At 39.9% G+C, this 72,089-nt stretch overlaps 1 long non-coding RNA gene across 1 annotated transcript; it reads right to left on the reverse strand.

The window, feature by feature from the left end:
• Positions 1-674: 674 nt before the first annotated feature.
• Positions 675-37,491, reverse strand: LOC128929455 (uncharacterized). The gene is made up of 3 exons (XR_008476011.2): positions 37,360-37,491; positions 36,911-37,021; positions 675-4,297 (listed from the first exon to the last, which is right to left on the reverse strand). It is a non-coding gene; the product is annotated as an uncharacterized LOC128929455 (long non-coding RNA).
• Positions 37,492-72,089: the final 34,598 nt, after the last annotated feature.

Raw genomic sequence — 72,089 nt, forward strand, 5'->3', positions numbered from 1 at the left:
ATGGGGGAGACTGCGGTATGGAATAAGGAGGCCTCTGAGTTGTGGGGCACTCATTTTGAAGAACAGCTAAATGAACCACAATGGACTGTAACCTCAAGCCCCTCTGCTCTAGCCCTGCTCTGTGCTTCAGGGTTGCGTGGAGGAGGCAGGGCAGTCAGTGTCTTTGCCAGAGAAGTCTACAGAGCGGGGAAGGAGGTTCACTAATGTGAGTATGGAGCAGGAGGCACATGGAGAGTCGCCGGCAGTTCAACCCGATCTTTGAGGGAATGAAAGAGACAAGCCTGACCCCTGCCAGTTATACATGGTGCCTGTGGTCAGGTGGCTTTCAGTTCCTTTATGCATCAGGGATTCTAAACCCTGGCTGCACATTAGAATAGACTGGGATTTTAAAAATAAATTTTAATGCTTATGTCTGGACCCATCTCCAGAGAATCTGATAAAAATGATTTGGGAGGGGATCCTGACTTCAGTAGATCCTAAAGTGCACATATTTGCTTGTTACTTTGTTTGGGGGTGGAAAACAACTATTCTTTCATTCTGTGTTCTGGATTAATGCTTTGCCTTCTTCAGACCTTGGACAGCTCACAGAGGGTTACACCGTCGGCTTTTGCTCCAGAAAAAAACCTCACAAGAGTCCTACTGCGCCCTCTTGTGTCAGCAATGATAACGTGCAGTTCCTAAGAAAAACACTTTATTACACAAGTTACCTCCAGAGAAGAAAAATATACAAAAAAGAAAAAAGATACAAGTAACCTGTAATCCTCACTGTTAGAAAACATATGTATATTTTTGCAGAATTTTTGATAAATTTTGTTCTTTACAAAAATAAAAGGTCGTATATGCTGTCTTGTTAACATTTTACTTAATAACTGTGAATGTGTTTTCATGTAAATAATTTTAATTCTGTAACATTCTAATTGCTTGCATAACTGAATGCTATTTAACATGCAATGGTAGTAAAAATATTTAACATTTATTGGGCACTTATTACATGCCAGGAACTGTGCTAAGTATTTGGTATGGATAATCTCATTGTATATGCACATCACCCATATGAATGAAGCAGGTATTGTAATTATTCCCATTTTACAGATGAGGACATCGATGTTAATTTTCCTAAGTGGTGGAACCAGAATGCAACATAAGCATTTTACTCTATATTACCAGGTACATTCAATCTATCACTTACTGTTGTCATATTTGTTGCTTCCTTTGAGAATTGTCTTCTCTCTCTCTTTCACACACACACACACACACCCACAGGAACTGTTTCATTATTCCTTATGCTAGACTCTTGGATGGATTCACGGAAAAAGGCATTAATTTTAATGTTCTTACATCTCTTACCAAAATTTCTCAAAAAAATGAGATATTACACTCTCAGCATCTTAGCTGAAGGTTAATGGAATGTGTGTTGTGTATTCTCATGTTTTAAAAGTATCAGCTGTAATTTCTAACATAGCGTAGAATATACTAGTATATACTTTATTGGACTACACTATTTGACATACATGTAAACAAATGTGTTTTAGGGTCTAAGTAATCTTTAAGAGTGTAAAAGACTTCTAATATCAAAAACTTAGAGCACTGCTGCTGTAGGAAAAGAAGCTGGAGTCCCATTTCTATGTCTGCCCCCTGTGCACCAATACTTTGTTCTCCTACTGCTGTCTTTTTGGGCCACAGACTCACCTTGGCTGTAGGAGCCACCCTTTCCTGTCAAAAAGGCCTTTTTAATTATTTGTGCTTTTACGTCCATCCCTACTTGTGTCAATAGGTGTGACAACCATACAGCCCAACATTTTCAGATAAAATTTTGTCCCTCTGTTACTCTCCCTCAACCTTCCAAGAATGCTGAGATAGGGTCAGCTGTGTCTGAGGAGGAGCAACTTGGTACTGTGGAAAGAGAATTAGGTGTGAATAGCACTTCTATTAGGGACCAGTTTGGAAACTATGGGTAGGTTACTTAATCGCTTTAATCTAGGTCTCCTTATCCATAACAATGAGAACATTATCTACATTTTTAAGGTAGAGAAAATGAAATGAATTGGATATTTAGTACCAAGCTAAGCAGAGAATGTGAATTGGACAATGTCTACTATTTGTCTGTGTCTGTATTCATCCCTTTATTTTCAGCTTTTTTTTAATGCCTTCCTGTTTTATATGTGGCTCTTGTAAATACCATATAACTGGATTTTTAAAACATCCAACCTGACAATCTCAGTATAACAAGAGAGTTTTATTCATTAACTTGCTTCTCTTTTTCATTTTACCACCTACACAGGTATTCTTCTTCAATGTATTGTTTAGTGTTAGTTTTTTGAATTTACAAAAATGCAATCCCACTGAATTGACTCCTCCATGAATTTGCCTTTTGCACTCTCCCTTATGGTTTCAGATCGTGCATGTTATTGTGTAAAGCTATAGTTCATTCAACTTCTTCAGTGTATAGTTCATTTTGTGACAATCTCAAAATGTGTCTATCTGTTGTGTTACATTAGACATCTGGATTACCTCTGGTAGCATACACACACACACACACACACACACACACACACACACACACACACACATATATCTATTCATTTTTGCCGGCATGGTCAATACTCCCATGAAAATGTCTTCCAGCGCATATGTGCAGGATTTTCGAGAAGTGAAATTGCAGACCCGAGGGTAGACATGTGCTCTATTTACCAGGCAATGCTACACTGTTTTCTTTTTCTCTTCTTTTTTACCTTTGTGACATACAATGATTTTGTGTAACAATTATTAATGATCACATGCACTAAATCATCAGAATTATAGGACTTTCCCACTATTTTTGAACATATACCAGTAACATATTTATACAAATACAGCTCAAAGAAAGCCAAACACCATTTCATATTTGACAATACTTTCTGTGTGATCTTTATAATAAATAAGCCAAATTTCACGCTTTGCATTAGTGTACTATTAACATCAACCCCAATTCTTAATAAAACCTTATAGACACTCAAGCCTATAATCCCAGCACTTTGGGAGGCCGAGGCGGGTGGATCACGAGAGATCGAGACCATCCTGGTCAACATGGTGAAACCCCGTCTCTACTAAAAATACAAAAAAATTAGCTGGGCACGGTGGCGCGTGCCTGTAATCCCAGCTACTCAGGAGGCTGAGGCAGGAGAATTGCCTGAACCCAGGAGGTGGAGGTTGCAGTGAGCCGAGATTGCGCCATTGCACTCCAGCCTGGGTAACAAGAGCAAAACTCTGTCTCAAAAAAAACAAAAAACAACAAAAAAAAACCTTATAGACAAATCTATCCAATCTTAATCAGTTTAACCATAAGATTCTCATAAACCTTTCGTAACCCGTTACAATTTTCATTAGAGCCGATCAGTGCTCTAAGAAAAACCTTAATTTTAATATTCAATTTACAGAAAAACTGAATACCCCTTTAAGTTTAGCAAATACGTTCACACACAGAATGTCTTTTACAATTAATTTTTTATAAACCTTCCACAACTTGTTCAAACATTTAGATATTTTCTACCTCACTTAAAACAATCTTTTAGCCCTCTAAACTTAAGCAAGCAATCCACATTCCTTTGCCTTCTTATAATCTTTTACTAAAAGTATATTCTGCTTTCCTTGCATGCCTTGCATGTAGAACAGTTTCTTTAGTAGTCTTGGATATATGTTACCATGTTAACTCTTAGCAGCTTTTACTTTTGGTGAAAAACCTGGTTAGTAACGGATTGTGTGGAACCCAGCACATCAGACAAAAGTGCAGATAAGGTCTGACTCTTTCCAACATAGCTAGGGGCATGGCTAACCCACATGTCCCCAGGCCTTATCTAGAATCTAATACTTCAAAGTATATTCTTTTAATTATTTAAAAATGTACATTTAAATTATTTTGACTGCAGTCACCCTGTTGTGCTATCAAACACTAGATCTTTTCATTTTTTTTCCTGCTTGTTTTTGTACCATTAACCATCCTTACCTCCCCCTAGTATCCTACTACCCTTCCCAGTCTCTGGTAACCATCCTTCTACTATCTATCTCCATGAGTTCTATTATTTTAATTTTTAGGTTTCATAAATAAGTGAGAAATTTGATGTTTATCTTTCTGTGCCTGGCTTACTTCACTTAACTATGATGACCTCCAGTTATACTCACGTTGTTGCAAAGGACAGGACCTCATTCTTTTCTATGGCTGAATAGTATTCCATTGTGTATATGTACCACATTTTCTTTATCCATTCATCTGTTGATGCACACTTAGGTTGCTTCCAAATCTTGGCTGCTGCGAACAGTGCTGTAACAAACAAGAGAGTGTGGATACCTCTTTGATATACTGATTTCCTTTCTTTTGGGTATATATATATATATATATATATCAAGCAGGGAGACTGCTGGATCACATGGTGGCTCTATTTTTAGTTTTTTGAGGAACCTCCAAACTGTTCTCCACAGTGGTCGTACTAATTTACATTTCTACCAACAGTGAAAAGAATCCCCCTTTTCTCCACATCCTGCCAGCAATTGTTATTTCCTGTCTTTTGACTATATGTCATTTTAACCAGGGTGAGATGATATCTCATTGTAGTTTTAATTTTGCATTTCTCTGATGATCCATTAGTGATGTTGTGCACTTTTTGGTATGTTTTCTTGCCATTTGTATGTATTATTTTGAGAAATGCCTATTGAAACCTTTTGCCCATTTTAAAATTGAATTATTAGACTTTTTTAATGTAGAGCTGCTTGAGCTCCTTACATATTTTGGTTATTAATCCCTTGGCAGGTGAGTAGTTGGCAACTATTTTCTCCTATTCTGTGGGTTGTCTCTTCACTTTGCCGCTTGTTTCCTTTGCTGTGCAGAAGCTTTTTAACTTGATATGATCTCTAAAACCATATATTGAATAACTCATCCTGATTAGGAAAAAAAAAACCCTCTTCATTTACATAGGCTATCTTTAGCATTTTCCAGTAAAAAGTTTTATACTTTTCTCCATGTACTACTTACATATATTTTATTACACTAATGCAAAGTAATTTAATCTTACTCTTACAAATGATATATTTTATAGTTTTATTTTTGAACGCATTGTGGCTTGTATGTAGAAATACTATTAACTTTCATATATTAAGTTTACATTCAGAAACCTTCCTATGCTTTTATTAATTTCAACCACTTCTGTAGATTATTTGAATTTTCAATGCTATCATCTATAAATAATGAGCTTTCTATTTTCATTTCCAAACATATTCTTTTTTTTTTTTCTTGCTCACCTTATTATATTCACTGGACTTTCCTATATAATGTAAAACATATAATAGAGGGTATCTTTGTCTTGTTATTGGCTGCAAAAGGAATCTTTTCAATATGGCATTATTAAGAATAATGCTTGCTATAGGGTTTTTCCTTTTTAAAAAATATCCTCTATCAGATTATGAAACACAGAACTTTTCATCATGAAAAGGGAGTTTTCACTGACTGCTTTTTCTTCGTCTATTGAGACAGTGATATGATTTTCTTCATTTAAACTGTTAATTCAGTGATTTCAGTGAATTGTTTTCCTGATGTTAAACCAATCCTTTGATTCCTGAGACAAACACTCTTAGGTGCTAATATATTATCTATTTTTTAAGGGCACTGCTTGATTCGGTTTGCTGATATTTTATTTAGAATTAGTTTTGGTTTTGTTTTTACCCACTTTCTTGTTTGGTTTTGATATTAAGACTACACTGGCCATTAGTCTCTGGAAGAGTTTGTGTAATCTTGGAATTAATTGTTCCTTGAATTTTTCTGTAAAGACCAATAGGCCTGAAGATTTTTTTGAGTGTTTCTGTTAATGGATCCAATTTTGTTAATAATTATAAAAATATACAAATTTCCTACTTCTTCTAGAATTCGTGTGGAAAGTTGTATTTTTAAAATTATCTCAGTATGTCTTAATTGTGAAATTAATAGGCTTAAATTTGGCTATAGTACATTTTTACCTATTACATTTCTGATGTGTTGATAGTTAAGTATTTTTATCCTAATATTTCTTGTCTTCTCTCTTCTTCTCCTTAACCTTTTCAGAATCTTGTCTGTTTTAGTCATCTTTTCTAAACAACCAACTCCTGTCCTTTATTCTCTCATTTATGTTTATTTTCTGTTGGATTACTTGCGGCTTTTTTCTTTATTATTGACTTCCTTCATTCTACTTCCTTTGGAGTTAATTTGCTGGCATTTTTTCCAGTTTCTTATGTAGGATGATTAACACCCACTGACCTTTTTGACCCTTTTTCTTTTAAATGAAAACATTAACAATCATTAAATTTCTCTACAACTGCCATAGCATTTCACAAGTTTTGACATAGTATTTTTGCTTCTGCTTTGACCCGTGAATTATTTAGTGTTTTTCAAAATTCCCAAATATATGAAATTTATTTTTAGTTTTGTTTTAACTAATTCTTAGCCTTAACTAATTCTTAACTAATCATTTTGGCCAGAGAGCATTGTTTCCGTGGTGTCAGTCTTTTGTTTCTGTTGAGGATAGCTTTATGACCTCACAGGTTATCAGCTCTTGAAAATGTCCCTACCTACTCGGGAGAATGTGCATTCATTAGCTGTTGTGCACAATGCTGCATGTATCTAAACTTGCAAATTGTGCTGTGAAATCTTCTATATCATGATTCATGTTTTGTCTGCTTGAACTATTAATTTCTGAGAGAGGTGTGTTAAATAAAATACTCAACTATGTGTTTGTTTGCTCCTCTTGCAGTTCTATTTTCTGAAAATTTAATTATGCTTTTCAGTGAAATTTTAGAACTTTGTATCTTCCTGATGAATTGAACCTTCTATCATTCTGAAGTGAAACTCCACCAGTAGTAATGCTTTTTTTCCCCTTTAAAACAACTTTTTTAAAAAAATCGGATATCAACTAGCTATGCCCAGTCTCTTTAAACAAATTAAATTAATCATATTTGATTAGAGAAAACATTAATCATACTTGATTAATATTTTCTTTTTTGTTAATAATTTTCATTTTGTTTTAGTCTTTGAGTTCTTATGATTTGGGTGTAAGTAGTATATAGTTGGATTTAAAAATATTCACTTAATGCATTTTTAAGAATGCCTTTCAGCAAAGCTTTTGGCTAGCAAACCCAGAAAATCATCAATTTCTATTTATCTTGTTTTGCCTTCATTCTTAGAAAATGCTCTCTGATTATAGAATTCCAAATTGTCAGCTCTCACCACCCCAAAGCTACTGTTCCACTCTGATTATAGAATTCCAAATTGTCAGCTCTCACCACCCCAAAGCTACTGTTCCACTCTGATTATAGAATTCCAAATTGTCAGCTCTCACCACCCCAAAGCTACTGTTCCACTCTGATTATAGAATTCCAAATTGTCAGCTCTCACCACCCCAAAGCTACTGTTCCACTCTGATTATAGAATTCCCAATTGTCAGCTCTCACCACCCCAAAGCTACTGTTCCACTCTGATTATAGAATCCCAAATTGTCAGCTCTCACCACCCCAAAGCTACTGTTCCACTCTGATTATAGAATTCCAAATTGTCAGCTCTCACCACCCCAAAGCTACTATTCCACTCTGATTATAGAATTCCCAACTGTCAGCTCTCACCACCCCAAAGCTACTATTCCACTCTGATTATAGAATTCCCAATTGTCAGTTCTCACCACCCCAAAGCTACTATTCCACTCTGATTATAGAATTCCCAACTGTCAGCTCTCACCACCCCAAAGCTACTATTCCACTCTGATTATAGAATTCCCAATTGTCAGGTCTCACCACCCCAAAGCTACTATTCCACTCTGATTATAGAATTCCCAACTGTCAGCTCTCACCACCCCAAAGCTACTATTCCACTGTCTTCTGGTTTCCATTGCTGTCCTTGAGAAGTCAGACATTAATCTAAATGCCAGCTCTTCCTAGGTCTTAGTCCATCTTTTTTCTCTGGCCACCAAAATCTTCTCTTTTTGGCATTCTGAAGTTTTATTATATGTCTAGATATAAAAAAGAAAACACTATGTATTCTGCTGTTCAATAGGTTTCTTGGATCTGATATTCTTTCCCAAATTTTGTCTCAGCTTGATCTTACCTCCCTCTGAAACCTCAGTTGACTATGTCAAATCTCACACAACTCTCCTGTGTCAACCTTTATTTTGTCTTTTTCATCTCCCTCTGTGTACTACATTCTGGATAGATTGATCTCTCTTGCTCATTCACTGATTTTCTCAGTAGTGTTATTTGTTTTAATGTGTTCAAATTTTAAATTTTTGATTATTATACCTTTCAGTTCTAGAAGTTTGTTTAGTTCTCTTTCAAATCTTCATAGGCCTTCTTAACAGACTGTTTTCTGTTCATATTTCAATCTTTTCCTTTAATTCCTTAAATGTAGTGAAGTTCTCTTATAATCCAGATAATCTCTTTCTATTGTCTGTTGATTCTGTCCTCATTCACACATGTTCCTTTGGCTGAAAGCTGCTCCCTTTCTTAGAACTGGGTTACCAGGAATTCTCTGAGGTGTGAGTCGAGGTTCCATTCTTCCAGAGAACGTTTGCTTTTGTCTGCAGCTTTAGGATGCTGCGAACACTGCTCTGTTGTAAATTATCAGTTTGAAGTCTTTTTGGAACACTTTGCTAATATAACCTTAGTCCAAAAACCTATATGAGGACAAATTCATGAATGCAAATCCTCAGGGAAGATTTCCTCCCTTTATCCAGCACCAAGGGTAAGACAACCTGTTTCACTGTGGGCCTCTCACTCACCTTGAGGCTAAGGGTGTAGCTCTGTGAGATCACAAATTTATATAGATGGCTTCTATTAGATTTCTCCACCTTGAGCAGACCTTGGGATCTTATGCTTAACTCCTGTCCAGTGGCTAAAGGATAAAGGTGAATGTGCTGCCTAAGTTCTCTGGGTCCCACAGAAACTTTCAGGGTAAAATCTGGCTTTGGTGTCTCCATGTCTTTCTGGATTCCTGCTTTCACTTAACTTTGGGGAATCTGTGAATTTATTAATCTTATACCATCTCATATTTGCTATTCTGTGCATTTAAAGAATATGTTTTTGTCTTATCCAAACTTCTACTTATTTGTATTGAGAAGGTCGTCTCAGGTATCAAATGATTTATACATACAAAAATTAGCTTGGCATGGTGGCAGGCGCCTGTAGTCCCAGCTGCTGGGGAGGCTGAGGCAGGAGAATCACTTGAGCCTGGGAGGTGGAGGTTGCAGTGAGCCGAGATTGTTTCACTGCACTCCAGCCTGGGTAACAGAGCAAGACTCTGTCTCAAAAATAAAAATAAATAAATGAATATCATTTACACAGCCAGAAATAGAAATCCTAGACTTGTCCCAAGCTTCTTGTTTTGTGCCTTCTATTTGTCCTTTGTTTTCCATGCTTTTTTTTTCTGTATTTTTTTTTAAATTGTTTCGTTTTTATTTTTCTCTTTCTCCTTTCACTGATTTGTGATTCATTGTCTCTGTGTTTTTAGTATTTACCCTCAAAATATTACCTGCATCTTTACTTTAACCTTGCTTCTGAACAATAAACATGGCTTAGAAGATTAAATCCAATTACCCCTCTCTCGACTTACACAGTATTTAAAAAAAATCAGTATTTTAACTCATTATTTAATCTCACAATTTAAATATTTTAACCTTCTATAGAAAAGCTTTTTTCAGGGTGGGCACAGTGGCTCACATGTGTAACCCCAGCACTTTGGGAGGCGGAGGTGGGTGGATCACTTGAGGTAAGGAGTTTGAGATCAGCCTGGCCAACATGGTGAAATCCTGTCTCTACTTTAAATACAAAAATGTGCCATGCATGGTGGCTTGTGCCTGTAATCCCAGCTACTTGGGAGGCTGAGGCAAGAGAATCACTTGAACCCAGGAGGCTGAGCCGGTATATAGTAGTGAGTTGGCAGTTACTTTTTTCTTAGCACTTTGAAGGTATTATTACCCAGTCTTTTAGCTTCTATTATTTCTGCTGTGATCCCCACAATTTGTCTTTCTCCTCTATGCCACCTCCATGTTCTGTGCTTTTTCTTCTCAAATGCTGATGAAATTTATGTTTCAGCCTTCTCATTCTGTCCTCCACATGATGGTTTTTCATCAAATCCTTATCTCCTGGCTTCATTCTGAGTAACTTGGATTTATCTTGATGTTTATTATTTTTTCCCTTCTCTTCAGGAGGTGCAGGGCTTGCTTTTAAATCGACTTAAAGTATGACATGTATAACATGCTGCCTAGAACATTTCAGTAATTACACTTTTTATTTCATCTGCATTTTTGCTAGTCCTTCATTCCTGCTTATTTAAAAAAAATGGATATTTTATTGTAACAGTTTTTCTATTCCAAATCTCATTATGCCAATCATCTGAAGTCTTTATGCAGGAGGTAGAACACTCTGTACTGATGAATTGCTTTTGCAAACTCTCACTCTGCTGGTTTGTTTTCTTAGGTGTATGATGATTGTATGTTTGACTACGTCTGACCACAGAATCCATGAGAGTTCTGAGTTCTTGGGTTGTTTTCCTCCACAGATAATGTGCCTACAAGGAACCCCTAACATTTCAACTTTATTTATTTTTGGAGGTGGGTCCCAAGTCCAAATCTACTTCTGCTGTGGGCATCTGCCCTCAGGAAAAAGCCAGCTTCTTGCTATGCTCAAGTCCAGTCTTAGCCCACTGTTATGTTCTCTTGTTTGCAATTGCTTTTGTTTGCTTGTTTTGGCCTTGAAAACTCTGTGTTTGCTCATGATGTCAGCAGTGCTTGAAAAACTCATGCTTCTTATAATCTATTCAGAATCTGTCAGTACTTCAGCTAATCAACTCTTCATAATATCTAGTCTGCCTGATTGTTAGATGTCAGAAGTCTAATCAATGACAGTTATTGTTGATTCAGAAGACATAGCTTCTGTACCACGGAGCCACGTGGGATCCAGTCTTGGAGTGTTGAGAAATTAATAAACGGTTATTCAAAGAGGTTGACAAATACAATTGATTGTTGCCGAGTTACACAGATTTTTGGATCAGCATTTTAGAAATGGGAATTAGGTCTCCATAATGTAAATTTGTTTTGACACAGCTGCCATTTCAGATTCAAATGACAAAATTTGGTCTTGAGGAAGCAGCATATACTGTTCAGTTGTTCAACAAGGTGGTACCGATGCCACTGATAACACAGCTTCCTGCGGCAAGTCTTTCTGTCAGTTCACATCAAAATATGCACTTAGCATGAAGGAAAAAGTGGCCTTTCGGCTCCCCAAGTTCATTTCCTTATTGTCTCCTCTCCCTTTTCTCCTCTTGCTGGCTGGCAAAATTACATCTAGATCTTAAGTTTAAACCCCAAAGGGGAGCAAACCATTAGGAATCAAAGGGGTGAGGGCCCAAGAATATTAGTCCCTCCAACATCAGAAATGTTCAAGACAGAAAAGAAAAGAATGTGCCTTTTCCATGGGAATGAAGACGGTTTTGTAGCATCTCCTGTGTGCTAGAATTAGTTCAGTTGACATCCTCATAATAAGATGCACCCTTCTATTTTCACTCATCTCAGATATGAATTATTAAAGACTCTTATTATCCTCTGTAAGTCCTGCATATAATGTAGAACTCATCTTGAAAAAAAAAACTGGAAATAACAACATCAAAAAATACTGCATCTGGAGCTTGACTCCTGCCCATCATTAAATCACTCCTTGTACTTTTGTACCAAAACATTTTCCCCATTTTATTTCCATCTCGTGCAGAAGGTAATTACCCTTCAGAGACACCTGCAGGGAGAGGCTACGAGGATGTCTGATAATTTTTAATGTGTTTGTCTCTACATTTTCTTTCCAGCATTCTACTAAGTCGAGCACATCTGCCATAAAGCATCAGTGGAGGATGACTTCATTAAATATTAAATACTGTTTTCTGCCTTTACAAGTGTTTGCCCTATACAAAATCCTCTAATGTTAGAAGCATACAGGAGGGCCACAAAAATCTTTAGGAACCTCAAACTGTCCCTTGAAATAGGCCACCCACTGAGATGCTGTTAGTTTCTTAGAAGCAGTTAACCACCTGCTGCTTTTCCCAGTCGAACAACTTTATGATAATATCTCTACATAATTGTTTTAATGATAACTTGAGACAGAATATTTGTTGACTAGAGGCAATCTTTAAGATGTATAAAACTTATTTGTACCATAGCCTATCATTCAAAAAGAAGGGAAAAGTAGATATAAGTCTTATACTGCTTTTTTCAAAATCAATTTCTTTGCCTTTACATATATAATTGGAAATATAGATTTCAATCTATTTTATATTCACTTTGGAATTTTCCTGTTCTAAAATTTTAAGCCCTAGAGAAATCTGAGACTGTTAGTTTTCCTTTTAGTGCCATCTGCTGGTCTAGTTATTCTGACTGGGTTCTGGTTTGTTCACTAGAGAAAACTTAGTTTTTTCATACAATAAAAAATCTTCATACAGAAATCTTGCTAAAAGATTTTTATTTCACATGTACCTAATACTTGTTACATTTGAATTTGGAGATCTTTTATATTTAACCTCCAAAGTTATAATTATCATGACTTAAAGTCATTTTTAAGTAGACCCATATCAATATTACATATTATTATAATGTATTGAGGCTGACAAGCTGACTTTTCTATTTCCCTTGGTAGTTACGAAAGTTTTAAAAGTTAACATTAATGTTTAATTCTTTAATTTCAAAGAAGGAAAGTTTAAGGCTACAGGAAAGAAATTGGTAACTTGAACATTTTGTGATTTCAGTGAACTCTTTCCAACCTCAGAAAAAGAATTTACACTTACTTTATACACTATCAAAAAGGTGGGTTTTGAACTGGTGAGTCTTGGATACTTTCTGCATTATCACATCTAGTTATGAGCAATATTGTTTGGTTTTCTGTAGTCGATGACTGACACCTTCCAAAATCCCAGATGTTCATTTATTGCATTGTTTCAAATAGAGCAATCCTTATGGCTCTCCAATAGAGGGTATTTCTCCAGCTCTGGAAGGTGCCCAGTGGTTTGCTTGCTGTGCCTCTGGCATGCTCACCGTCTCAGTGGTTAGCCGAACACTGGAAAACATCTTCTCTCTCCTCTGCTCACTGATGAGATATAATTTATGTTGATTCAGCTCTTCACAAATTGCCATCTGTCAGCTTTGCTTTTTCTAATCCCTCATCTCCTTCCTCCATTATAATTAGTTGGACTGGCAGAAGCTCAGGTATTGGCTTGGAGCAAAGGCTCTCTGTCAACAGAGAAGATCTCATTTGAAACCCACACCTCACTCATAAATTGCCTTCTTTTCAAACTCAACTGTGGCAATATTTTCATTTGGTTTTTCATCGTCCTCTGATTCACAGGAAATAAAACAGCAGCACCCACTGACATCTCTGGCTTCTGAGACTGGATTGAGGAGCAATTTGGCATCTATATCTTCCAAATAATCTGTCTTTCTTGGTATTTTCTAATCTTGTTTTAGGTTTCCAGGAGCTAGACATATGGAATATTCACAGTGAGAATACCCAGAGTCCTGCTTCTTCATGTCCCCGAGGCACAGATAAATTTTACTGAAGATTTTTGGTCCAAAGGGATTGTCTTTTTATTCTTTATATAGATCATTAAAAATGTTTCTATAGCCCTGGAATATAGGAAAAGTCACTTAATGCTAATTAGAAAGTAGACAAACACCATTTAATTAATAAGAATATGAAAGCATGATGAAAATCTTCATGTTGACAGACTAAAATTAAGTGTAAGTGAATCTTAATGTTTTCAAAAATGCTTTCCTTAAGCCCAAATTTCTCAACCTCGACACCATTGACGTTTTGGACCAGATAGTTCTTTGTTGTGTGGGTCATCCTAGGCACATGGGATACTTAACAACAACCCCGGCTTCTACCTACTGATCTTGGCCATACACCTGAACCCCAACTTGGGACAACCAAGAATGTCTCCAGACGTTGCCATATATCTCCTGAGGGATAAAGTTATGCCTCCAACTGAGAACCAAAGTCATTATTATGTGAACATCAATGAAAGAAAAATACTAAAATATGAGCCATTATCCAGAAGTCCAGGTGGGTTTCTTTAGCTTTCAAGTGACCACACTGTAAGAGAAATGTCAAAGAAATTCAAACACGATACAAAAATATAGAATTTAAAAGTAGAGAGGAATATAAAAATATTTCTTCTGGAAATGGAGAGCTAGGATGTAGCTCATAAACACAGACTCTGGACACCCTCCCAGCAAAACCTGAGGCCTGAACACAGGACTCATTAGTCAAATATTCCAGCAGAGAGGTTCCCAATGACAATTATTGTTTATTTTATGAGAAATCAAAAACCTGTGAAAACGTGTGATGGATTGCCGCTAGTGGCAAACTGCTTTTACAACCATCGATCTGATGGATACAGTCTGAGTGATAAAAGAAGGAAAAGTCTCTAATGGGTTACGTTAATGTCATGGTTCTTGGCCACAAGCCTTCTGACTACACCCTCCTTGAGGACCTGAGTATACTTGAGTTTTATGCATTTTCTGGAAACAGAGTCCATATGTTTGAAGTATACATCAAATTATCTGGCAGCTTTTTACAGTGTTCAGCCTGACCCCCATTAAGCATGGAAGTTATAAATTTATAGTTCTGGGGAAACTTTTCCAATGGGCATGCTAATACACACTATGGCATTCTATTATAACAAGTTTTCCTTACTTCATGCAGTTGGATGTACCATGAGATAAATCATGCCCATGAAATATAAAAACTCCTGCAATAGAGGGAGGACTCAAGATGGCATTGTGAGAACAACCCAAGATTGAAGCTCTCGGTGAATCTGCGGAGAGGTGAGTCACAGCTGCATTTCCAGACTGATCTTTGTTGCCCACAGAATGGGAAAATTCCCAAGTATAAAGGAGACGTAGGACGCCAGGCAGAGGTACTGCCTGGCGAAGCTGGCAGCTGGGGTGGCGGCGGCCGGCCCTACCCAGCGCTCTCCACAGGGCGTGCTTGTCCGGGTGCCCTGTTGAACCAGCAACCTAAGACTTGAGAGGGCTGAACTTGAGAATGAACGGGACTTGGACAGTGGGCCAGTCCAGGGAATTTCAGAGACACAGCGTTTGGGGTAGCGCAGTGGGACGGACAAAACAGCGATTCCAAACGCTCCCCATGCAGATGGTCCCTAAGACACTCTGTGGGGAAGGAGCATCCACCATTACTGAGGCAACCTGCCCCTACTGAGATACACGCCAACTGCTGACGCAGCCTGCCATTGCCGAGGCAACCCATTACAACAGAGAGACTCCACCGCAGGGTGTAGCCTGTGGCAGAGACCGCAGCAGAAGAGCAGAGCCTGCAGCAACAGGGCGAACCACACAACAGCAGGGCGGAGCCTCGGCAGGCAAACAGTGACTAGACTGCCTCCTAGCTGGGCAAGACACCTCAACAGACATCCAAAAATAAAGCCCAAACCCCGCAAGACAGAGCATTTGAGAAAAAAGGGTTTTTTTAATGAGGTCTGTTGCAGCAGAATCAAACATAGCAGCCTAACAGCCCTGAATGAACAACAGAGCTCACAGCTCAGCAATTGAGCTCCTATAAAGTACAGACTGTCTCCTCAAGCAGCTCCCTGACCCCTCTATATCCAAAAGACTGACATTTGGCAGGCATCATCCTGGGACAAAGAGAGCAGAAAAAGAAACTGGTAGCATCCCTCACTGTTCCACAGCTGCTATAGGTGCACCCCAGACAAGCAGGGCCTGGAGTGGACCTCAGCAGTCATACAGTGAAGGGGCTAGACTGGTAGAAGGAAAACCAAGTAACAGAAATATTTCATCACCAACAATCTGGGTGTCAACTCAGAGACCCAATGGAAAAGTCAGCAACTACACAGACAACAGGTGGATAAATCCACAAAGATGTGAAGAAACCAGTGCAAAAAAAAAGGAAAACCCCCGAAACCAGAACACCTCACCTCCTAGAAAGGACAAAAACTCCTCACCAGCAAGGGAACAAAGCTGGATGGAGAATGACTGTGATGAAGTGACGAAATTAGACTTGAGAAGGTGGATAATGAGAAACATTTGTGAGCTAAAAGAACATGTATTAAATCAATGGAAAGAAACTAAGGAACTTGAAAAAAGATATAAAAAAAGATTTGAGGAAATGGTGACAAGAATGGATAACTTAGGGAGGAATATGAATGAATTAAAGGAGCTGAAAAACACAATACGAGAACTTCGCGAAGCATGCACAAGTTTCAATAGCCGAACTGACCAAGCAGAAGAAAGAATATCTGAAATCGAAGATCAACTCAATGAAATAAAATGAGGAACCAAGATCAGAGAAAGAAGCACAAAAAGGAATGAACAAAGTCTCCAAGAAATATGGGACTATGTGAAAAGACCTAACCTACGTTTGATAGGTGTACCAGAAGGGGACGAAGAGAATGAATTAAAGCTGGAAAATACTCTTCAGGACACCATCCAGGAAAATTTCCCCCACCTAGCAAGACAGGCAAACACTCAAACGCAGGAAATACAGAGAACACCACAAAGATATTCCGCAGGAAGAGCAACCCCAAGGCACATAATCGTCAGATTCAACAAGGTTGAAATAAAGGAGAGAATACTAAGGGCAGCCAGAGAGAAAGGTTGGGTCACCCACAAAGGGAAGCCCATCAGACTCACAGCAGATCTCTCAGCAGAAACACTACAAGCCAGAAGAGAGTGGGGGCCAATATTCAACATTCTTAAAGAAAAGAACTTTCAACCCAGAATTTCATATCCAGCCAAACTGAGCTTCAGAAGTGAAGAAAAAATAAAATCCTTTGCGAACAAGCAAGTACTCAGAGATTTTCTCACCAACAGGCCTGCTTTACAAGAGCTCCTAAAAGAGGCACTACACATAGAAAGGAACAACCAGTACCAGCCATTCCAAAATCACACTGAATGCTAAAGAGCATCAACATAATGAAGAATCTACAACAACTAACAGGCAAAACAGCCACTTAGCATCAAAATGGCAGTATCAAATTCACACATAACAATATTAACCCTAAATGTAAATGGACTAAATGCACCAATCAAAAGACATAGACTGGCAAATTGGATAAAAATCCAAAACCCATCAGTGTGCTGTATCCAGGAAACCCATCTCACACGCAAGGATACACAAAGGTTCAAAATAAAGGGATGGAGGAAGATTTACCAAGCAAATGGAGAGCAAAAAAAAGCAGAAGTTGCAATTCTCATCTCTGATAAAATAGACTTTAAAGCAACAAAGATCAAAAGAGACAAAGAAGGCCATTACATAATGGTAAAACGATTGATACAACAAGAAGAGCTAATGATCCTAAACATATATGGACCCAATGCAGGAGCACCCAGATACATAAGGCAAGTTCTTAATGACTTACAAAGAGACTTAGACTCCCACACAATAATAGTGGGAGACTTTAACACTCCACTGTCAATACTAGACAGATCAACCAGACAGAAAATCAACAAGGATATCCAGGGCTTGAACTCAGACCTGGAGCAAGCAAACCTGATAGACATCTACAGAACTCTCCACCCCAAACCCACAGAATACACATTCTTCTCAGCACCACATCACACCTACTCTAAAATTGACCACATAATTGGAAGTAAAGCACTGCTCAGCAAATGCAAAACAACTGAAATCATAACAAACAGCCTCTCAGACCATAGTGCAATCAAGTTAGAACTCAGAATTCAGAAACCAACCCAGAACCGCACAGCTTCATGGAAACTGAACAACTGGCTCTTGAATGTTGACTGGGTAAACAATGAAATGAAGGCAGAAATAAAGAAGTTCTTCGAAACCAATGAGATTGAAGACACAACATGCCAGAATCTCTGGGACACATTTAAAGCAGTCTCTAGAGGAAAGTATATAGCAATAAGTGCCCATATGAGGAGAATGGAGAGATCCAAAATTGACACCCTATCATCAAAATTTAAAGAGCTAGAGGAGCAAGATGAAAAAAACTCAAAACCCAGCAGAAGACAAGAAATAACTAAGATCAGAGCTGAACTGAAGGAGATTGAGACACGAAAAACCCTTCAAAAAATCAATGAATCCAAGAGCTGGTTTTTTGAAAAGATCAACAAAATAGACAGACCACTAGCCAGATTGATTAAAAATAAAAGAGAGAACAACCAAATAGATGCAATAAAAAATGATAAAGGGGAAATCACCACAGACTCCAGAGAAATTAAAACCATCATCAGAGAATATTACAAACAACTCTATGCACATAAACTAGTAAACCTGGAAGAAATGGATAAATTCCTGGACTCCTGTGTCCTCCCAAGCCTAAACCAGGAGGAAGCTGAAACTATGAATAGACTAATAACAAGGTCAGAAGTTGAGGCAGCAATTAAGAGCCTACCACACAAAAAAAGCCCAGGTCCAGACGGGTTCACAGCCGAATTCTACCAGACACACAAAGAGGAGCTGGTACCATTCCTTCTAAAACTATTCCAAATAATCCAAAAAGAAGGAATCCTTCCCAAATCATTTTTTGAGACCAACATCATCGTGATACCAAAACCCGGCAGAGACCCTACAAGAAAAGAAAACTTCAGGCCAATATCCATGATGAACGTAGATGCAAAAATCTTGAATAAAATATTGGCAAGCCGATTGCAACAGCAAATCAAAAAACTTATTCATCATGATCAAGTAGGATTCATCCCGGGGATGCAAGGCTGGTTCAACATATGCAAGTATATCAACGTAATTCACCACATAAACAGAACCAAAAACAAAACCCACATGATTATCTCAAATGACGCAGAGAAGGCATTTGAAAAAATTCAACAGCCCTTTATGCTAAAAACCCTCAATAAACTTGGTATCGATAGAACGTATCTCAAAGTAATAAGAGCTATTTATGACAAACCAACAGCCAATATCATACTGAATGGGCAAAAACTGGAAGCATTCCCTTTGAAATCCGGCACTAGACAAGGATGCCCTCTTTCACCACTCCTATTCAATATAGTACTGGAAGTTCTAGCCAGAGCAATCAGGCAAGAAAAAGAAATAAAGCGTATTCAAATAGGAAAGGTGGAAGCCAAATTGTCTCTATTTGCAGATGACATGATAATATACCTAGAAGACCCCATCGCCTCAGCCCAAAAACTCCTGAAACTGATAAGCAACTTCAGCAAAGTCTCAGAATATAAAATCAATGTGCAAAAATCACAAGCATTCGTCTACACCAATAACAGACTTAAAGAAACCCAAAGGAAGAGCGAACTGCCATTCACAATTGCTACAAAAAGAATAAAATACCTTGGAATACAACTCACAAGGAACGTAAGAGACCTCTTCAAGGAGAACTACAAACCACTGCTCAACGAAATCAGAGAGGACACAAACAGATGGAGAAACATTCCATGTTCATGGTTAGGAAGAATTAATTTCATGAAAATGGCTATACTGCCCAAAGTAATTTACAGAATCAACGCTATCCCCATCAAGCTACCATTGACTTTCTTCACAGAACTGGAAAAAGCCACCATGAACTTCATATGGAACCAAAAGAGAGCCCACATAGCCAAGTCAATTCTAAGCAAAAAGAACACAGCGGGGGGCATCACACTACCGGATTTCAAACTATACTACAAGGCTACAGTAATCAAAACAGCATGGTACTGGTACCAAAACAGAGATATAGATTAATGGAATAAAACAGAGGCACCGGAGGCAACACAACATGTCTACAACCATACAATCTTTGATAAACCCGACAAAAACAAGCAATGGGGAAAGGACTTCCTGTTTAACAAATGGTGTTGGGAAAACTGGCTAGCCAAGTGCAGAAAGCAGAAACTGGACCCCTTCCTGACACCGTACACTAAAATTAACTCCAGATGGATTAAAGACTTAAACATAAGACCTGGCACCATAAAAACCCTAGAAGGAAATCTAGGCAAAACTATCCAGGACATAGGAGTAGGCAAGGACTTCATGAACAAAACACCAAAAGCATTGGCAACAAAAGCCAAAATAGACAAATGGGACCTAATGAAACTCCACAGCTTCTGCATGGCAAAAGAAACAGTCACTAGAGTGAATTGGCAACCAACAGAATGGGAAAACATTTTTGCAGTTTACCCATCTGACAAAGGGCTGATATCCAGAATTTACAAAGAACTCAAACAGATTTACAGGAAAAAAAAACAAACAAGCCCATTAAAAAGTGGGCAAAGGATATGAACAGACACTTTACAAAAGAAGACATATATGAGGCCAACAATCATATGAAAAAATGCTCATCGTCACTGGTCATCAGAGAGATGCAAATCAAAACCACATTGAGATACCATCTCACGCCAGTTAGAATGGTGATCATGAAAAAATCTGGAGACAACAGATGCTGGAGAGGATGTGGAGAAAAGGGAACACTTTTACACTGTTGATGGGAGTGTAAATTAATCCAACCATTGTGGAAGACAGTGTGGTGATTCCTCAAGGCCTTAGAAATAGAAATTCCATTTGACCCAGCAATCCCATTACTGGATATATATCCAAAAGACCATAAATCGTTCTACTATGAGGACACATGTACACGAATGTTCATTGCAGCACTGTTTACAATAGCAAAGACCTGGAATCAACCCAAATGCCCATTGATGATAGACTGGATTGGGAAAATGTGGCACATATACACCATGGAATATTATGCAGCAATCAGAAATGATGAGTTTGTGTCATTTGTAGGGACATGGATGAATCTGGAGAACATCATTCTCAGCAAACTGACACAAGAACAGAAAATGAAACACCGCATATTCTCACTCATAGGTGGGTGAGGAAAAATGAGAACACGTAGACACAGAGAGGGGAGTACTAAACACTGGGGTCTATTGGGGGGAAAAGGGGAGGGCAAGTGGGAGGGGGAGGAGGGGAGGGATAGCCTGGGGAGAAATGCCAAATGTGGGTGAAAGGGAGAAAGGAAGCAAAACACACTGCCATGTGTGTACCTACGCAACTGTCTTGCATGCTCTGCTCATGTACCCCAAAACCTAAAATGCAATAAAAACAACAACAACAACAACAAAAAACTCCCCTATTACAAATTATATATAGTATGGTTAGCTCTGAAATAGAAGTGTTAAGTCAAACCCAAACCCTTACATTATAAAGGAATTACATTTTACACAGTCATTTATACTATATCATATCTACCACTTAAACCAGTGCCTGACTTTGTAGTTCAGGGTCAATGGAATTAATCATGCCCATCATGGCTGGTGGAGACAATATTTTAGAGCAGTTAAAACCACAGGTGAAGATGGCGCTGTGAGAACAACCCAGGATTGGAGCTCTCGTTGTGTCTGCGGAGTGGTGAGTCTGAGCTGCATTTGCAGACTGATCTTTGTTGCCCATGGAACGGGGAAATTCCCAAGTGAAGAGGAGACGCGGGACGCCAGGCAGAACCTCTGCTTGGCGAAGCCGGCAGCCGGGGTGGCGGCGGCCGGCCCTGCCCAGCGCTCCCCACAAGGCGCGCTTGTCCGGGTGCCCTGTTGAACCGGCAACCGGAGACGTGAGAGGACTGGACTTGAGACTGAGCTAGACTTGGACAGTAGGCCAGCCCAGGGGATTGCAGGGACAGAGCATTAGGGGTGGCCTAGTGGGACGAACAAAACCGCGATTTCAAACAAGCCCAGTGCAGACGGCCCGAGACGCTCTGTGGGGGAGGGGCATCCACCATTACCGAGGCAACCCACCCCGAGATACACGCCCATTGCTGATGAAGCCAGCCGTTGCCGAGGCAACCCGCTACAACAGAGAGACTCCGCCGCAGGGTATGGCGGAGAACACAGCAGAACAGCGGAGCCAGGGCGAGCCTCAGGACAGCAGGGCAGAGCCTCGGCAGGCAAACAGTGGCTAGTCTGCATCCTAGCTGGGCAGGACCTCAACGGACATCCAAAAATAAAGCCCAAACCCCTCAACACAGAGCATTTGAGAAAAAAAAAGGGTTTTTTTAATGAGCTCTGTTTCAGCAGAATCAAACATAGCAGCCTAACAGCCCTGAATGAACAACAGAGCTCACAGCTCAGCAATTAAGCCCCTATAAAGGACAAAGCAGCTCCCTGACCCCTCTATATCCAAAAGACTGACATTAGGCAGGCATCATCCTGGGACAAAGATAGCAGAAAAAGAAACTGGAGGCATCCCTCGCTGTGCCATAGCAGCTAGAGGTGCACCCCAGACAAGCAGGGTCTGGAGCGAACCTCAGCAGTCATACAGCGAAGGGGCTAGACTGGTAGAAGAAGAACCAAGCAACAGAAATACTTCATCATCAACATTCTGGGTGTCCACTCAGAGACCCAATCGAAAAGTCAGCAACTACGCAGACTACCAGCGGACAAATCCACAAAGATGGGAAGAAACCAGCGCAAAACGGAGGAAAACTCCCGAAACCAGAACACCTCGCCTCCTAGAAAGGACCAAAACTCCTCCCCAACAAGGGAACAAAGCTGGACGGAGAATGACTGTGACGAAATGACGGAAATTAGACTTCAGAAGATGGATAATGAGAAACTTTTGTGAGCTAAAAGATCATGTATTAAATCAATGCAAAGAAACTAAGAACCTTGAAAAAAGATTTGAAAAAAGATTCGAGGAAATGATAACAAGAATGGATAACTTAGAGAGGAATATGAATGAATTAAAGGAGCTGAAAAACACAATACGAGAACTTCGCGAAGCATGCACAAGTTTCAATAGCCGAATCGACCAAGCAGAAGAAAGAATATCTGAAGTCGAAGACCAACTCAATGAGATAAAAGGAGAAACCAAGATTAGAGAAAAAAGCACAAAAAAAAATGAACAAAGTCTCCAAGAAATGTGGGACTATGTGAAAAGACCTAACCTACGTTTGATAAGTGTACCAGAAGGGGACGAAGAGAATGAATCCAAGCTGGAAAATACTCTTCAGGACATCATCCAGAAAAACTTCCCCCACCTAGCAAGACAGGCCAACACTCAATTGCAGGAAATACAGAGAACACCACAAAGATATTCCGCAAGAAGAGCAACCCCAAGGCACATAATCGTTAGATTCAACAGGGTTGAAATAAAGGAGAGAATACTAAGGGCAGCCAGAGAGAAAGGTCGGGTCACCCACAAAGGGAAACCCATCAGACTCACAGCAGATCTCTCAGCAGAAACTCTACAAGCCAGAAGAGAGTGGGGGCCAATATTCAACATTCTTAAAGAAAAGAACTTTCAACCCAGAATTTCATATCCAGCCAAACTGAGCTTCAGAAGTGAAGGAAAAATAAAATCCTTTGCGAACAAGCAAGTACTCAGAGATTTTCTCACCAACAGGCCTGCTTTACAAGAGCTCCTAAAAGAGGCACTACACATAGAAAGGATCAACCAGTACCAGCCATTCCAAAATCACACTGAATGCTAAAGAGCATCAACATAATGAAGAATCTACAACAACTAACAGGCAAAACAGCCACTTAGCATCAAAATGGCAGTATCAAATTCACACATAACAATATTAACCCTAAATGTAAATGGACTAAATGCACCAATCAAAAGACACAGACTGGCAAATTGGATAAAAATCCAAAACCCATCAGTGTGCTGTATCCAGGAAACCCATCTCACATGCAAGGATACACAAAGGCTCAAAATAAAGGGATGGAGGAAGATTTACCAAGCAAACGGAAGCAAAAAAAAGCAGGAATTGCAATTCACATCTCTGATAAAATAGACTTTAAAGCAACAAAGATCAAAAGAGACAAAGAAGGCCATTACATAATGGTAAAAGGATCAATACAACAAGAAGAGCTAACGATCCTAAACATATATGGACCCAATGCAGGAGCACCCAGATACATAAGGCAAGTTCTTAACGACTTACAAAAGGACTTAGACTCCCACACAATAATAGTGGGAGACTTTAACACTCCACTGTCAATACTAGACAGATCAACCAGACAGAAAATCAACAAGGATATCCAGGGCTTGAACTCAGACCTGGAGCAAGCAAACCTGATAGACATCTACAGAACTCTCCACCCCAAACCCACAGAATACACATTCTTCTCAGCACCACATCACACCTACTCTAAAATTGACCACATAATTGGAAGTAAAGCACTGCTCAACAAATGCAAAACAACTGAAATCATAACAAACAGCCTCTCAGATCATAGTGCAATCAAGTTAGAACTCAGAATTCAGAAACCAACCCAGAACCGCACAGCTTCATGGAAACTGAACAACTGGATCTTGAATGTTGACTGGGTAAACAATGAAATGAAGGCAGAAATAAAGAAGTTCTTGGAAACCAATGAGAACGAAGACACAACGCGCCAGAACCTCTGGGACACATTTAAAGCAGTCTGTAGAGGAAAGTATATAGCAATAAGTGCCCATATGAGGAGAATGGAGAGATCCAAAATTGACATCCTATCGTCAAAATTGAAAGAACTACAGGAGGAAGATCAAAAAAACTCAAAACCCAGCAGAAGACAAGAAATAACTAAGATCAGAGCTGAGCTGAAGGAGATTGAGACACGAAAAACCCTTCAAAAAATCAATAAATCCAAGAGCTGGTTTTTTGAAAAGATCAACAAAATAGACAGACCACTAGCCAGATTGATTAAAAATAAAAGAGAGAACAACCAAATAGATGCAATAAAAAATGATAAAGGGGAAATCACCACAGATTCCACAGAAATTCAGACCATCATCAGAGAATATTACAAACAACTCTATGCACATAAACTAGTAAACCTGGAAGAAATGGATAAATTCCTGGACTCCTGTGTCCTCCCAAGCCTAAACCAGGAGGAAGCTGAAACTATGAATAGACCAATAACAAGGTCTGAAGTTGAGGCAGCAATTAAGAGCCTACCACACAAAAAAAGCCCAGGTCCAGACGGGTTCACAGCCAAATTCTACCAGACACACAAGGAGGAGCTGGTACCATTCCTTCTAAAACGATTTCAAACAATCCAAAAAGAGGGAATCCTTCCCAAATCATTTTATGAGACCAACATCATCCTGATACCAAAACCCGGCAGAGACCCAATGAGAAAAGAAAACTTCAGGCCAATATCCATGATGAACATAGATGCAAAAATCTTCAATAAAATATTGGCAAGCCGATTGCAACAGCAAATCAAAAAACTTATTCATCATGATCAAGTAGGATTCATCCCGGGGATGCAAGGCTGGTTCAACATACGCAAGTCTATCAACGTAATTCACCACATAAACAGAACCAAAAACAAAAACCACATGATTATCTCAATTGACGCAGAGAAGGCATTTGACAAAATTCAACAGCCCTTTATGCTAAAAACCCTCAATAAACTCGGTATTGATGGAACGTATCTCAAAGTAATAAGAGCTACTTATGACAAACCAACAGCCAATATCATACTGAATGGGCAAAAACTGGAAGCATTCCCTTTGAAATCCGGCACTAGACAAGGATGCCCTCTTTCACCATTCCTATTCAATATAGTACTGGAAGTTCTAGCCAGAGCAATCAGGCAAGAAAAAGAAATAAAGCGTATTCAAATAGGAAAGGAGAAAGCCAAATTGTCTCTATTTGCAGACGACATGATAGTATACCTAGAAGACCCCATCGCCTCAGCCCAAAAACTCCTGAAACTGATAAGCAACTTCAGCAAAGTCTCAGGATATAAAATCAATGTGCAAAAATCACAAGCATTCGTCTACACCAATAACAGACTTAAAGAAAGCCAAATCAAGAACGAACTGCCATTCTCAATTGCTACAGAAAGAATTAAATACCTTGGAATACAACTCACAAGGAACGTAAGAGACCTCTTCAAGGAGAACTACAAACCACTGCTCAACGAAATCAGAGAGGACACAAACAGATGGAGAAACATTCCATGTTCATGGTTAGGAAGAATTAATATCGTGAAAATGGCTATACTGCCCAAAGTAATTTACAGAATCAACCCTATCCCCATCAAGCTGCCATTGACTTTCTTCACAGAACTGGAAAAAACCACCATGAACTTCATATGGAACCAAAAGAGAGCCCGCATAGCCAAGTCAATTCTAATCAAAAAGAACACAGCGGGGGGCATCACACTACCGGATTTCAAACTATACTACAAGGCTACAGTAATCAAAACAGCATGGTACTGGTACCAAAACAGAGATATAGACCAATGGAACAAAACAGAGGCACCGGAGGCAACACAACATACATACAACTATACAATCTTTGATAAACCTGACAAAAACAAGCAATGGGGAAAGGATTCCATGTTTAACAAATGGTGTTGGGAAAACTGGCTAGCCATGTGCAGAAAGCAGAAACTGGACCCCTTCCTGACACCGTACACTAAAATTAACTCCAGATGGATTAAAGACTTAAACATAAGACCTGGCACCATAAAAACCCTAGAAGGAAATCTAGGCAAAACTATCCAGGACATAGGAGTAGGCAAGGACTTCATGAACAAAACACCAAAAGCATTGGCAACAAAAGCCAAAATAGACAAATGGGACCTAATGAAACTCCACAGCTTCTTCACGGCAAAAGAAACAGTCACTAGAGTGGATCGGCAACCAACAGAATGGGAAAAAATTTTCGCAGTCTACCCATCTGACAAAGGGCTGATATCCAGAATTTACAAAGATCTCAAACAGATTTACAGGAAAAAAACAAACAAGCCCATTCAAAAGTGGGCAAAGGATATGAACAGATACTTTACGAAAGAAGACATATATGAGGCCAACAATCATATGAAAAAATGCTCATCGTCACTGGTCATCAGAGAGATGCAAATCAAAACCACATTGAGATACCATCTCACGCCAGTTAGAATGGCGATCATGAAAAAATCTGGAGACAACAGATGCTGGAGAGGATGTGGAGAAAAAGGAACACTTCTACACTGTTGGTGGGAGTGTAAATTAGTTCAACCATTGTGGAAGACAGTGTGGCGATTCCTCAAGGCCTTAGAAATAGAAATTCCATTTGACCCAGCATTCCCATTACTGGGTATATATCCAAAAGACTATAAGTCGTTCTACTGTAAGGACACATGTACACGAATGTTCATTGCAGCACTGTTTACAATAGCAAAGACCTGGAATCAACCCAAATGCCCATTGATGATAGACTGGATTGGAAAAATGTGGCACAAATACACCATGGAATATTATGCAGCAATCAGAAATGATGAGTTTGTGTCATTTGTAGGGACATGGATGAATCTGGAGAACGTCATCCTCAGCAAACTGACACAAGAACAGAAAATGAAACACCGCATATTCTCACTCATAGGTGGGTGATGAAAAATGAGAACACATGGACACAGAAAGGGGAGTACTAAACACTGGGGTCTATTGGGGGGAAAAGGGGAGGGCCAGTGGGAGGGGGAGGTGGGGAGGGATAGCCTGGGGAGAAATGCCAAATGTGGGTGAATGGGAGAAGAAAAGCAAAGCACACTGCCATGTGTGTACCTACGCAACTGTCTTGCATGCTCTGCTCATGTACCCCAAAACCTAAAATCCAATAATAAATTAAAAAAAAAAAAAAAACCACGGGTGACCAGACTTTGCTAAACTTGTTTCTGCATCTATAAGACGGAGGATAATAATAGTTTCTGTGCCTCCTAGGTTTTTTGTGAGGATTAAATGAGATACTAGATATGAAACACATGGTTCTGTATCAGGCATGTGGTAGTTAGGGCTCAATAGCTCTTAGCCACTAGTACTTTATTTAATTACATAAGAAATATTGCTATGGGGACCACCAGGTGACTGCGATAGTCTCTTTTACTCCAAATACTTCAATAGGTAACCTATTGAGGTAGAACAAGGGAAATTAACACCTAAGAAAAGCGGTTAGCCTTCTTAGAAGTAATGCAAGACATTTCAAGTGCTTGATAGAAGAGATTGGAAAACTCTTAATGGAGGTAAAGTCACTGAAATTCTACAGAGAAATGTAGGACCAATATATTATATCCTAGCATGAAAGACCAACAACATCCTAAGTCATCTTGGAATATTTAAAACTATTTAAGAAGGAGAAGGAGGTGGAAAAGCAAGGATATCAGTTTCTTTCCAACAGTGACCAGGGTCTTAACAAGCAGCTGCACCATTTCTGATCCCTCTGGTGGGTAGATAGTGGAAGCTGCTGCACTGGACTATCACAGCGGAATTGCTGGGTTGCTAAGATATGCTGCTGCTTTGATTCCTGCGTGCCAAAACCACCTTCTGAGAGTCATCTGACTTCCCATATAGACTTCCCTCTGGGACAACACGCCCTGGCATACACACGTGGATGTTGTGGTCCACCTGGAAGTTTTAGGGCTCACTGTAAATGACAACTTTGCATGCTTTGAGGGTTTGGTAAGTCTGAGAGTTCAGAAAATGTCTCAAGAATGAGAAGCAGCATAGGACATGCAAAGCTAAGAACTCAGTCTTTGAAGATTGATCTGACCAATGGTGTTTGTACAGAACAATGTACTTTAAGTGGTCTCTAGCTCAGTGACCTCAGTATCGCTGCAATGTCTAAATGCTTTGCTCTTTGCCGCTCTATGTGGGAACTGCCTTTATGAGTCTTACTGGTAACTATAATCATTGACAGAGTGAGGATTCTAGGCTTCTGAATGTGGTCATCCCTCTCCCTTAAACAGTGAGACACTGAGTAGCAATTTAATTATTAAACATGTATAAATATGTCTATAAAATTCATTGCATTACGGAATCATGAGAAAATTCTCTTCTATCTTTGGAAAGTGAAAGGCCCTAGGAGAAGTATCCAAAAATAGTGGAAAGCTATCTCTAAAGCAAAATTTTACTGCACTGAATACCTATAAAAAGAAAGTCAAATGTTAAGTGTTAGGTAATTTTTTTAAAAAAGCTTAGCACAAAGGGGTAGCAGATGGCATAAATATGTTGAATGTCTTGATACTTAGGTAATAGGAAACAGAAATGTGAGAATTATTAGCTATTATTGCAGGAAAACTGTTCAAATACCACTACATAGTGTCGGAGGAAGGAAGGAAAGTCAGTATTGAGGGGAAAAAACAACACAAACTTACATGTTCACTGGTGGCCTAAAACAGGGTCAAAATGACCTGCTCCATAGGTCAAAGAGCATTTGTCTCAAGACTATGAGATAAAAGGAGTGTGTGTGTGTGTGTGTGTGTGTGTGTGTGTGTGTGTGTGTGTTGTTTGGGATGGGGGACTGTGACTTGATGTTCTTCCAAAGGTTGCTTGGTGCCTTAATTTTTTATAAAACATGGCAAGCCTGTAGACTAGGACATCTTAACCAAGAGGACTTTCATTCTGGCTGCACAAGAACACTTTTCAGAAGCACTAGTGCTTGCAGACTTCCACCAAAATAAGCTGTATAAATTGTGATTTTTGTTTTTTTTAAACTAATAGAGAGCTAACGATGCAGAGAAGCCTAAATTAGTTGAATTTCAGAAAGTGATGAGCCCTTGACAGGAGATGAAAGACCTATGACTGCTTTCTTATCTGTGGAGTGGCAGGAAGGGGAGGAGCCCTCTATAAAGTGGAGTCAGGAGAAGCCAGCTCTGACAGTCTGCTCAGGCTGGCATGACAAGCACCACAGGCTGGGTGGAAGTCCCAGATCAAGGTGTTGCAGGGTTGGTTACATCCTGATGTCTCTCTCTTTGATAGTAGATGACTGTCTTCCTCCAAGCCTTCACAAGGTCTTCCCTCTGTTTGTGTCTGTGCCTTAATGCCCTGTTCTTAGAAGCACATCAGTCATATTGGATATGGCCCTGTCTACCTTAATTAACTCTCTTTAAAAATCTTATCCTTAAATACAATTTATTTCTGAGATACTGGATTAGTGATTCAACATATTAATTTTGTAAGGACACAATTCATCCCAACACCACCAATCCAACTCTTAATGAGCTTTTAATAGCCAGAGGTAGGCTGCTTCACACAGTCAGAATTCCATTGGCCCAGGCACAGAGCAAGTTTCCACACCTGCAACTCTTTCCACCAGTCTTTACTGAACAAGTGGAGGGATTGCATCCATTTCCTGTTGCTGCAGTGATAAATGACCACAGACTTACCAGCTCAGAGCAAGATAAATTTATCATCTAACTGCCCACAGGTCAGAAGTCTGACACAGTCTCACTGGGCTAAAATTAAGGTGTCCACAGGGCTGCCCCCTTAAGGCATGAAGTGTCTCCCCCAAGGGCAAGGCAGTTGCCCTCCAAAAGAGATGGGAGGGCAGGAAGCCAAGGGGTTTCCGCAGAATGGAAGGCAGTGCCGAGCAGGACTGGAGAGCACAATGTCCCCAAGATTCCAGAGCAGCTGGCAGCTAGTGGAAAGTCTCCCAACTATCTGGAAAGCTGGCTGGTTGAGCTGTAAAGCAAAAGAGTTCTCCAGGATCTCACCAGTGCTTGTATCCCTGGCCCTGCAGAAGAACAAGATCTGATTCCAACCTAAAGCACTGGAAACTGGTAGTAAACGAACTCAAACTCAAGTTTCCACAAAGCTCAGACCCAGCATGATTGTAGATGAGACAGAATCAGCCTGGAGTCAATGTTATTTACGTCTGTCTTTACCATTCTTTCATACAAAATGTTCAAGTAAAAGCCGATATTACAAGACACATAAAGAGGAAAGAAAATGTGACCTATGGTCAAAACCAGGAATGAGTCAAAAGCAGAAGACCTAGACATTGGAATGACCAGATAGGGACTTTACAGTGACTCTGATGAAAATGTCAAAGGATAATGACACCATAACCACTGAGCTCTAGTTAGAAGATTTGTTTCTCACAGGGTTTTGGGTTGGCTATTCTGAAACTAATTTTTATATATATTAGGGTTAAACATATAATAACATATTATCAATAATGACAGTCAGGTTTCTCATCATCCAAGAAAAAGTTATGAATTAGGAAAGGAGGAAGGCAAGAATGAAACCTGAGGTGTTGGATTGCAATAGAAGAATTCATGAGCATTTTTTAAAAAGTATATTTAATAGACAGATTTGGAAACTAATAGATGTGTGTATGCAAGAGTTAGTATACATACATAAATTTCCAAACTCTATCCACTGAGAGGAACTGGAAGCAATGATTCCACAATAGCAATGAGCATACCCACTGCCCAGATCTTGGTTTCTAAATTCCATTTTCCATAAAAGGAACCACAGCTCTTTGAAAAAAAGCTTGATTCTAAGCCAGGGTTAGGGAAAATATAAGATAAAACAGGAGCATCTTATGGTACCAAAAAGTAAGGAAGTACTTAAAAGATGATGGGACTATGTCAAGAGGCACAGACACCAATGTGAAAAAAAGCTCCCAGTGACAAAAGGTGGAACTATTTAAGCAGTAAAATAATAATAATATTTGATTAAAATACATAAAATAAATATTTATGATCCCATACTAACATAAATAAATAATTGAATAAATGGGAGAGGAGCTCTTTCTTACAGAATTATAATTAATAAATATAGAAGAAATAAGGAAAGTCAAATGTTACTGAGAGAATACCTCAGTGAGATTGTTGTATGATTGATTCACCAATGGTTGCTAAAATTAGTGGACAAAAGTTTAAAAAGAAACAGTGCATTTGCACAGTCTCAATGTACCTCCCCAAGGAATGTTTAAAAACTTTACAGTGAAGAAATCCAGAAACCCACACCATTAACATCACTAGTAATAAGACAGAGCAACATTACATACCTCTGCTATAATACACTGAGAGAGGTACACCACTTCTGCAGAGTTCACTGAAAATGCATTACTTAAATCTCATCATCAGAAAACATTAGACACACCCAGATTGAGGGACAATTTGCAAAAACCAGCATTCTTCATCAGCATCAAGGTCATGAAAGACAGGGAAAAACAGAAGAACTGTCACAGATTGGGGAGACTAAGGCAATAAGACAACTAAATGTGGCAGGCATGGCAACTCATGCCTTTAACTCCAGCACTTTGAGAGGCCAAGGAGGGCAGATCACTTGAGGCCAGGAGTTTGAGACCAGCCTGGCCAACATGGTGAAACCCTATCTTTATTAAAAATAAAAAAAATTAGCTGGGTATGTAGTGCATGCCTGTGGTCCCAGCTACTCAGGAGGCTGAGACATGAGAATCGCTTGAACCCAGAGGCAGAGAGATTGCAGTGAGCTGAGATCATGCCACAGCACTACAGCCTGGGTGACAGAGTGTGACCTTGTCTCAGAAAAAAAAATACAGTTAAATGCAAGGTGGGGCTCTAGATTAACTCCTGAAACAGAAAAAGGACATTGCTGGAAAAACCTGGTGATATCCAAATAAAGTCTACAGTTTAATTAATAGTAATGCATCAGCATTAATTTCTTAGTTCTGATAATTTTACTATGGTTATATCAAATTAAGGATATTTAGGTTCTCTACTGTTCTTGTGACTTTAGTATAAGTCTAAGATTTCAAAATAAAATGAAAAAGAAAAAAGGTGCCAAATAATTTAGTGGAAAAGGTTGACGATATCCTTATAAAGACAATTTCCACAAAGACATAGAAACTATTAAAAGAGAACCACATAGAGATGTCAGAACTAAAAAATACCAGTTGCTGGGTCTTACACGGCAGGAATCCTGATGTAATTGGTCTGAGGCTGAGTACAAGCAGTTGGAGAAATATGTATGTGTAATTTCCCAGGTAATTCTAATTATACCCAATGTTGGGACTACTGGGCTAGCCTAATCAAGTTAGCATTAAAATATAAAGAAACTATATCGTGTGTTGTGGTTCCCTAAGACTACCCTAATACTTGGAGTTTCCCTAGAAGAACTCATGGGGATCACCTAGTTTGAATCACAGCTAAGATTCCTTTCAGCAACATAGTAAGGATATACAGTCTGACTGTGAGAGAAAAAAACTATGGTGGAGTCCTGAGAAACCTTTGTGCAGGCTTCCTCATGCTTTCTCCCTCCTGCCAGGAGCCAACCAGGAGCATGCTTCTCCAGCAACAAGCATCTGCTGATTCTGCCCAGGGAGGTCCGTTAGATAAGCCAAGGTTCTTATTAGAAAAGCTCAAGGTTTTTATGGGGAGCTGGTCACATAAGCACCCTCTGCCTAACATGTACCCAGTTCAGACTCACAGAAGGAAAGCGGGCGTTCAGTGTAAAACCACATTGTTTAGAGGCACAGGGAGTCACTTTTCTCAGTTAGGAAAAGTCGAAATCATTATAAGGAACTGTGTACCAGTCAAATTTTCCGACGCCAGGCAAGGGACAACCCCAATCTCTGTGATAACTTTGTGGGGTGGATAGTATCTTACGTTACAGGTGATGGAATTTGAAGTTCAGAGATTTTTCTTTTACCCCAAGAGACAATTTACCCCAGCATCACAGCCACAAATAGTTATCCAAAGCCACAGTTCAGTTCTGATACATTCTGTTCTGAATCCTCATTTTTTTTCATTGAATTTAGGGATAGTTTTCCCTCTCTTTACCATAGAGCATTTTTAAGAATAAGAGACGATGTCTTCAAAAGTACCTAGAAAGATATTATGCAAATCCTATTTTTGCCATTGTTATCATCAATGTGGGTAGTTTTAACCATAAGAGGGGCCTCAGGTATATCAATAAATATAACATTTGAACAATCAGCTTTAGGATTTTCCTGAATCTCTTTTCTACATAACAGTAGTATATGAAAGTATAAATTTTCCAAATCATTGTTAGTTTGCTTTTTATTTTAAATGTAAGTATCTGGGCATTTGCTTTTCATATGTTTGTTTCCGCTTATTCCTGGACCATGTGAAATTTTTCGTAAGCAGCTACACAATTCAAAGCTGCTGACAATTAACCAATTTGTTACAAAATATGTGCTTCTACAACCTCTCTGGTAGTTCTATTTCAATAACCATTAAGCTCCATTTTACTACCAACACTCCTACATGTATTTCAGCACCTGGAAACTGAAAGGTGAAAGAAAAGGCCTATTCTATTCTCTGCCGGAACAAATCCTCCCTTTGCACGGTGTCCTAGAGGGCACCCACGGTTTCTCCCTGGAGCCCGGGACCAGGATGTGGCTGGCTGATCCAGAGAGGAGGCTGCTGTAAAAACTTCAAAGAGGAGCCATCTTTGTGGTCCTGTTCTTGTGGTAGAATCCTTTCTCATGGGACAAGCCATGGCTGTTGCAAAATTGATGCTGATGGAAGCAAAGATGCTGATTTAGAATTTCCAGTAAATGATAACCTTAATAAAGAGTCTAAGTTTCAAGGAGCTGGCAAACTTACTGTAAAGGGCCAGATAGTAAATATATTAGGTTTTCCAGGCCATATGGTGTCTGTGTCCATGACTCAGCCCTGCTGTTGCAAGTAGCCTTAAACGATATGCAAACACATGGGCATGGCTGTGTTTTAAGAAAACTCTATTCACAAAAAGAGGCAGTCAGTTGGATTTGATTTACAAGCTGCAGTTTGCCAGCACCTGTTCATTAGCAGACTTTGCTATCTGTATGCTTTCCTCTAATATAAGATATCCAGGGAATTGTTAACTTCTTTGTCCATAATTATTCTTTCCTAGAGCATAAGCACAGTCTCCATATACAAATGCAAGAAGCGGCATGAGATTGGTTTACATACTCAATTTTCTTTATAATGGACATCAGTACTCATCTTTCTTAAATACTGAAATGCAGAAAGAGCCCGTGTGTGTTAATCAACAGCACAAAAACCACTTTATGACACTGCCACATCCTACATGGAGAACAGCTGGCATCTGGCTGCTTTTGCAAAGTGCATTCAGGTACAATGACAAAGAACTGACTCCAGACACCTCTATACTAAACTATATCTGGGGAAAAGCTAGGTTGTAGAATCACCAGACATCATACTGGCCCCAGCATGCAGAAATTCTTGGAAGACCAAACTCTACAAACACAAGTAAAATCTAAGTAAGGCTTTCTGGTTCACAGTAGCTTTATTCCAAAATGCAGTCTGAATTTCAAAATATAGCTTTGTTCATTCCGTGATTGATTTGCACAAAATATGAGTGCCATAAAACACGATTTGAATTTTAATGGTGGAAATCTTGGGTATTCCCCTTCTGCATTAAAAGCATGGCCAGTTGTATCATATAGTACTTACAACCAGTAGATGGCATCTAATAGCTAGAATAATATTTTGGAACTATTTTTAACATCGGACTTGCTGATTTATGAGGGCTCACCCTCTTATGTTATTTGTATTGGATCATTTTAATTTTTAGCCTTAATCATCACAGTTGAATTTCAAAATTGCCATCCAATAAATTTATATAAAGAGTTACGAAAAGAAGAAAAAAAATCCTCAATTTCAACCGGATAGTTCTATTGCATTTCCACGTAATGAGCAGATTAATGTTCTGAAATTTAAAAACTGAAATCACTTGAAGACATTAAACACTGAACACAGGCACTGCAAATATAGTTGGCTCTCTATGATTGAATAAAGCTGAGTTGCTAATTGCTGGACCAGGACCAAAAAATATATGATGAGTATAACACCAAACACTATCCAACTTGAACGAATTCAATAAGTCAATTGAGTTTAAAAGTTTCACAAATAATTAAATTACTGAATAGGATAGAGCAGAAGGAGAAAAACCAAATGATTGAATTCTGTTCCTTAGAGCTCAATTTGCTTTTTAGCTGACTGTATTTAGCTATCTGCAATTGCAACAAACTAATGTCATTAAAAACCCATACATTTTCTTATGCAACCTCAACAGATCATCCATAGGTTTCACCACTTACAGATAATATACTTATAAAAGGAGGCAAAATCTGCCAGTCTGAACTCTTTCTTTTCCCTGGAATGCTCATCAAAGCCAGTATCTTAGATTATAATCTGTGGTCAAGAATAAAAAGAATGCTTCTGTATGTTTTCCAGGTTGTGATCTACATATTTTGGTGTCTTAGTTAGATGGATTGCATAAATAAAACAGCATTCTTGGAAATGTGAAGGACAGAGGTCTGTGGGGGGAAAAGAATCATCTAATCAGAGACTTGTTTCTTACTTTAATCACGAGCCATAAAAACAGCCAAATCCCATGTCATGCTGCAGTAAAGGTTACATCAGCACTTCATACAATATTTATAGTGTAAAAGAAGCCCTGCAGTCCGACTCCACTATGACATTAATCTTCCTGTTCTTTTTATCCCTCATTCCATCCTCCCACCTCACTCCCACCCCTTGCCTCAACTAAGTGTGCCGCTTGGTGCCACTCAAATAGTAGAGATAACTGACAGGAGAGCACTGATACAACAAGAAATCTAGACCACAAAACAAAGAGAAATATATCAGATCCCAAGGAGGCTGCATTATACCTTGTAAGGAAGGGAGTCAACCATTTCAGTTTGCACCAGTTTGAGGGGATTTCTGGATGTGGAACTTCCAGTGCTAGGACCAATAATGTCCCAGATAAACCAGGAAAAGTTTGTGACTTAATGTTTAAGAGGCTTATGGCTTCAGAACATGAAGGCTTCATTCAAAATTATTTATTACATCGTAGTCATATAAGAAATCACCAAAACCAGACGTGGTACTGGGATGTACTCCTTAAAGCTTACTGCTACTGAGACTAAGGTCAGGGTTTAATTTCTGCAAGAGCCAAGCAGCTCGTCTATGATCCCAGACTTCTTCATTAAACACAATCATCTAGGCTCATAGGTTTAGGGAGGGCTTTCCAGAGCTAACAAGTCAAGGAACTAAATAGCTACATTGGGAACAGCATCTAAAATCAGAGAGCTTACTGGCAGTCTTTTCCTACGGTATTGCCTATTCTGTAATTCACTGAAAACTTACTTATACTCAAAAGAATGCATCGGAGCAGCTGAAAAGCCATGCAGACATAAGGAGTCAATCAACCTAATTACCGTTCTTCTCCATGAAGCTGCTCCGGATAACTTGGGGAGCGTCAGGTGGGATTAGAAAGCTTTGCTGCCTGGAAGTCTTTCCTCATTTCTTGAAAAGCTCTCTCCCAACTTCTGGTAAACAAGTGATGACAAAAGTTACTGCAGTGGGTTGCAGACTACATTTTCACCTTTACTGCAGCAATCTAGGGAATGGCAATATATGATCTAGCAATTAATAGCCGAAGTTATTAAAAGGTCCCCTCAGTAATTGTACACTGAAAACTCAAAAGTAGCGTTGTTCCATTTAATACAAACCATGTCACAGAAAATGACTTTATTATAACAATCCCTTCTGATAACACCCGTTCACACATGAGGCTAGGTAGAGAAAGCAGAGAGATTTCCCCCTTTCCCCTGTACTCCATGCTAGTTATTCCAATTCCCCATTCATGCTTTAGAAGCCCCCTCACCTTGCATCCACATTCGCCTTCCCTGAGATCAGCACCAGCTCAGAGACTTCTGCTCACTAGAGTCTTGTTGCTTTTTAGTCACCCTTCTTCTAAGGGGACCCTGGAGCATCTCAGTATTCTTCTTTGGAATCTGGATTTGTGGGAAAGCACGGCCAGCCCTGCCCTCTGTGTGTGTGTGTGTGTGTGTGTGTGTGTGTTGTACACACTTGTGCACAGAGGCCTCTGTCAGGAGAAGTGGCAGATTGGCTGTGTAGGCAGCAGTTTCATGAAACCCAGAAATAAGTTCCGTGATATATGCAAATGTAAGCAATGGGGGCAGCAGAATAGGCCTCTAGGTTCAAAAATGGCAATTCTCTCCAAGAGACCAGCCTTTTTCAAGAGCAGACCACTAAAAGTTATTCTTACGAAAAATGCCTCCCTCTGAATGAATCTCAAGTTTCTGCTAGTAGGTCATTGGTGACTTCTTAAAAAGCTATAAGTAGCTTACAAAAATATGTTATCCCGGAAAGGTAATAATTAGCAATGTATTATACGTAGTTGTTCCAGAGTTCAAGAGAGAGGAAGAGCAGATAGATACATTTTGACTCTAGATCCCTATGAATCAGTATTTGAAAATAGCCCCAGGGAACCGACCGGTAAGGAATTGGAGGACAAGGTTACAGGTAGTCCACCTGACAATCTTATCAAAGGCCGGTAGCACCTCCTCTCTTTTGCCTTCTTTTCCTTTGAAGGGAAAAGGTGAAAAAAGATTCACACGTGGTACAGCTTTCCCAGTCATGGTGCCACAGGGATTTCAAACAAAATGTCCTCATCAAAAAGAGAAACAAACTAATTTTCCTTCTCTACTTTCACACAATACTTTCAACACTTCGACAATTAAATTTTCGGGCAGACACCCACTGGTTGTCCTACCATTTAACACAATTCTGATACAATCTACCTGGAAATAGCATCAGATCCCCCAGGTTAAGGGTTCAGTTCCACAGGACTAACTCCACTCAGACACCAGTCACAGGTCCAGGTGGTCACCTGTGCTTCTGATAGACCAACTGTAAATGGGGGCTCCGATGACACCCTCCTCAGGTTGGATAATTTGTTGCAATGGCTCACAGAACTCAGGAAAACAGTTTACTTACTAGATTCAAGGTTTCGTATAAGAAGGAACACAACTTAGAAACAGCCGGATTGAACAAATGTATAGGCAAGGTATGGTAGATGGGGCAGGGAGCTTCCAGGTCCTCTGAGTGCAATACCCTGCCACCACCTCCACGTGTTCAGCAGCCTGCAAGCTCTCCAAACCTTATCATTTGGGATTCTCAATAGATGATTTATTATATAGCCATGACTAATTAAATCATTGGGCATTGGTGATTAGATCAGTCTCTAACCCCTCACTCCTCCCCAGAGGTTGATGAGTGGGGTTGCAAGTTCGGAGCCTTTAATCAAGTAGTTTGTTTCCCTTGGCAACCAGCCCCCATCCTTAAGGGGTTTTCAAAAGTTACTTCATTAACATAAGCTCAGGTGTAGATGAAAGGGGCTTGTTATGAATAACAAAAGATGCTCCTTTCACCTTCATCACTCTTATCACTTAGGAAATTAAAAGGGTTTTAGGAGCTCTGGCCAGTAACCTTGGAATGAGGACCAAATACATACTTCGGATTATATCCTAATACCACAGCATTATGTATCCGAATCTATTTAGCCCTAGCCCTTGGAAAGCAAGGGACGTGCTTGGGAGTAGCTAAATATTATAAGTCATTTTTAATAAAGATAGGTCTTAATATAGATTTGGATACCTGAAAAGAAAATATTTTCAGCCCAGTAATTTAAAAATTAATATGTGAACCTTTTCTTCCTTTTTTATTAGAACTGAGGGATTGTCATTCACCTTTTATAGAGGATACATAATTTTATAAAAGAGGCATAGTAAAATGATTAAGAATGGAGGCTCTGCAGTTAGACTATCTGGGTTCAGATCCTAGTTCTGCCATTTTGTGTGTGGAACCCAAAGCGATTTGAAGTTTAATTGGGAAGTTAAAGATGCTGGAGGTTCCTACAACATAGTGTGCGTGAAGTGTGAATAAACACATGCCTAGAATTACAACTGGCACATAGTGTAATAACTGTCATCACTGAAATTATCACCCTTTGTGGATTTGGGTAAAGGTTTTCACTAAGATAGTAGAAGAAAGGAATTTTACTTATTCCTGGAGGAAGAAAAAGATGCAGCAGCATTAATTGTTAATTGTATTAACTATCCTGACTAGGAAAAGTGTTCAGTAAATGGATGTCGTACGAATCACTGGCTGTATTTATTGCTTCTGTGACAGCACATCTCAGATTTTTCTGGGATCATTTTATAACATTTAACACATTCTGTTTCTATATTGCTATAAACTTCTGGAATATCTCAGATATTCCAAACTTACGGCCTTTTCACACAAAGGGAAATTAAAATTTCCCTAAGTTGTTGCTTTCTGATTTTAGTTTGAAAATATGATATGGCCACCTCAGTACACTTTCTATTGTAGTCTTGGGCTCTTGCCAGTTTCTTTCTGGGTCACACAATTCCAGCTCATACTGGTAACACAACTGTGCTTATGTATTACTTATTTGGTTCTTTAGAAGTTCAGGTCTATTTCAAGGCTATTCAAGAGAATGTTGGACCTGTGTCAAGAAGCTTACAGAACTAAAACAAACCTCAGTAGAATATTTACAAAGGCAAAGAAATTATTTCAAATGAGACTATGATGTGTTCATAAGGAGATTATTCTATTCTGTATTCAAGACCCAGCTCAAACATCACCTACTTTGTTAGCCTTTCTCAATTTTCTCAATCGTGTTTGTTCCCTTATTTGAAGTTGGCAGTACTCTTGTCACACTTTCATTATGGCATTTGTCATATTGTAGCTTATCTATCTGCAAGTTGTCATCCAAAAGACCACCAGGATGGCTGAATAGTAGAAAGGGGAGCTTTGCTGGAGATACTGGATTGCAAACTGGGAAGAAAACGCCACCACCTTGGACTGAAAAGGGGGAAGGACAGGTTGGGTTTTAAGCCTCACAGGGTTGGTATCATACATAGGCAGCAGATTTGGGGAGAATAATACATATTTATGAGGGGAGTGAACGCATGCACAATGGGTAAACATACATGTAATCTACATGCCATGTTCTCTTTGGGGTGGGTTTTAGCATTAAAATGGGGTAGAATTTGGCTCGTTATGTCAAAAGGGGAGCTATAGGACACAAAGACAGTTTGTGTGTTGCCTCTATCCACTGGCTGGAACTGGCATGGGGTCTGTAATAGCTTATCAGAAAAGAGTGCTTATAAGACCAGTCCTCTGTCCAATCAGAGTTGCAGTAGTCTGGTTGTAAATCAGCCTGATAACTCCTTTTGGTGGGGGCTAAGCGAGAGTGGGGTTTTTCTTATAGTCATAGGAATTTAGAAATTTGCCATGCCATGCCATCCGGGTCCTGAACCCTTGATGCATAGGTAACTCTTTCCTTATCCATAGGGTCTTAGTTGGTATAGTCTCTCACATCACAAAGTCTAACCCCTTTCCTCTTTTTCTACTCCCTTGCTTTCCCACGCCTATGCATGCTCCAGTGTAGGGACTTCTCCAGGTAGTCTGAGCCACTAGTACAGTATATAGCAAAGAGTGGGTGCCCCCAAGACGCTTATTAAATATGGTGGTGCTCACCATCATCAGGTTCACCTCTCCTCCGTTATACACAGAGGACCATGATTCCTAGATCACGTGCAACCAGGGCCCACGTGCAGTTCTTTCCACTGGGATGAAAGCAGAAGTGATGAGCGTCACTTCAGGTTGATGCCTAGAGGGTATGAGATCCCAAAACTGTGGCAAAGATGGAAGGGACACATAGAGGTGGCAGTGCTTCCAGCAGCCTAGGTTCTTGGATAACCAGGGAGCAGAGCTCCTTGCTGCTCACTTTGGAGGTGATTAAAAAGGTAAACCTTTATGGTTTAGCCACTGAGATTTGAGGGGCTTTGTTACCACAGCATATCCTATCCTATCCTGACTAATACACAGTAGATGACAAAGATTTCGACTTTTTAATCAAAGATTTAGACATCAGACTGGAAGCATCTTAGCATCACAGGAAAAATACCCTATCAGGAGTCAGAAAATAAAATGTGTGCAAGCATGCATGTGCACTTGTATTTTAAACACTGACAAAGTCTTGACATTTTACTTCCTCGAGGTTAAAACTGGGGGGTTGAACTGCAATGATTCTAAGGCCCATATACTATGATTCCATGAATTCGAAGAAATTAATTTCAAGGTTAAATGCTCAAATTTAAGACGTCATTGATTATGAGCTCTAAGTTAGAAAAGGTCACTCATCACTGCAAATCCAGGATAGAATCTCTCATTTCTAGTTCCTTAGCAAGAACACTTTCCCCTTCACCTACTTCCAGAAAAAAATGGTTTCTATACAATTACACAACCTATCTGCCTATCAGAATCATCTGGTTATTCAAGACAGAATTTTGCCTGCCCCACTTAACCTTCTAGGCAAATTGGCATTATAGAAATAGGAGCTCCTAAGCTTAGCCTGCATAGTGCAAATCGCCCCAAGGGAAATGTGAACTATTTGGAATGAGACTGTAGCTTTAACTAAATGGGCAGGTCCAATCTGGCTGTCTATCGGCAGGTGGCTTTGAAGTGATGCAGACAAATCCATGAGTTCATAGTTGATGTAAAGTCCCATTCAGTGCAATTGGGCTCTGCCACATTGTTCTCTGATGATATGGTTTGGCTCTGTGTCCCACTCAAATCTCATCTCAAATTGTAATTCCCATGTGTCAAGGGAGGGGCTTAGTGGGAGGGGATTGGATTATGGGGACGGTTACCCCCATGCTGTTCTCATGATAGTGAGTAAATTCTCACAAGATCTGGTTGTTTGATAAGTGGAGGGCTCTTCCCCCTTCATGCAATCTTTTTCTCTCTCCTGCTGCCTTGTGAAGAAGGTGCCTGCTTCCCCTTCCACCATGATTGTAAGTTTCTTGAGGCCTCCCCAGCCATGTAGAACTGTGAATCAATTAAACTTATTTACAAATTAATCAGTCTCAGGGAAGTTCTTCATAGCAGTGTGAAAATGGTCTGATACATCTGGATATTTCACGGTGTTTATATCTGGGGTGGGTTTACCAATTGCAGCCTAGGTCGGAACTCTTCCGTCACTAGAGATGCACTCGCTACAGAATTTCACCAAGGAGGAGATCCAGGAACTTGCTTTCTGTTGACCATGCTCTTGTGAGTGCAATGCCCATGGAGATGATGCCCAGGTTCTGAGCAATGGTCCTTGTCTTGTTCTTTAGAAGACAACTGTGTAAAGCAGTCGATCCATCCTCCACTTGCTTTGTATAGAAATGGCTCATTGTCTTGCTGAAAATAAGAGCTGTCACTACGACTCTTAGAATCAATTCCCATGGATCCCAACCTGGCCTGCTCATGTGAATCACTTAAGGACCAACCTGACAGCTCAACTGAGTAGGCCCTCATGGGGCCTGGGTCTCTGTATTTCTTATAGAGTCCCTGGATTGAGCACCAGGCCTTTGCTCTGAGGTAAATTAGAATAACTTTTTTTCCCATTTCTCTGCTCTAAGTTACCATCGGAAGACTATAAACAAGCCCGAGGCAATCAGCACTGGAACTCAATTCTGTTTTAAATGGAGGAACCTTTAGGAGCAGTTTATTCTTTGAGCCCCAAGGGAGGGACTGATGCAGAGGCCACTGCAGCAGTGAGCATGACAGCACCTCTGTGCCCTCAACATGGCACCTGCTTACCTGCAGGCCTGGATCTGAGGTTCCAGGAGCCTGAGTCCTCCTGAGAGCCTGAGGAATGCATCAGTATCCTTTGGTACAGCCCAGTTCCTGTGGCCGTCATCTGACAGTCTTCAGTAAAGTCCTGGGGAGTTTGCAAGACAGACAGTTTATGATTTGGTTGTGTAAGAATTTGTTTTTTAAAAAGGAGCCTTTCTTTTGCTTCCTAGCAATTTCAAAAAGGCTTTCCACATTATTTCATTGCTTTGAGAAAACCCTTTGATTGTGGGGTTTGCGTCTCAGCCTCTTAATTATGCGTACATCCTGAGCCTGGGGAAAAGAACAGAGCCACCTTCCCGTCTTAGTTCCTGCTGCTATAACAAATTACCATAGGCTTAAACAACAAACACTTATTTCTCAAGTTCTAGAGGCTGGGAAGTCCAAGATCAAAGTGCTGACAGATCCAGCATCTGGTGAGGGCCCTCTTCCTGGTTTGCAGATGGCTGTCCTCTCATTGTGTTATCACGTGGGCAAGAACAGATAGAGAATGCACATTATCTCATGTCTCCTCTTTTACAGGAATTAATCCAATCATGAAGGCTCTACTCTCATGACCTAATCACTCCCCTAGGGGCCCCACCTCCTAATACCATCTCACTGAGGGTTTGAGTGTTCACAATACTACCTAAGGTCTGGAACCAGTCCCTAAGCACTGGCCAGCTCCTCTGTAGCCTGGGTACATTCATGCCACCTGGTGCTTTCCCAGGATGGCTGGAATGTGCCTCTCTTCCTGCAGTTGAAAAGCGTGAAGACCCTTGGTTTAATATCATCAAGCACACACATTGGCCATTTGCCATGGATGAGAGACCTGTTGAGTCCTTTAAACATATTCAAATTTAATCTCCACAATAACTCATGGGATATTATTTGACAGAGGAAGAAAATGAAACTCAGAGCATTTACATGATTTTCTCAAGGATGCTAAGAAGCAGTGGAGAGGAATCCACACCCATATCCTACTGACCCACATCCATGGAACCTGCGGGGTTGATATGGTTTGGCTTTGTCCCCACCCAAATTTCATCCAGAACTGTATGTAGTTCCCATATCCCCATGTGTCATGGGAGGGACCTGGTGGGAGGTAATTGAATCATGTGGGCAGTTACTCCCATGCTGCTGTTCTCATGATAGTGAGTGAGTTCTCATGAGATCTAACAGTTTTACAAGGGGCTTCTCCACTTTTGCTCAGCACTTCTTGCTGCTGCCATGTGAAAGACATGTGTGCATGTGCTTCCCTCACTGCCATGATTGTAAGTTTCCTGAGGCCTTCCCAGCCATGCTGAACTGTAAGTCAGTGAAACCTTTTTTCCTTTATAAGTTACCCAGTCTTGGATATGTCTTTATTAGCAGCATGAGAACGGACTAATACAGGGGTATTCAGGTCCTAGCCTTTGCACTTTTCATAATGATAATGACATATGTAATGTAGAAACAGTGCCACAATCCATGGGACTGTTACATATTCCATTCCAGGTGGGAAGGGCAGCATTTAGGCACTGGGGACCAAAGGACTTATGGATTGACTCTTTCAGTTGTTTTTGACTTGAGGGCAGTTCACGAGATCACTTATCTCCATTTGTGATGGTTCAGAATTCCTCAGTAGGAGTGGGAAGAGGTGCAAGTTGAGAATTTACCCAAAAAATTGTGATTTTTTTTTTCCTGAGACAAGGTCTCACTCTGTTGCCTATGTTGGAGTGCAGTGGCACCATCATGGCTCACTGCAGCCTCAACCTCCCAGGCTCAAGCGATCCTCCCTTCTCCCACCATAATCTCCCCAGTAGCTGGAAGTACAAGCATGTGCCACTATGCCTGGCCATTTATTTTATTTTATTTTTTGTAGAGACAAGGTCTCATTATGTTGCCCAGGCTGGTCTCCACCTCCTGGGCTCAAGTGATCCTCCTGCCTCCGCCTTCTAAAGTTCTGGGATTTGGGGCATGAGCCACCATATCCAGCACATTGTGCTGTTTCTTATACATGAGAAGACTTTGGAAATAAGGATGTGTAAACTTTTTTAAAAGAAAACTCAAGTTTAACAATTCTGTAACTGAAGCCTTGAATATTCCTGAGTATTTGGGGCAGAAACATTAGGAACTTAATTCGACAGACCCACCTGCAGCATCTAGGATAGATCTCAAAACTGGTAGGCTGTGGGGCCCCAAAGGGGCCAGCTGAGAACCAAATTCTCAACTTGCACACCACTCACTACCTACGCTGAGGAATCCTGCACCATCACAAGTAAGGCCATCTTCATAGGTCTCCTGGGGCTCTGCACAGCCGCCTCCTACAATGGTCCTCTGAAGCCCAGAGTGGAAGTAGGGGAGGACTATAACTTCCTTTCGAAGTTGTTCTACTCTGCTGCTGTAATCTTATGAATTGGGAAGCTGGAAATTAGGGGAATAATCCACATTTTCTTTTAAGAAGAAATCTAATATACATTCAGTACAAGAGGAAATGTGAGGACTAACTGATGAGGAAGGATGCTGAATTTATCTTTAATTTGAATACAAAAAATGAACATAAAATCTCCTGGTGGCATCTCTGGCTCTCAGGAGCATCTCCTTCTGCACCAAAGAGGTGAAGACAAGGAGGCTGTGCTGGAAGTTAAGGCGGGACTTGAGCTCAGTTCAGGGTTCCAGGAGGGAAAGGGAGAAGCGGGCAGACACTGCACGTGAGCAACAATCCCTCTCCTTTTTTTTCCTGTACCAACTTGGCTACCCTCTGCCGCTTAACCAAGGAAGTTTTGTCTTTGATGCTATAGGGGCAAGAAGAAATGACCTCAGCTCAGCACAGTGGCACATACTTGTAATGCCAGCTACTTGAGGTTGAGGCAAGAGGATTGCTTGAGTTTAAGAGTTTGAGGCTGCAGTGAGCTGTGATCATGCCACTCTAGCCTGGGAGACAAAGTGAGACCTCATTTCTTCAAAAGAAAAAAAAGAAAAAGAAATGACCTCAAGAATATTGTGAAGCTATCATGTCACCTTCTTGTTTCCTACAGCTCTGTAAGTGCCCATCTCAAAACCCCGAGCCCAGTTTGGGAAAGCACTCTAGTTAGTGTAAACTGAGGACTAGCAAAAGCAAATGTTCACTGCTCATTCACGTTGGAGCCACAGCCTCTCCTGGGAATAACAGCCTTCTGGAAACACAACAGGGAAATGGACAGCTGAGGATAGGTGACACATGCCCACCACTTCCTGGGAGTCATCGATTGGAGCCTCTACTCCAATCGATGAGGGGAGAGTTAGGTTATGTTTTACATTGCACAGATGAGGAGACCACAGCACCAAGGAGAGCTCCAACTCACTTCTGAAGGTTATTTTAATGCAATCCAATAAAGCTGCTTCCTGGGGCATATGTAGTGCAAACCTATCCTGAAGTTCACTTTTAGGGAGACACACACACACACACACACACAATCAGCGGTTATTTAGCGAGAACAAACAAACCATTCCAGGTTCATCAGCTGAGACATAAACCTGAGCATTGCTTAATTGCATGCTATCAAAATAGTATGCAGCCTTGGGAGAGGACAATTTGAGTCACTGCGCCCAGCTAGCAAAAGGCCTTCTATTTCTACTTTAAGCTGTTGAAAAGCCCTTGGGTAGAATGTTCACAGGAAGTGGCCAACAGCTGAATTTCCTGACTTGTGCTTTCTCTGTGGATAGGAGGCTCCTGAAGGACACTACCTGGAATAATTCCCACTAAAAGAGGAGAGTCAGAGATCCACAGTCAGCAGCACCTCAAATAATATTTCCCTAGAGTACTGTGGAAGTTTACAGGTTCCTTCTTTTCCCTATAAAGGTACTTTTTCCCCCTCCAGAGTGAATATTACATAAGATTATGACCACCAAAAACTACATAGAGCTGTTTAAAATGATAGATGAACCATGACTGATTTTATACAAATGACAAAGCAGTGTCAGGGTTCTGCCCAGTGTCTGCTATTCTTCAGAGACCTTCAGGAATATCACTCAGTTGCAAAAGTGGCCCATCCCATGAAATGTCCTATTAAGAAGTTTACTTTGCAAAAGTCTTTCTACTTTAGTTTCTCTCTGTTCCAATGCCAGGGTCCCCTGGTGAAAGACATGTACCAAAAGAACAATTAGACATATGAAGACTGCCAAATTGTCCTTTCTTCCTGGGAGACAAAGTGAAACAATAGCTCACAGAGGTTCCATACACTCAGAAAGGAATACTTACCCGTAGGGAATGCATGAAAATACACAGTGATAATATTGTTAACAATGTCCCCTAAATCAGTAAGTTCTTCTGACTGCTACCCCCAAGTCCAAACTACAATGTCCTCCATGGCTGGGCACTGCAAATACAGGCACCTGCCAACACTGGCAAAGGAATGCCGGCTGCCATTTGCCTATTAATAAAGGATGCACAAGTTGTTAAAGGCTGGGAGATAGACCAGAGACTAGAATTTTCTAATCAGAACTAATCCCTCCAGGCATATAGCATTTGATACATCAAAGGCTTAATATTTGATACATCAAAGGCCTTCTCAGTAATTCTTTTGAGGAATCAAAAAACTATGCTAATGAATGTATGAGTTCTGGGCTTTTTAATCAGAACTTTTTTTCTGGTTTGGGATAAACTTTTCATAACTTCGTTTGATTGATGAAGCCTCTGCATATGTGCTATGATTGAAGAAGATCCAAGAGAACCAATTGTTCCCAAATACCTTCCCCACCAGCTCACTGCCCTCATCTTAGTGAATCTCTTAGGTTAAGGATTTGAGAGCCCTATTAAAATACATGTTGCCGATGGGGATGACTCAAGATGGCGCTGTGAGAACAACCCAGGATTGAGGCTCTCACTGGATGCACGGAGAAGGTGAGTCAGGGACGCATTTCCAGAAGGACCTTTGTTGCCCACAAACGGGGAAATTCCCAGATATAAAACAAACATGGGATGCCAGCCAGAGATCTTGACTGGTGTAGCCAGCAGCCGGTGCGGCTGTGGCCTGCGCGGGAGCGCAGAGGCGCTCCACAGAGGTCCGCACAAAAGCACACTGTTCTGGGTGCCCTGTTGAACTGGCAACCTGAGACCTGAGAGGGCTGAACTTGAGACTGAACGGGACTTGACCAGTGAGCCAGCCCAGAACAAAGCCTTAGGGGTAGCGCAGTGCGACAAACAAAACGGGATTCCAAACGCTCACTGTTAGGAGGTTACCTTAAGGCGCAGCTCCGTGCAGGAGTGGCGTCTGCCATTACCGAGGCAATCAGCCCCTACTGAGGTACACGCCCATTGATGACGCAGCCTGCCGTTGCCGAGGCAACCCGGTACAACAGAGAGACTCCGCCGCAGGGCGGAGCCCGCGGCTGCAGGGTGGAGCCCGCAGCAGAAGGGCAGAGCCTGCAGAAACAGGGTGAACCTCACACCAGCAGGGGAGAGCCTGGGCAGGACAAGACTGCCTCCTAGCTGGGCAGGACAACCCGGCAGACACTCAAAAATAAAGTCCCAACCCCTTCAGAAAGAGCAGCTGAGTAAAAAAGGGCTTTTTCTTGAGTTCTGTTGCAGCAGAATTAAACATAGCAGCCTAACAGCCCTGAATGAACATCAGAGCTCACAGCTCAGCAATTGAGCTCCTATAAAGTACAAACTGTCTCCTCAAGCAGCTCCCTGACCCCTCTATATCCAAAAGACTGACATTTGGCAGGCATCATTCTGGGACAAAGATAGCAGAAAAAGAAACTGGTAGCATCCCTACTGTTCCGCAGCTGCTGTAGGTGTAACCCAGACAAGCAGGGCCTGGAGTGGACCTCTGCAGTCGTACAGTGAAGGGGCTAGACTGGTAAGGAAAACCAAGTAACAGAAATACTTCATCATCAACAATCTGGGGGTCCAACCAGAGACCCAATCGAAAAGTCAGCAACTACACAGACGACAGGTGGATAAATCCACAAAGATGGGAAGAAACCAGCGCAAAAAGGAGGAAAACACCCGAAACCAGAACACCTCACCTCCTAGAAAGGACCAAAATTCCTCACCAGCAAGGGAACAAAGCTGGATGGAGAATGACTGTGATGAAATGATGGAATTAGACTTCAGAAGGTGGATAATGAGAAACTTTTGTGAGCTAAAACAACATGTTTCAAATCAATGCAAAGAAACTAAGAACTTTGAAAAAAGATATAAAAAAAGATTTGAGGAAATGATGACAAGAATGGATAACTTAGAGAGGAATATGAATGAATTAAAGGAGCTGAGAAACACAATACGAGAACTTCGTGAAGCATGCACAAGTTTCAATAGCCAAACTGACCAAGCAGAAGAAAGAATATCTGAAGTCGAAGATCAACTCAATGAAATAAAATGAGGAACCAAGATCAGAGAAAGAAGCAAAAAAAGGAATGAACAAAGTCTCCAAGAAATGTGGGACTATGTGAAAAGACCTAACCTACGTTTGATAGGTGTACCAGAAGGGGACGAAGAGAATGAATTAAAGCTGGAAAATACTCTTCAGGACACCATCCAGGAAAATCTCCCCCACCTAGCAAGACAGGCAAACACTCAAATGCAGGAAATACAGAGAACACCACAAAGATATTCCACAAGAAGAGCAACCCCAAGGCACATAATCGTCAGATTCAACAAGGTTGAAATAAAGGAGAGAATACTAAGGGCAGCCAGAGAGAAAGGTCGGGTCACCCACAAACGGAACCTCATCAGACTCACAGCAGATCTCTCAGCAGAAACACTACAAGCCAGAAGAGAGTGGGGGCCAATATTCAACATTCTTAAAGAAAAGAACTTTCAACCCAGAATTTCATATCCAGCCAAACTGAGCTTCAGAAGTGAAGGAAAAATAAAATCCTTTGCGAACAAGCAAGTACTCAGAGATTTTCTCACCAACAGGCCTGCTTTACAAGAGCTCCTAAAAAAGGCACTACACATAGAAAGGATCAACCAGTACCAGCCATTCCAAAATCACACTGAATGCTAAAGAGCATCAACATAATGAAGAATCTACAACAACTAACAGGCAAAGCGGACACTTAGCATCAAAATGGCAGTATCAAATTCACACATAACAATATTAACCCTAAATGTAAATGGACTAAATGCACCAATCAAAAGACACAGACTGGCAAATTGGATAAAAATCCAAAACCCATCAGCGTGCTGTATCCAGGAAACCCATCTTACACGCAAGGATACACAAAGGTTCAAAATAAAGGGATGGAGGAAGATTTACCAAGCAAATGGAGAGCAAAAAAAAGCAGAAGTTGCAATTCTCATCTCTGATAAAATAGACTTTAAAGCAACAAAGATCAAAAGAGACAAAGAAGGCCATTACATAATGGTAAAAGGATCAATACAACAAGAAGAACGATCCTAAACATATATGGACCCAACACAGGAGCACCCAGATACATAAGGCAAGTTCTTAAAGACTTACAAAGAGACTTAGACTCCCACACAATTATAGTGGGAGACGTTAACACTCCACTGTCAATATTAGACAGATCAAACAGACAGAAAATCAACAAGGATATCCAGGGCTTGAACTCAGACCTGGAGCAAGCAAACCTGATAGACATCTACAGAACTCTCCACCCCAAATCCACAGAATATACATTCTTCTCAGCACCACATCACACCTACTCTAAAATTGACCACATAATTGGAAGTAAAGCACTGCTCAGCAAATGCAAAACAACTGAAATCATAACAAACAGCCTCTCAGACCATAGTGCAATCAAGTTAGAACTCAGAATTCAGAAACCAACCCAGAACCGCACAGCTTCATGGAAACTGAACAACTGGCTCTTGAATGTTGACTGGATAAACAACAAAATGAAGGCAGAAATAAAGAAGTTCTTCGAAACCAACGAGAATGAAGACACAACATGCCAGAATCTCTGGGACACATTTAAAGCAGTCTCTAGAGGAAAGTATATAGCAATAAGTGCCCATATGAGAAGAATGGAGAGATCCAAAAGTGACACCCTATTGTCAAAATTTAAAGAGCTAGAGAAGCAAGATCAAAAAAACTCAAAACCCAGCAGAAGACAAGAAATAACTAAGATCAGAGCTGAACTGAAGGAGATTGAGACACAAAAATTCCTCCAAAAAAATCAATAAATCCAAGAGCTGGTTTTTTGAAAAGATCAACAAAATAGACAGACCACTAGCTAGATTGATTAAAAAGAAAAGAGAGAAAAACCAAATAGATGCAATAAAAAATGATAAAGAGGAAATCATCACAGATGCCACAGAAATTCAAACCATCATCAGAGAATATTACAAACAACTCTATGCACATAAACTAGTAAACCTGGAAGAAATGGATAAATTCCTGGACTCCTGTGTCCTCCCAAGCCTAAACCAGGAGGAAGCTGAAACTATGAATAGACCAATAACAAGGGCAGAAGTCGAGGCAGCAATTAAGAGCTTACCACACAAAAATGCCCAGGTCCAGATGGGTTCACAGCCGAATTCTACCAGACACACAAAGAGGAGCTGGTACCATTCCTTCTGAAACTATTCCAAATAATCCAAAAAAAAGGAATCCTTCCCAAATCATTCTATGAGACCAATATCATCGTGATACCAAAACCCGGCAGAGACCCAAAAAGAAAAGAAAACTTCAGGCCAATATCCATGATGAACATAGATTCAAAAATCTTCAATAAAATATTGGCAAGCCGATTGCAACAGCAAATCAAGAAACTTATCCATCATGATCAAGTAGGATTCATCCCAGGGATGCAAGGCTGGTTCAACATACGCAAGTCTATAAACGTAATTCACCACATAAACAGAACCATAAACAAAAACCACATGATTATCTCAATTGATGCAGAGAAGGCATTTGACAAAATTCAACAGCCCTTTATGCTAAAAACCCTCAATAAACTCGGTATCGATGGAACGTATCTCAAAGTAATAAAAGCTATTTATAACAAACCAACAGCCAATATCATACTGAATGGGCAAAAACTGGAAGCATTCCCTTTAAAATCTGGCACTAGACAAGGATGCCCTCTTTCACCACTCCTATTCAATATAATACTGGAAGTTCTAGCCAGAGCAATCAGGCAAGAAAAAGAAATAAAGGGTATTCAAATAGGAAAGGAGGAAGCCAAATTGTCTCTATTTGCAGACGACATGATAGTATACCTAGAAGACCCCACTGCCTCAGCCCAAAAACTCCTGAAACTGATAAGCAACTTCAGCAAAGTCTCAGGATATAAAATCAATGTGCAAAAATCACAAGCCTTCCTCTACACCAATAACAGACTTAAAGAAAGCCAAATCAAGAACGAACTGCCATTCACAGTTGCTACAATAAGAATAAAATACCTTGGAATACTACTCACAAGGAATGTAAGGGACCTCTTCAAGAAAAACTACAAACCACTGCTCAACGAAGTCAGAGAGGACACAAACAGATGAAGAAACATTCCATGTTCATGGTTAGGAAGAATTTACATCATAAAAATGGCTATACTGCCCAAAGTAATTTACAGAATCAACGCTATCCCCATCACGCTACCATTGACTTTCTTCACAGAACTGGAGAAAACCACCACGAACTTCATATGGAACCAAAAGAGAGCCTGCATAGCCAAGTCAATTCTAAGCAGAAAGAACACAGCGGGGGACATCAAAACAGCATGGTACTGGTACCAAAACAGAGATATAGGCCAACGGAACAGAATAGAGGCAACAGAGGCAACACAACATATCTACAACCACACAATCTTTGATAAACCTGACAACAACAAGCAATGGGGAAAGGATTCCCTGTTCAACAAATGGTGTTGGGAAAACTGGCTAGCCATGTGCAGAAAGCAGAAACTGGACCCCTTCCTGACACCTTACACTAAAATTAACTCCAGATGGATTAAAGACTTAAACATAAGACCTGGCACCATAAAAACCTTAGAAGGAAATCTAGGCAAAACTATCCAGGACATAGGAGTAGGCAAGGACTTCATGAACAAAACACCAAAAGCATTGGCAACAAAAGCCAAAATAGACAAATGGGACCTAATGAAACTCCACAGCTTCTGCACGGCAAAAGAAACAGTCAATAGAGTGAATCAGCAACCAACAGAATGGGAAAGCATTTTTGCAGTTTACCCATCTGACAAAGGGCTGATATCCAGAATTTACAAAGAACTCAAACGGATTTACAGGAAAAAAACAAACAAGCCCATTCAAAAGTGGGCAAAGGATATGAACAGACACTTTACGAAAGAAGACATATATGAGGCCAACAATCATATGAAAAAATGCTCATCGTCACTGGTCATCAGAGAGATGCAAATCAAAACCACATTGAGATACCATCTCACGCCAGTTAGAATGGTGATCATGAAAAAATCTGGAGACAACAGATGCTGGAGAGGATGTGGAGAAAAAGGAACACTTTTACACTGTTGGTGGGAGTGTAAATTAGTTCAACCACTGTGGAAGACAGTGTGGCTATTCCTCAAGGCCTTAGAAATAGAAATTCCATTTGACCCAGCAATCCCATTACTGGGTATATATCCAAAAGACTATAAGTCGTTCTACTATAAGGACACATGTACACGAATGTTCATTGCAGCACTGTTTACAATAGCAAAGACCTGGAATCAACCCAAATGCCCATTGATGATAGACTGGATTGGAAAAATGTGGCACATATACACCATGGAATATTATGCAGCAATCAGAAATGATGAGTTTGTGTCGTTTGTAGGGACATGGATGAATCATCCTCAGCAAACTGACACAAGAACAGAAAACGAAACACCGCATATTCTCACTCATAGGTGGGTGATGAATAATGAGAACACATCGACACAGAGAGAAGAATACTAAACACTGGGGTCTATTGTGGGGGAAATGGGGAGGGCCAGTGGGAGGGGGAGGTGGGTAGGGATAGCCTGGGGAGAAATGCCAAATGTGGGTGAAGGGGAGAAAGGAAGCAAAACACACTGCCATGTGTGTACCTATGCAACTGTCTTGCATGTTCTGCACATGTACCCCCAAACGTAAAATGCAATAAAAAATTAAAAAAAAAATAATAAAATACATGTTGCCCCAGAGACATAATGGAAAGACCCACCTGCCCCTTAATACATTCGGATAGACTCTGTCCAATCAGCTCAGCTGTCTCTTCAGGGGCATTGAAGGATTTGTACCTTCAACTGCTACCTTTGATGGGGCTTGATTAGGCTGTAGACATTCATTACTTGGGGGTATTGGTCCCCAGTATAAGGGGGAAACAGCCAAAGAGAAAAGAATAAAGGACTACAAAATGGCATAGGATTACTGGAAGCAGGGGGATTCTAATCATATCAATCAGATAATTCTTTATTTGAGCACTCCAAGAGAAACAGGGCTTTGAAACAGCCTTACCTTTTCTTCACCCACTCCTAACTAAGCTGCCAATCTCTAACCCCTCTGGGCTTTATTTGTATGTTATGTAAACTTTGTTGCAACACTAATTATATGGGATCACCTTTTTGGTTCATGTGACTGCCTTCCCCAAGCACCTCAGCCAATAGCCAATGCCTGACTCAAAAGAGTCACTTAAAGATTTTGTCAGTGATTTCATCATTATCCAGTTAATTTCATATACCTAGATAGGATCTAAATAATTTTGATTTTTCTTCTATTTCATGTTGGATGAGGGTATTTTCTTTTCCTTTGATAACAACGGCTTGTCATCCAGGCTTCCACTTGCATGTACAATTCATTTACTGAATTACATCTTCTAGGTGGGCAAACAGCTTTCTCCAGAACATGCAAGACTGGCTGGGTGCATTTCAGCCCATGCACTTTCCCTACCAGGCACTTTGTAAAGATACACACAATGTGGGGTGTGCTAGCCTGTTTCTCAGCTTGTGCGTTGCCTTAGGTCATGAAGAGACCACTGGTTTTGTATCTGACCACACCGAATATAACAAGAACTTCTGAAAAGTTTTACTGATGTGGTTTAAAATATGTATTTTAAAGACTCTAAAATAAGATACTGTGCATGTAAATTGATGGAAAGAAAAATATCTGTATAAAAGTATGCCATGGCCCTTCCAAGTTTTAGAACACATCCTTACAACCACATACAAGCTAGTAGACTTATACAAAGGCTTAGACGATGATTGTTAATTTGTGCAAGTTTTAATGAAAACACTTTAACGAGCATTATAATTCCCAGCAAAGTTCAGTCTCCTGTATAAACATCAGGATGTTGATGAGGAAGTCTTTACTCCAGAGCATAATTCTTCTCCCACTTAACTCCTACCAAAGAAGAGAAAAGTGGCAATTAGAAGGGATTTCACTCTGGGTTTTGTGATTGTGGAAAAGCCTGGTACCCAAAATTCAATAATCCCATGCCACTTTGACTTCAGAGCCTACCAAGAGTCACTGGGAACCCCACTGCATGCTGAATGTGTCAAAAATGCAAGACCTTGACCTGTAGTGTCCACAGAGGCCTGCTGGTCTCCTAGAGAGGAATGCTGGCCTCTGATCCTAATAAAGAGACAACATTTGGCTGGGTGTGGTGGCTCACGCCTGTAATCCCAGCACTTTGGGAGGCCAAGGCAGGTGGATCATGAGGTCGGGAGTTTGAGACCAGTCTGGCCAACATAGTGAAACTCTGTCTCTACTAAAAATAGAAAAAATTAGCTGGATGTGGTGGTATGCACCTGTAATGCCAGCTACTCTGGAGGCTGGGGCAGGAGAATTCCAAGAACCTGGGAGGCAGAGGTTGCAGTGAGTAGAGATCGTGCCACTGAACTCCAGCCCAGGTGACAATGCGAGACTGTCTCAAAAAAATAAAATAAAAAAATAACGAGACAAGATTTTCTTTCCTAAGCTTGATGCTCTTTATTTCGTGTTCTGTTAGATTCTTTCCCATGTAGCAATGTATTTGATCCATTACTGTTTAAATGTATTGAGTTCCACTTATATTCTCTTCCCTGATGCTTTTGTGGCCAGCAAAGAGCTGTTCACCAAATTCACTGATAGATGGAGGGAAACTATTTTTATCAAACATATATTCCCTTTTTTCCCTTAGGTATATCACACTTCTTTTTTTTTGTAACAGCTAATGCTGTCTATTCTGAATCCTCAACACCATTTCACACACACACACACACACACACACACACACACACACACACACACTCTCTCTCTCTCTCTCTCTCTCTCTCTCTCTCATTTACCATGTATCTGTTCTCAACCCTTCACAAGCTTTAATCATAGCTCTCCCTCCACCTGAAAGCCCTTTTTCACTATTCTCTTAAGTGACAGAAAGCTAAAAATTTGATTTAAAGTTCATTCTGTGGAAAGCAAGGACAGGTAAGTGGAAAACACTTCTCATTTATCTTTCCTAATAGGTCCTGCAGAGGTTTGAAGTCCTGGCAGTGAGTCAACATGGGGCCTCTTGGCTTGCATATACTGAACAGTTTACTACTTGGGCAACCAGAATTATTCTACAGTCCATTTAGAAAGCCCCTGAAGGACCTTAAGGTGGCTTAATAAAATTAGCCCAGAATACTGAACTTGAAAATGGAAGAGTTCTGCAGAGCTGGTTATCACTGACATATGGATAGATTATTTCAAATAGAAGCTCCGAGAATTTCATGGACACTATTTTTTCTTGTTATTTTGTCTTAAAAGGAAGGGGTACAACTTTAAGAATTGCTAAAATCCCTAAGCTTTTACTTTAATAATACACAACAAAGATTATATTCACATAATTGCTCCAAAATGATTAAAGAAAAACTGCAAAATTGATTACTCATTGATTACTAAAATTTCTCACAGTCATCAAATTCATTGATGGCCATTCTTCCTCTTCTTGACACCAGCAAAATGGAGGCTTCAGTCACATTAAGACAGAAAAATCGACTTTGATGTATTTTTTCTTTACTGTAGCTGGGCACTCCTAATCTTGCTACCTAATTGGCTAATGCCAATTGACATTGAAAATTGATGCTGAATGACAGGTATAGTAACATAAATTCAAAGAAAGCTGCACTGGGCAGCTCTTTGGAAACTAGATTAATGATCAAAAGAACAAAATGTATTGCCGAACACCATTCCCTTGGTCCTCAATTCATTGGTCTAAGAAATTAACTGTTTTCTGTAGGCTGAAGGTTCCACTCATATATCCCATTGACAACTTGCTGCTGTCTAGACAGATAGGTGTAAAGAAGTAATTTGGACGGAAGATTTAATAGTACTAAGTATCAAATTTTCCTTGCTTTTTATACTTTTTTTCTATTTTTTATTGCATTTTAGGTTTTGGGGTACATGTGCAGAGCATGCAATACAGTTGCATAGGTACACACATGGCAGTGTGTTTTGCTTCCTTTCTCCCCTTCACCCACATTTGGCATTTCTCCCCAGGCTATCCCTCCCCACCTCCCCCTCCCACTGGCCCTCCCCTTTTCCCCCACAATAGACCCCAGTGTTTAGTACTCCCCTCCCTGTGTCCATGTGTTCTCATTTTTCATCACCCACCTATGAGTGAGAATATGCGGTGTTTCATTTTCTGTTCTTGTGTCAGTTTGCTGAGAATGATGTTCTCCAGATTCATCCATGTCCCTACAAGTGACACAAACTCATAATTTCTGATTGCTGCATAATATTCCATGGTGTATATGTGCCACATTTTCCCAATCCAGTCTATCATCAATGGGCATTTGGGTTGATTCCAGGTCTTTGCTATTGTAAACAGTGCTGCAATGAACATTTGTGTGCATGTGTCCTTATAGTAGAACGATTTATAGTCCTTTGGATATATACCCAGTAATGGGATTGCTGGGTCAAATGGAATTTCTATTTCTAAGGCCTTGAGGAATGGTCACACTGTCTTCCACAATGGTTGAACTAATTTATACTCCCACCAACAGTGTAAAAGTGTTCCTTTTTCTCCACATCCTCTCCAGCATCTGTTGTCTCCAGATTTTTTAATGATCGCCATTCTAACTGGCCTGAGATGGTATCTCAATGTGGTTTTGATTTGCATCTCTCTGATGACCAGTGACGATGAGCATTTTTTCATATGATTGTTGGCCTCATATATGTCATCTTTCATAAAGTGTCTGTTCATATCCTTTGCCCACTTTTGAATGGGCTTGTTTGTTTTTTTCCTGTAAATCTGTTTGAGTTCTTTGTAAATTCTGGATATCAGCCCTTTGTCAGATGGGTAAACTGCAAAAATGTTTTCCCATTCTGTTGGTTTCTGATTCACTCTATTGACTGTTTCTTTTGCCGTGCAGAAGCTGTGGAGTTTCATTAGGTCCCATTTGTCTATTTTGGCTTTTGTTGCCAATGCTTTTGGTGTTTTGTTCATGAAGTCCTTGCCTACTCCTATGTCCTGGATAGTTTTGCCTAGATTTCCTTCTAAGGTTTTTATGGTGCCAGGTCTTATGTTTAAGTCTTTAATCCATCTGGAGTTAATTTTAGTGTAAGGTGTCAGGAAGGGGTCCAGTTTCTGCTTTCTGCACATGGCTAGCCAGTTTTCCCAACACCATTTGTTGAACAGGGAATCCTTTCCCCATTGCTTGTTGTTGTCAGGTTTATCAAAGATTGTATGATTGTAGATATGTTGTGTTGCCTCCGATGCCTCTGTTTTATTCCATTGGTCTATATCTCTGTTTTGGTACCAGTACCATGCTGATTTGATTACTGTAGCCTTGGAGTATAGTTTGAAATCCGGTAGTGTGATGCCCCCCGCTGTGTTCTTTTTGCTTAGAATTGACTTGGCTATGTGGGCTCTCTTTTGGTTCCATATGAAGTTCATGGTGGTTTTTTCCAGTTCTGTGAAGAAAGTCAATAGTAGCTTGATGGGGATAGCGTTGATTCTGTAAATTACTTTGGGCAGTATAGCCATTTTCACGATATTAATTCTTTTTAACCATGAACATGGAATGTTTCTCCATCTGTTTGTGTCCTCTCTGATTTCGTTGAGCAGTGGTTTGTAGTTTTCCTTGAAGAGGTCTCTTACGTTCCTCGTGAGTTGTATTCCAAGGTATTTTATTCTTTTTGTAGCAATTGTGAATGGCAGTTCGTTCTTGATTTGGCTTTCTTTAAGCCTGTTATTGGTGTAGACGAATGCTTGTGATTTTTGCACATTGATTTTATATCCTGAGACTTTGCTGAAGTTGCTTATCAGTTTCAGGAGTTTTTGGGCTGAGGCGATGGGGTCTTCTAGGTATACTATCATGTCATCTGCAAATAGAGACGATTTGGCTTCCACCTTTCCTATTTGAATACCCTTTATTTCTTTTTCTTGCCTGATTGCTCTGGCTAGAACTTCCAGTATTATATTGAATAGGAGTGGTGAAGGAGGGCATCCTTGTCTAGTGCCAGATTTCAAAGGGAATGCTTCCAGTTTTTGCCCATTCAGTATGATATTGGTTGTTGGTTTGTCATAAATAGCTTTTATTACTTTGAGATACGTTCCATCGATACCGAGTTTATTGAGGGTTTTTAGCATAAAGGGCTGTTGAATTTTGTCGAATCCTTCTGTGTGTCAGTTGAGATAATCATGTGGTTTTTGTTTTTGGTTCTGTTTATGTGGTGAATTACGTTGATAGACTTGCATATGTTGAACCAGCCTTGCATCCCCGGGATGAATCCTACTTGATCATGATGGATAAGTTTTTTGATTTGCTGTTGCAGTCGGCTTGCCAATATTTAATTGAAGATTTTTGCATCTATGTTCATCATGGATATTGGCCTGAAGTTTTCTTTTCTTGTTGGGTCTCTGCCAGGTTTTGGTATCAGGATGATGTTGGTCTCATAAAATGATCTGGGAAGGATTCCCTCTTTTTGGATTATTTGGAATAGTTTCAGAAGGAATGGTACCAGCTCCTCTTTGTGTGTCTGGTAGAATTCGGCTGTGAACCCGTCTGGACCTGGGCTGTTTTTGTGTGGTAGGCTCTTAATTGCTGCCTCGACTTCTGACCTTGTTATTGGTCTATTCATAGTTTCAGCTTCCTCCTGGTTTAGGCTTGGGAGGACACAGGAGTCCAGGAATTTATCCATTTCTTCCAGGTTTACTAGTTTGTGTGCATAGAGTTGTTTGTAATATTCTCTGATGATGGTTTGAATTTCTGTGGAATCTGTGGTGATTTCCCCTTTATCATTTTTTATTGCATCTATTTGGTTGTTCTCTCTTTTCTTTTTAATCAATCTGGCTAGTGGTCTGTCTATTTTGTTGATCTTTTCAAAAAACCAGCTCTTGGATATATTGATTTTTTGGAGGGATTTTTGTGTCTCAATCTCCTTCCGTTTAGCTCTGATCTTAGTTATTTCTTGTCTTCTGCTGGGTTTTGAGTTTTTTTGATCTTGCTCCTCTAGCTCTTTCAATTTTGACGATAGGGTGTCACTTTTGGATCTCTCCATTCTTCTCATATGGGCACTTATTGCTATATACTTTCCTCTAGAGACTGCTTTAAATGTGTCCCAGAGATTCTGGCATGTTGTGTCTTCGTTCTCGTTGGTTTCAAAGAACTTCTTTATTTCTGCCTTCATTTCATTGTTTATTCAGTCAACACTTAAGAGCCAGTTGTTCAGTTTCCATGAAGCTGTGCGGTTCTGGGTTGGTTTCTGAATTCTGAGTTCTAACTTGATTGCACTATGGTCTGAGAGGCTGTTTGTTATGATTTCAGTTGTTTTGCATTTGCTGAGCAGTGCTTTACTTCCAATTATGTGGTCAATTTTAGAGTAGGTGTGATGTGGTGCTGAGAAGAATGTATATTCTGTGGATTTGGGGTGGAGAGTTCTGTAGATGTCTATCAGGTTTGCTTGCTCCAGGTCTGAGTTCAAGCCCTGGATATCCTTGTTGATTTTCTGTCTGTTTGATCTGTCTAATATTGACAGTGGAGTGTTAAAGTCTCCCACTATTATTGTGTGGGAGTCTAAGTCTCTTTGTAGGTCATTAAGAACTTGCCTTATGTATCTGGGTGCTCCTGTATTGGGTCCATATATGTTTAGGATCGTTAGCTCTTCTTGTTGTATCAATCCTTTTACCATTATGTAATGGCCTTCTTTGTCTCTTTTGATCTTTGTTGCTTTAAAGTCTATTTTATCAGAGATGAGAATTGCAACTCCTGCTTTTTTTTTTTTTGCTCTCCATTTGCTTGGTAAATCTTCCTCCATCCCTTTATTTTGAGCCTTTGTGTATCCTTGCATGTGAGATGGGTTTCCTGGATACAGCACACTGATGGTTTTGGATGTTTATTCAATTTGCCAGTTTGTGTCTTTTGATTGGTGCATTTAGTCCATTTACATTTAGGGTTAATATTGTTATGTGTGAATTTGATACTGCCATTTTGATGCTAAGTGTCTGTTTTGCTCGTTAGTTGTTGTAGATTCTTCATTATGTTGATGCTCTTTAGCATTTTGTGTGATTTTCGAATGGCTGGTATTGGTTGTTCCTTTCTATGTGTAGTGCCTCTTTAAGGAGCTCTTGTAAAGCAGGCCTGGTGGTGACAAAATCTCTGAGTACTTGCTTGTTTGCAAAGGATTTTATTTTTCCTTCACTTCTGAAGCTCAGTTTGGCTGAATATGAAATTCTGGGTTGAAAGTTTTTTTCTTTAAGGGTGTTGAATATCGGCCCCACTCTCTTCTGGCTTGTAGTGTTTCTGCTGAGAGATCTGCTGTGAGTCTGACGGGCTTCCCTTTGTGGGTGACCTGACCTTTTTCTCTAGCTGCCCTTAGTATTTTCTCCTTTATTTCAACCTTGTTGAATCTGATGATTATGTGCCTTGGGGTTGCTGTTCTTGCGGAATATCTTTGTGGTGTTCTCTGTATTTTCTGCATTTAAGTGTTGGCCTGTCTTGCTAGGTGGGGGAAATTTTCCTGAATGATATCCTGAAGAGTATTTTCCAGCTTGGATTTATTCTCTTCGTCCCCTTCTGGTACACCTATGTAACGTAGGTTAGGTCTCTTCACATAGTCCCACATTTCTTAGAGCTCTGATCTCTGTTGTTCCTTCAGGGCTGTTAGGCTGCTGTGTTTAATTCTGCTGCAACAGAACTCATAAAAAAACCCTTTTTTTCTCAGATGCTCTGTCTGGGGGGTTGGGGCTTTATTTTTGAGTGTCCATTGTGCTGTCCTGCCCAGCTATGAAGCAGTCTAGTCACTATTTGCCTGCCAAGGCTCCACCCTGCTGGTGTGAGGTTCGCCCTGTTGCTGCAGGCTCTGCCCTTCTGCTGCAGTCTCCGCCCTGCTGCCATGGGCTATGCCCTGTGGTGGAGTCTCTCTGTTGTAGCGGATTGCCTCAGCAACGGCAGGCTGCGTCAGCAATGAACGTGTACCTCAGTCGGGGCAGATTGCCTCAGTAATGGTGGACGCCCCTCCCACACAGAGCTGCACCCTCAGGGAACCTCTCCACTGGGAGCATTTGGAATCACCATTTTGTTTGTCCCATTGCACTACCCCAAACGCTGTGTCCCTGGAATCTCCTGGGCTGGCTCACTGTCCAAGTCCTGTTTAGTCTCAAGTTCAGCCCTCTCAAGTCTCAGGTTGCCAGTTCAACAGGGCACCTGGACCAGTTCACTTTGTGCAGAGCACTGTGCAGCGCCGCTGCGCTACAGCACGGGCTGCTGCCGCACCAGCTGCCAGCTGCCGGCTGCACCAGCCAAAACCTCTGCCTGGCGTCCCGCGTCTCTTTTATACCTGGGAATTTCCCTGTTCTGTGGGCAACAAAGATCCGTGTGGAAATGCGGCCCTGACTCACCCTCTCTGCGCATTCACTGAGAGCTTCAATCCTGGGTTGTTCTCACAGCGCCATCTTGAGTCCTCTCCCCGCTTTTTATACTTTTTAGGCTTTTTATTCATGCGTGCTCAGGATTACACATATAAGGCTCCCTGATATTTATACTGATTGTGTGAATTCTTGTTAAGTATGAGTTTTAAATGCTATGCCAAAAAAGAAGACAAGCAAAGGATTATGCCTGAACATATTTCCTCCAATGATTTGTTAAAACAATTGAAGCTGTGAAAACATATTGAGTGCAAATCTGTATATAGCTAAAAGAGTTCTCACTTTTGCATTTCATCATCAGTCTTGAGCTGAGTGATGATCATGGGTGATGTGTGTAATTTGCTTTGGGGTCAGTTCTTGCAGCAGCTTGAGATGCCGCCGTTCAGTTTTATCCACAATCTATTCACAAAGCTGCACAGGTAGAGAAAAGACAGACAGATCTACTTTGCTTCAATCAGAGTATCTTTTGTGGTCAAGACACAGTTTATTGTTTTCTAGAGGAGCATGATGAAAGGAAAGGTGAATGGGAGTGAGTTTACCTGAGAAAAGCAAATGATACAAAATCAGGGAGTAGCCAATAGCAAAGAAGACTTTAGGATGCAGGAGACAGAGCCCTGAATAGGAACTGATACATAGGTAGGTTCTCACAGTTAGCAACCATTTTTGTTAAGAAGGGAAGAGGAAGAACAAGGCATAGGCACCGCTCTATTGGTTCAGTGCATGGAAGGTAGGAAAACAGAAGGGCAGTCCTCCAAAATGCTTATCTAACTATTTTGATGCCTCTCACTGAGGGCTCTAACTTTAAATATGTTTTAAATGGGAAGCTGATCAATTGCTTTCCCTGATACACTCTTGGCGCTTCCAGCAGAACCTGCCTGGTGGGTTTCACTGAGAGGCACACGAAAGCAGAGACCATTGCTTGCTGCCGTGATCCCTGTGTTCATCTGCAGATCTCTACTTCTCATCTGCTAAGCAACTGTGAGCTGTCATTCCTGTCATGGAAAGGCAGCTTCCTTGTCATGGCACTTAGGTTGCAGGCTCTGACTTTTAACGCCTGTAGGAATTTGTCCAAAATTTGCCCGCAACCTGTACACATAATCTTTTTTTGAAAAAAACAAAAACAAAAACAAACAAACAAAAACACCTACATTTAACACAGACAGCTGTGCACACAGGCAAAAGGGTAGCTGTCTGGAACCTTGTGAGAAATATTGCTGCCTGGCCCCAAATATTACACCATTCCCCAGTTACTGATGTTTTTAGCTCAAAGTTCTTTATTTGGGCTAAAATAACATCTTCCTAAAGGCTTAAATTAAAATGCAAATATGTTACCTGGAAGGGGAAATTATTCAAGTTTACTAACACATTAGTGAGGATTGGTTTTTCTGATGAGAAAAAATATCTTTTTAAAATGTAGCATCCTAAAAGACTAGAATAGATCTTTGGATGGTTGTTTGGGGTGAGGGAGAGGGAGAGGGAGAGGGAGAGAAAGGACCCAGCACCCAAGATTTTAACCAGAGAGAGTGAATGGCTTATCAGCTGAGCATGTTCTGAACATCAGGGGCTCTAACCTATTTTAGTTAATATTTATTCCAACTGTATGAGGTACATTTAGCAACCTCATCTTACAGATAAGGAAACCAAGGCTCAGGCATTTCAAATAACTCTAGTAAGTAGAATTCTAATAGAACCAAGAGTTATGCCTGGTTTCTGAGACCCTAAAGCTAGTGTCCCAGCAAATGTCTGAAGGGGTTGGAGGGCTACCAATGAGTGTATGAATTGACAACAGCCTCTACCTTTTCCATTCATCTAAACACCAGAGAGGAAGAGGAAGGAGGAAAGTAAAGATCACCACATAGAAGATCTCCACACAATGCCAGAAAATTTGGACTATAGAAGATGTGTGTAAGGAGAGACCTGTTATACTTTACTATTTTTAAATGTCATATTACTTTGTAGGGTGATGAAATTATTGTATATCTTGATTCAAGTTTTTTAAATCCATTTGTGACAACTTATCTAACTGTGTACTTAGATCTCTGCCTTTGAAGCCATACAATTATAATATCAAAATAAGTCATAGGCTTCACTTAAACACTTTTAGGATCAGCTTCCAGGGTCTATGTGAGCTCTTTCTTTCCTTCTTAGGTCAGAATAGAGAAAAAGAACTTCTTCAACTAAGGGAATAAGATAGATCTTTGACTTGTACATGGCTAATACAGATGTCAGGAAAGATTATTTTTTAATAAGTCCATGGGAGTTTGTTTTCCTTCTGATATCTCACTCATGAACCTGATGGTAACCATGGTGGGAAATCAGGGCAAAAAAATTCTCTGTGATGATGGTCCTAGACTATAAAGAAAATCAATGTTAACTTGATAAGCATTAATTTATGATCCAACATCCAAAGTAAATTCATCCATTTTTTGAATGTTAAATTCATTTAAAAATAATGCTAATCAGTTTCTCTTTTAAAAGTCTAAATATACTTAAATAAGCCTTGTAGTGTAATGCTTGTAGAACAATGTAATTACTGTGGTCTTCATATACTTACTTGTTAATTGACTACTGAAATTGGAAAAGCATTTCCATAATCAACATCATGCCATTTTCCAATTATAAATTTGATATAGTGAAACTGATGCAGCCTCAAAGGAACTGAAGGTAAGAGCTTTTTTGGGGAAATGGACTATTTTCTGACACAATCCAGGATAGTTGCCTGATCAATACAGTATTTTGCTTTTTGAAATCCTATGCACAGAGGGATTAAAGTGAAAGCAGCATGAAAGTATTGTTTCAAGCTATCTTTGAATAGGTTGAAAAAGGTGAAATTTGGAGGGGAGGGTGGAAACCCAGTGTGATTAGATATATTGCAGAGTTTATCTCAACAGCTCAAGACATGCCCTGAAGCCGAACAGCATACCAATTGCAATAGAAGCTCTTTACTCCTCAATGTGTTAAATTTTCCATAGGCCACCCAAGATGCCAAAGGCTTAAAAGTAGATGAAAAAAGATGGTGCATTAGTTCTCACGCTGCTTATAAAGACATACCCGAGACTGGGTAATTTATAAAGGAAAGAGATTTAATTTACTCACAGTCCCGCATGGCTGGGGAGGCCTGACAGTCATGGCAGCAGGTGAATGAAAAGCAAATTCATGTCTTACATGGCATCAGGCAAGAGAGCTTGCATAGAGTACTCCCCTTTATAAAACCATCTGATCTTGTGAGACTTATTCACTGTCATAAGAACAGCATGGGAAAGAATCATTTGCATGATTCAATTACCTCTCACCCAATCCCTCCTGCTACATGTGAGAATTATGGGGGCTACAATGCCAGATAAGATTTGGGTGGGGACACAGCCAAACCATATCAGATGGTGACCAGCTCTTTGAAATTTGAAGAATACCATGATAACCACCAGTATCTGTCCAGTGAATCTAAGCCCTTTAGTTTGATCAATATAAACCACAGATTAAAGTCTTTATTATTAATGTAGTACAAGCATTTAACATGAGATTTACCCTCTAAATCAATTTTTAAGTATATAATACCTTACTGCTGACTATAGGTACAATGCTGTACAGCAGATCACTAGAGCTTGTTCATCTTGCTTGACTGAAACTTTATGCCAGATGATTAACAACTCCCATTTCTCCCTCTCCCTAGCCCCTGACAACCATCATTTTATTCTTTGATTCTATGAACTTGACTATTTTAGATACCTCATATAAGTGTCATCATGTACTTTCTATGACTGGCTTATTTCATTTAGCATGATTTCCTCAAGGTTCATGCATGTCATTGCATTTTGAAGAATTTCCTTCTTTTTTCAGGCTGAATAACAATTTACTGCATGTATATACCACATTTTGTTTATCTATTCATCTGTTGATGGAGATTTAGGTTGCTTCCACATTTTGCCATTGTGAATTGTGCTGCAGTGAACACAAAAGTACTAATAAACATTCAAGATCTTATTTCAATTCCTTTAAAAAAAATACCCACAAATAGAATTCCCAGATCATCTGGTATTTTCTATTATTAACTTTTTGAGGAAACTTTGTATTGTTTTCCACAATATTTGTAATAATTTACATTCCCACCAACAGTGTATAAGGATTTCAATTTCACCATATCTTCACCAACATTTATTGTCCATCTTTTTAAATAGTAACCATTGTAATAGGTGTGAGGCGACCTCTCATTGGGATTTGTTTTGCCTTTCCCTGATGATTAATGATGCTGAGCATGTTTTTTTTCCCAGATACCTGTTGGACATTTGTTTGTCTTCTTTAGAGAAATGTCTACTCAAGTCTTTAGCACATTTATGTTTGTGGTTGTTGCTGTTTGACCGTTGAGTTGTAGGAGTTTTTAAAATATAATTTGGAGATTGACCTCTTATCAGATACATGGTTTGGAAGACTTAGATTGTGAACATGCTTATACTACCCAAAGCAATCTATCAATACAATTCCTATCAAAATCTTAAGGGAATTTTTTACAGAAGCAGAAAAAAAAATTCTAAAATTTATATAGAACCACAAAAGACTATGAATTGCTAAACAAATCTTAAGAAAAAGGAAAAAAAACTAGAGGAATCACATTTTCTGATTTCAATGTATTTTTTAAAGCTATAGTAATTAAAACTGTGTGGTGCTTGCATCAAGATAGGCATATAGACCAATGAAACAGAATAGCAAACCCAGCAATAAATTCATGTATATCAAGTCAATTGATCTGTGACAAGGGTACCAAGAATACAAAATAGTGAAAGGATAGTCCTTAACAAATAGTGTTGGCGACCCTGGATATGCACTTGCAAAATAATGAAATTGGATCCTTATCTTATTCCATACACAAAAATCAACTCAAATGACTTGATTGAAGACTAAGTGTAAGACCTGAAACTGTAAAAGTCATGGGAGAGGCCAGTTGCAGTGGCTCCCACCTGTAATCCCAGCACTTTGGGAGGCCGAGGCAGGCAGATCTCGAGGTCAAGAGATTGAGACAATCCTGGCCAACAAGGTGAAATCCCATCTCTACTAAAAATACAAAAATTAGCTGGGCATGATGGTATGTGACTGTAGTCCCAGATACTTGGGAGACTGAGGCAGGAGAATCACTTGAGCCTGGGAGGTGGAGATTGCAGTGAGCCCAGATCACACCACTGTACTCCAGTCTGGTGGCAGAGTGGTACTCTGTCTCAACAACAACAACAAAAGTCATTGGTGAAAACACAGGAGAAACCTTTATGTCACTGGTCTTGGTAATGATTTCATAAATACGATACCAAGTCAGTTTGATATAGGCCCATTTGCTTATTTTTTGTTTTGTTACCAAAAATAAGCAAGTGAGGCTGCATGAAACTGAAAAGCTTCTGCACAACAAATGAAACAATCCACAGAGTGAAAGACAACCTACAGAATGGGAGAAAATACGTCTTATTTTATCTTCTAAAGACAGTCACTCAGAAAACATAAGAGACTCCTAAAAAGGGAAAGGGAGTAGAAGACTGGCTTATTATTATTAAAACATTACCTATTACATATTAAAAAACAAATACATTAGGCTAACATGTTTTTGATGACCAACTTGGAGCTGGGTTAGTCTCTGAGATGACAGGACAGAGAAGTTGTGAAAGGAGAGATGGAGAAGCAGAGGGGTAATGTGAAAAGCACAGGGCGCTTTCCAAGATGCTGCAGGAATTTCTGTCTGTGCTTTGGAGTGTCCTCTGGTCCATGCAACCTCAGGGGCAACTAAAGAAGAGATGTGGGTGGGAGTTCTGATGCCCAATTTCGCTTCCAGAAGGGGTTGGTCCTTGCATTTAACAACCCAGGAATGAAAACCAATGTTTTGTTTAAAGGGCAAAACTGTTCACAGTCTCCCAGCTCATGGTAAGCTGGACACAGGGGATAGAGTCTAGGAAATAAAGAGACTCAAATTCAAGTTTTGGATTTGCTACCTCACTGTTTGAGTGAGTACTTTAATCCTGGAGACTTCAGTTTCCCATGTACACCATAAGATGTGAAAGCAAATGATCTGTCAGGGCACTTCTGCTTTAACATTGAATATTTATGTTTTTTTTTTCCTCAAGGAGAATAGGCCTTGGGATAAGACTGGAAAAGTGATAAAACATTATTTTCACCATTAATATACATCCACATCCTTTGTTCTTAGACTATTTCATAGAATATCACGTTCTTTGCTATGGGTTGATTTATATCCTCTTCAAATTCGTATGTTGAAGTCATAACATGAGTGTCTCAGAATCTGACCTCATTTGAAATGGGCCATTGCATATGCAATTAGTTAAGATGAGGTGAAAGAAAGAAAAGGCATTCAAAAAGGAGAGAAAGAAGGGAAATTGCTACTGTTTGCTGATGGCATGATGTTACATATAGAAATCCTACAGACTATACAAAAAGACTAATAAATGAATACAGTAGAGTTGCAGGATACAAACTCAACATGCAAAAATCAGTAGACTTTCTATATACTGACAACAAATTATCTGAAAAAGAAATCAAGAGAACAACCTCATTTACAACAGCTATTAAAAAATACTTAAGAATGAACTGAACCAAGGAGGTGAAACACTTGTACACTGAAAACTCTAAGACATCAATAAAAGAAATTGAGGATGACACACATAAATGGAAAGATATCCCATGTTCATGGATTAGAATAATTAATGTTAAAATGTCCATACTACCAAAAATGATCTAAAGATTCAATGTAGTCCTTATTCAAATTTCAACATTATTTTTCATAGAAATAGAAAATAATCCTAAAATTCATATGGAACCAAAAAACTTTGAGTAGCCAAGACAAGGCAATGATGAAGAAAAAGAACAAAGGTGGAAGTACCACTCTACCTTATTTCAAACCAAACTGCTTTTTTCAAAAGATCAAGGTAAGTGGTTGTGAGGATGTGGAGAAAGAGGAATCCTTATACACTGTTGGTAGAAATGTAAATCAGTACAGCCATTATGGAGAACAGTTTAGAGGTTCCTCAAAAAACTGAAATTAGAATTACCGTATGATCCAACAGTTTCACTTCTGGGAATTTACTCAAAAGATCTGAAATCGCTTTGTCAAAGAGATCTGCTTCCTCATGTTCATTGCAGCTCTAATCATAATAGCCAAGTTATTGAATCAACAAGTGTCCATTAACAGATGTCTGGACAAATAAAATGTGGTATATATGCACAGTGGAATACTATTCAGCCTTAAATAAAATAAGGAAATTCTGTCATTGTGACAACATGGATGGAATTGGGGAACATTATGCTAAGAGATGTCAGGTGCAGAAAGTCAAATACCATGTGTTTTTGTTTATATGTGGAATACAAAACAACGAAACTCATCAAAGCAGAGAGTAGAGTGGTGGTTACAGAGGCTGCCAGGGTGGGGAATGGGGAGAGGACTGTCAAAGGGTATAAAATCTCAGGAAGAATATGTTCTACTTCTTCTTTTGGATTCTACTACACAGCATAGAGAATAGAGTTAATAATAGAGTATTGCACATTTCAAAATTTCAAACGTTCTCACCCCAAAAAATGTTAAGTATTTTAGGTAATGAATATGTTAGCTTGATTTAATTATTTCACATGGTATTTATAAATTATAATACTACTTTGTACTCTGTAAATTTACATGATCATAAATTATCCATTTATAATTTTAAAATGAGGTTATACTGGAGTAGGATGGATCTTATTTAACATGACTAATGTCTTCATTAAAAGCAAACTTTGCACACGGAAAAAACATGCTCACCAGGAGAATGCCATGTGACAATGGGAGTGATGCTGCCAGAAGCCAAGGTACTAGTGGAATCTGGGATAGAAGCCTGGGACAGATTCTGTTCTAGATCTTTTGGAGGAAGCATGGCCCTGTCCATACCTTGATCTTGGACTTCTAGCCCCTAGAACTGTGGTACTTTCCATGGTAGCCCTAGCAAACGAACACATTTCTCCACCTTGCTTCTATGCACGTCACTTTCTAAGCAAATTCTAACCAACACTTCTCACTCAACTTTTCTTGAAACTCAAGTCTTCATTTCTCCATTCAGGCCAAACAATGTTTTTGTCACAAGAGACCTTTTCCATAAATTTGGATGGCCACTTGTCATTTGATTTTGGTAAGTATGGAATAGGGTTAGGCCATTAACTTTTCTATTCAATCATGAAAATTAAATTTAAGTCCTTCTACATGTAATACTGTGTTCCATTACCTAAGATGCAAAATTTGTTTAAAACACGATGGCAGTGACGGCAGATGATACCAACAGTGATGATAATAATAAATAAGACATCCTGGAATAAACATGAGATATTACAACACTTACAGTATAAACCTTTTTTTCTCCCAAAGATTGATAAGCATTTCCTAAGCATTTTGGCCCTATGCCAGTTCCCTCTACAGAATATTGAACTGGATCTACTGAGATTTAATGTGCCTGTCCATTAGATTTGATGTTTCACCAACCACCTTACTCTCGAAGGAAGTGTTACTTTTAGAAATTAAGGTAGAAATCTGAGATATCGCATATGTCAGCCACTTAGAGCAAAAAATGCCCCATAAAAGTATAAAGCAGAAGAATGTAAGAAGAGCATGATTTAATTTAAAATTGTGACTTTATAATTTATAGATTGAGTAATTTAAAACTACCCTCCCTCCGGTACTCAAAGTCCATTAGAAAGGAGGAACCTCTCCTTATGACACAAAATGAGCACATAGAAATTCAGGGCTTAAAACATTGTGTTAAATGATAGTAATACATCTGAAAATAAACTATCCTAGATCAGGGCTTCTCAAACTTTCATATGCAAAAGAATCACTTGAATTACTTAAAATGCTGATTTCCAGATATTCTGGTTTATTCTGATGCAGTAGAAGCTACACATCTGCATTTTATTTTATTTTATTTTGAGATAGGGTCTCATTCAGTTACCCAGGCTGGAGTGTGGTGGTGCGATCTTGGATTACTGCAACCTCTGCCTGCTGGGCTGAAGCCATTCTCCTATCTCAGCCTCTCAAGTAGCTGGGACAATAGACTTGCACCACACACTTGACTTTTTTTTTTTTTTTTGTATTTTTAGTAGAGATGAGGTCCTGCCTTGTTGCCCAGTCTGGTCT

This window comes from Callithrix jacchus, chromosome 13 (genome assembly GCF_049354715.1).
Source record: "Callithrix jacchus isolate 240 chromosome 13, calJac240_pri, whole genome shotgun sequence".
NCBI classification, from domain to species: Eukaryota; Metazoa; Chordata; class Mammalia; order Primates; family Cebidae; genus Callithrix; species Callithrix jacchus.